The sequence below is a fragment of the Arachis ipaensis genome, chromosome B9 (genome assembly GCF_059453495.1).
Source record: "Arachis ipaensis isolate K30076 ecotype BB chromosome B9, ASM5945349v1, whole genome shotgun sequence".
In the NCBI taxonomy this organism is placed as follows: Eukaryota; Viridiplantae; Streptophyta; class Magnoliopsida; order Fabales; family Fabaceae; genus Arachis; species Arachis ipaensis.
The window spans coordinates 20,441,454-20,513,542 of NC_142444.1; the positions used below are offsets into that span (position 1 = coordinate 20,441,454).

Below are 72,089 nucleotides of genomic sequence, written 5' to 3' on the forward strand. Positions count from 1 at the left end.
GAAACCTCTAGGAAGAGGAAAGAGAAGGCAGTGACCTCCAACTCTGAGTCATGAGAGATGTAGAGATTCATCTCAAAAGTCTATCACTAAGAAAAGGATGGAGCAAACAAGAAAGCCCACTCATGGACCTCAACAAGAGCATTCCACTATCCTCCATGAAATCAGAGAGGAGCAACAAAGGCAAGGAAGAGACATTGAGGAGCTCAAGCACTCCATAGGATCTTCAAGAAGGAGAACTAGCCGCTATCACTAAGCTGGACCCGTTCTTTAATTTCCTTGTTCTTATTTTTCTATTTTTTTTTCTATGCTTGATGTTCTATCTATGTTTGTGTCTTTACTACATGATCATTAGTATCTAAGTGTCTATGCCTTAAAGCTATGAAAATGAATCCATCACCTTTCTTAAATAAAAAGTGTTTTTTTATTGCAAAAGAAAAAGAAGTACATGAATTTCAAATTTTAAAACAGATTAATTATTTTGATGTGGTGGCAATACTCTTATTTTCTGAATGAATGCTTGAACAGTGCATATGTTTGAATTTGTTGTTTATGAATGTTAAAATTGTTGGCTCTTGAAAGAATAATGGAAAAGGAGAAATGTTATTGATAATCTGAAAAATAAAAAAAATTGATTCTTGAAGCAAGAAAAAGCAGTGAATAGAAAAAAAAGAGGATGACATGCGAAAAAAAAAAGAAGAGAAAAAGAAAGAAAAAGCAAGCAGAAGAAGCCAATAGCCCTTTAAACCAAAAGGCAAGGGTAATAAAAAGGATCCAAGGCTTTGAGCATCAGTGGATAGGAGGGCCCTCAGGAATAAAATCCTGGCCTAAGCGGCTAAACCAAGCTGTCCCTAACCATGTGCTTGTGGCGTGAAGGTGTCAAGTGAAAACTTGAGACTGAGCGGTTAAAGTCGTGGTCCAAAGCAAAAAGAGTGTGCTTAAGAGCTCTGGACACCTCTAATTGGGGACTCTAGCAAAGCTGAGTCACAATCTGAAAAGGTTCACCCAGTTATGTGTCTGTGGGATTTATGTATCCGGTGGTAATACTGGAAAACAAAATGCTTAGGGTCACGGCCAAGACTCATAAAGTAACTGTGTTCAAGAATCAACATACTGTACTAAGAGAATCAATAACACTATCTGAATTCTGAGTTCTTATAGATGTCAATCATTCTGAACTTCAAAGGAAAAAGTGAAATGCCAAAACTGTTCAGAAGTAAAAAGCTAATAGCCCCGCTCATCTAATTAAGACTGATCTTCATAGATATTTTTGGAGTTCATTGTATATTCTCTTCTTTTTATCCTATTTGATTTTCAGTTGCTTGGGGACAAGCAACAATTTAAGTTTGGTGTTGTGATGAGCGGATAATTTATACGCTTTTTAGCACTGTTTTTAGTATGTTTTTAGTATATTTTAGTTAGTTTTTATTATATTTTTATTAGTTTTTAAATAAAAATAAATTTTCTGAACTTTACTATGAGTTTGTGTATTTTTCTGTGATTTCAGGTATTTTCTAGCTGAAATTGAGGGACCTGAGCAAAAATCTGATTCAGAGGCTGAAAAAGGACTGCATATGCTGTTGGATTCTGACCTCTCTGCACTCGAAGTGGATTTTTCAGAGCTACAGAAACCCAATTGGCTCTCTCTTAATTGCGTTGGAAAGTAGACATCCTGGGCTTTCCAGAAATATATAATAGTTTATACTTTGCCCGAGATTTGATGGCCCAAACAGGCATTTCAAGTCAGCTCAAGAATTCTGGCGTTTAACTCCAGAACTGGCACAAAAGCTGGAGTTAAATGCCCAAACTGGCACAAAAGCTGGTGTTTAACTCCAAGAAAAGTCTCTACATATGAAAGCTTCAATGCTCAGCCCAAGCACACACGAAGTGGGCCCCGGAAGTGGATTTTTACACTAAACACCCTAGCTTACTCATTTTCTGTAACCCTAGGTCACCAGTTTACTATAAAAACTACTTTTAGTGATTCATCTTGTACCTCATGACACTTTACACGTTTCCTATTGTATTCTCTACGGCATGAGTCTCTAAACCCCATTGTTGGGGGTGAGGAGCTCTGCTGTTCTTCATGAATTAATGCAATTACTACTGTTTTCCATTCTATCACGCTTGCTTCTATTCTAAGATATTCTTTCGCACTTCAACCTGACGAATGTGATGATCCGTGACACTCATCATCATTCTCATCTATGAACGCATGCCTAACAACCACCTCCGTTCTACCTTAGACTGAATGCATATCTCTTAGCCTCATGATTCAGATCAGAGTCTTCGTGGTATAAGCTAGAATTATTGGTGGCCATTCCTGAGATCCGGAACGTCTAAACCTTGTCTGTGGTATTCTGAGTAAGATCTGGGACGGGATGACTGTGACGAGCTTCAAACTCGCGAGTGTTGGGCGTAGTGACAGACGCAAAAGGATCAATGGATCCTATTCCGACATGATCGAGAACCGACAGATAATTAGCCGTGCGGTGACAGCGCATTTGGAACATTTTCACTGAGAGGACGGGAAGTAGCCATTGACAACGGTGATGCCCAACTTAAAGCTTGCCATGGAAGGAGCCTTGCGTGCATGAAGAAGAAGATAGTAGGAAAGTAGAGATTCAAAAGATAAAGCATCTCCAAAGCCTCAACATGTTCTTCATCACTGCATAACAAGTATTTATTTCATGTTCTTTTACTTTTTATAATTAAATCTGAGAATTATTGATATCCTGACTAAGAGTTACAAGATAACCATAGCTTGCTTCAAGCCAACAATCTCCGTGGGATCGACCCTTACTCACGTAAGGTATTACTTGGACGACCCAGTGCACTTGCTGGTTAGTTGTGCGGAGTTGCAAAAGTGTGATTGTAATTTCGTGCACCAAGTTTTTGGCGCCGTTGCCGGGGATTGTTTGAGTTTGGACAACTGACGGTTTATCTTGTTGCTTAGATTAGGAATAATTTATTTTTGTTGGTTTAGAGTCTTTTATTTAAGTTTAGTTTCATATTTTAAGTTTGGTGTCAATTGCATGCTTTTATTTTCTTTTAATTTTTTTGAATTTGCATGTTCCTAGTTCTTTCTTGATCTTTAAAAATTCTAAGTTTGGTGTCTTCTTTGTGTTTTCCCTTAAATTTTCAAAAATTTGTGTTTGATTTTCTAAAATCTTTAAGCTTGGTGTTTTTTTGCTTTTATTTACTTAAAAAATTTTCAAAAATTTGTTCTTGGTGTTCATCTTGATCTTCAAAGTGTTCTTGGTGTTCATCTTGGCATTCAAAGTTTTTTTGTTTGTTCTCTTTGTTTTGATCTAAATTTTCTAAGTTTAGTGTCGTTTTGTTGTTTTTCTCTTTCCTCATTAAAATTTAAAATCAAAAAAATATCTTTTCCTTATTTTACTCATAAATTTTGAAATTTTGCATTAAATTAGTCAAAGATTTTCAAAATCATATCTTTTTTTTAGTCAAGTCAAAATTCTAATTTCAAAAATTGATCTTTTCAAATCTTTTTCAAAAAAAAATCAAATCTTTTTAATTTCTTCAATCATATCTTTCCAATCATATCTTTTTTTTTTATTAAATTGCAATCATATCTTCTCAATCATATCTTTTTCAACATAATTTTCAATCATTTCTTTTTGATTGCTAATTTCCAAAATTTTTTTAATCAATTAATTAATTTAGTTTTCAATTTGCTTTTATTTTATTTTCTTCTAATTTTCAAAAACCATATCCAGAATTTTTCAAATCTTTTTAATTAATTAGCCATTTGAGCATTCGAATTATTTATCTTTTTACTTTTTCTCTTAATTTTCAAAATTTTTATTCTATTTTTCATTTATTTCGTTTCATTTTATTCGGTTAATTTTAATTAAAATAAAATAAAAACAAAAATCTATTTTATTTGCAATCCACATTATCTCCCTTTCTCCATCATGGACCTAAGTGGAAGTGAACAGTCCAGAAGAACTCTGGGGTCATATGCTAACCCCATTACAGCTGCATATGGAAGTAGCATCTGTAAACCTCCCATCAAAGCAAGCAGTTTTGAGCTAAATCCTCAACTCATTATCATGGTGCAGCAAAATTGCCAGTATTCTGGTCTTCCACAGGAAGAACCTACTGAGTTTCTAGCACAGTTCTTACAAATTGCTGACACAGTACGCGATAAAGAAGTGGATCAGGATGTCTACAGATTATTACTGTTTCCATTTACTATAAAAGATCAAGCTAAAAGGTGGTTAAATAACCAACCCACAGCAAGCATAAAAACATGGAGACAGTTATCAGACAAATTCCTGAATCAATTTTACCCTTCAAAAAGGATGACACAGCTAAGGCTGGACATCCAAGGCTTTAAACAAGAGGATCATGAATCTCTTTATAATGCCTGGGAGAGGTACAGAGGGATGCTAAAGAAATGCCCCTCTGAAATGTTTTCAAAGTGGGTACAGTTAGACATCTCCTACTATGGGCTTACAAAAAAAGCTCAGATGTCTCTAGACCACTCAGCTGGTGGATCTATACACATGAGAAATACGATTGAAGAGGCTCAAGAACTCATAGATACGGTTGCTAGAAATCAACATTTGTACTCTAGCAGTGAGTCCTCCATAAAAGAAGAGGCTAGGGCAGTAACTACTGATCCTAATCCTCAAAAACAGATTATTGAGCTTAATCAGCAATTACTCCTTATGACAAAACAATTAGCAGAATTTAAAGAGATGCTCCAAGACACTAAAAATGCTAACAAGAATATGGAAGCACAATTGAATCAGACAAGACAGCAGCTATCTCAACAGATAACAGAAGAATGCCAAGCTGTTTAACTGAGGAGCGGAAAGACATTGAATAAAACAGCTCAAAGTAGCAGAAAGTCAAGAAAGGAACAACTAACAGAGGATAACCAAACCACTGCCCAAAATCCCTCTGAGGACAGCAAGAGCCCAGAGAGGAATAAATCTGGCATTCAAATGCCAGAAAAGGGTGAAAGATTGGCGTTAAACGCCCAGTGGCTGCACACTTCTGGCGTTCAAATGCCAAAAAAAGGTGGGAAGCTGGCGTTAAACGCCCATCCAGCACCCAATCCTGGCGTTCAAACGCCAATGAGGGATCAGACACCTGCAAGTGCTGATAGTAACCCCTCTAAGAAGGCTTCTCCAACCACCTCTGTAGGGAATAAACCTGCAGCAACTAAGGTTGAATTATATAAAGCCAAGATGCCTTATCCTCAGAAACTCCGCCAAGCGGAGTAGGATAAACAATTTGCCCGCTTTACAGACTATCTCAGGACTCTTGAAATAAAGATCCCATTTGCAGAGGCACTTGAGCAAATACCCTCTTATGCTAAGTTCATGAAAGAGATCTTAAGTCATAAGAAGGATTGGAGAGAAACTGAAAAATTTTTCTCACTGAAGAATGCAGTACAGTCATTTTGAAAAGCTTACCAGAGAAGCTTACAGATCCAGGAAGTTTTATGATACCGTGCACATTAGAGGGTGCTTGCACCAAGACAGCTCTATGTGACCTTGGAGAAAGTATCAATCTAATACCTGCATCGACTATCAGAAAGCGTGGGTTGACTGAAGAAGTCAAACCAACCCGGATATGTCTTCAACTTGCTGATGGATCCATTAAATATCCATCAGGCATCATTGAGGACATGATTGCGGAGTTGCAAAAGTGTGATTGTAATTTCGTGCACCAACCTCATGACATTTTTAGATCTAAACTTTGTACTCTTTGACGGCATGAGTCTCTAAACTCCATTGTTGGGGGTGAGGAGCTCTGCTGTGTCTCGATGAATTAATGTAATTATTTCTGTTTTCTATTCAAACACGCTTGTTTCTATCTAAGATGTTCATTCGCACTTCAATATGATGAATGTGATGATCCGTGACACTCATCACCATTCTCAATCTATGAACGCGTGCCTGACAACCACTTCCGTTCTACCTTCGATTGAATGAGTATCTCTTGGGTTCCTTAATCAGAATCTTCGTGGTATAAGCTAGAATCCATTGGCAGCATTCGTGAGAATCCGAAAAGTCTAAACCTTGTCTGTGGTATTCTGAGTAGGATTCAGGGATTGAATGACTGTGACGAGCTTCAAACTCACAAGGGTTTAGCGTAGTGACAGACGCAAAAGGATCAATGGATCCTATTCCAGCATGAGTGAGAACCAACAGATGATTAGCCGTGCGGTGACAACGCACCTGGACCATTTTCACTGAGAGGACGGATGGTAGCCATTGACAACGGTGATCCACCAACACACAGCTTGCCATAGGAGGAACCTTGCGTGTGTGAAGAAGAAGACAGGGGGAAAGCAGAGATTCAGAAGACAAAGCATCTCCAAAACTCCAACATATTCTCAATTACTGCATAACAAGTATTTATTTCATGCTCTTTTATTCTTCGCAATTCAAACTGATAATCATAATTAATTTCCTAACTAAGATTTACAAGATAACCAGAGATTGCTTCAAGCCAACAATCTCCGTGGGATCGACCCTTATTCACATAAGGTATTACTTGGACGACCCAGTGCACTTGCTGGTTAGTGGTACGAGTTGTGAAAAGTGTGATTCACAATTCGTGCACCAATGCTCAAGGCACATGACTGGAAGGTCAACTTTCTTCATCAAACTCAACAAGTATAATGGAGGTTTTGTGACCTTTGGAGATAATAGAAAAGGTAAAATAGTTACTGTTGGAAAAGTAGGTAACAATCATTCTACCTTCATTGATGATGTCTTTTTGGTTATTTAAGGCATAATCTTTTGAGTATAAGTCAATTGTGTGATTTGGGTTATTTAGTAATTTTTAAAAGATTGGAATGCTGTGCTGTGAATGAAAAGACAAATGATGTATTATTTATTGCTAAGCATTGTGATAATGTGTGTGGACTCACTCTTGATGAACTAAAGGATCAAAATCTAGCTTGTTTTCACTCTAAAGAATCTAAAAAGTGGCTATGGCACAAGAGATTGGGCCATGCTAGCATGTTTCAAATAAACAAGCTTGTCAAGAAAGGATTAGTAAGAGGTCTTCCTTTGATAAAATTTGCAAAAAAATCACTTGTGAGGCTTGTCAAATGGGAAAACAAACCAAGAACTCATTTAAATCAAAGGAAGACATCTCTACTAAAAGACCACTTGAATTGCTACATATTGATTTATTTGGTCCAACAAGAACTCAAAGCTTATGTGGTAAATATTATGGTTTGGTAATTGTGGATGACTACTCAATGTTTGGTTGGGTTTTATTTCTTGCACACAAAAATGAAGCCTTTTCGGCCTTTGAGATTTTTAGTAAGAAAATTCAAAATGAAAAGGATTTAACGATTGCCTCAATAAGAAATGATCATAGAACTGAATTTGAAAATCAATTTTTTGAATCTTTTTGTGAGGAATTTGGAATATCACATAATTTCTCTTGTCCAAGAACACCACAACAAAATGGTATTGTTGAAAGAAGGAACAAGAGTATTCAAGAAATGACAAGAGCTATGCTTTGTGAAAATAATGTTCCAAAATTTCTTTAGGCTGAAGCTGCTAACACAGCTTGCCACATTTTGAATAAAACAATCATAAGGAAACTTTTGAAGAAAACTCTTTATAAACTTTGGAAAGGTCACCCACCAAACTTAGATTACTTACATATCTTTGGTTTTGTATTAAATAATAAAGAAAACTTAAGAAAATTTGATCCAAAGGCTTATGAATGTTTATTTGTAGGATACTCCACAACTAGCAAAGCCTATAGAGTTTATCATCAAGATGCTAGAATTATTGAGGAGTCTATACATGTTAGCTTTTGTGACACTAACTTGGTTCAAAGTATCTTGGAAGATTGTGATGCAGGAATCAAGTTCAAAGGGAGGAAGAAGAAGCCCAAAATCAAGAGAAAGAAAATTCTGGGCAAAATGAATCAGAAACTGATGCTGCAAAAAATCCTACAGGAGTGAAGAACTGAAGATTGATGGTTTAGAGGTTATAGTAAACTCTCGTTGCAAGTATAGTTACTAAACCAAGCAATCAACCTTTCTTACAAATGTTTTGGTTGTCACAAGTAACAAACCCCTAAATAAATTGATAACCGAAGTATTCAAATCTCGGGTCATCTTCTCAAGGAACTGCAGGGAAGTATGTTCTTATTATTGGCTATGGAAATTATAAATTGGGGTTTTGAGAATGAGGAGCGAATGGTTTAATTAGCAATTAAAGTAAATGAAGAACAAGTAATTAAATGGCAAGTAAAATAAATAAATGACTGTAAACAAACTTTTGGCAAGGTATGAGAAATTAGAGGTCCTATCCTAGTTATCCTTATCAATGATGATGAGAATTGAATCTTAATTCCACTTTGTTAACCTTTACTAAGATAAAGGAAGGTCAATGGATTAATTGGTTTGATCTTCAAATCCTATTTATTTCCTAAGAAAAGATTGGGATTATTGAAGTTCAATTTAATTAGCAAAGATAACAATTATCAATCATGTTTGAGTTTGATAACTCCTGAGTTACTGATTTCTTAACCAAGACCAAAGAGGAGAAAAGTAAATCTACTGGAATAAAAATGTCTTCAGATAGGAGTAACAATAATGTAAATAAAATAAAGCAAGATTAAACTGAAATACCTCAAATAACATTAATTCAAAGATGTAATTTGCAACATGGAAGAATTCATAAATTAAATTGCAAAAGTAAATAAAAGAGAATATTGAACCTGATAAAGAGATAATCCGGAAAGCGAATAAAATCCTAATTCTAAACCCTAATCCTAAAGAGAGAAGAGAGAGGAGAGAACCTCTCTCTAAACTAAATCTAAATCATGAAAACTAACTAAAGTGGAGACTCCCTCTTGAATGGATGCATTCCCCTACTTCATAACCTCTGGTCTATGCCTTCTGGACTTGGATTTGGGCCAAAAACGGCTTCAGAATTCGCTGGGAGCGTTTTCTACAATTTCTGGTACGTGACCTCTGTCACGCGTCCGCGTGGGTCACGCGGTCGCGTCATTCGGAGTTGTCATTGCCATGCGATCGCGTCAGTCATGCGACCGCGTCATATGTGTTCTGCTTAAGGTGCGCGGTTGCGTCAGTCATGCGGCCGCGTCACTGCTTCTTCGCGCTTGGCATGCGTCCGCGTCGCCCATGCGATCGCGTGGATGCCAGTTTCTTCACAAACTCCGTTTTATGCTTTTCTTCCATTTTTGTATGTTTCCTTTCTATCCTTTGAGTCCTTCCTGCCTTAGAAGATCTGAAACTACTCAACACACTAATCACGGCATCGAATGGAAATAAAGGTAATTAAAATAATTAATTTTAAAGCATAGGAAACATGTTTTTCACATACATCACATAATAAGGAAGGGAGAGTAAAACCATGCAAATAATATGAATAAGTGGGTGAAGGATTGAATAAATCACTCAGATTAAGCACAAAATATATCATAAAATATGGGTTTATCAACTTTCCCACACTTAAACAATAGCATGTCCTCATGCTAAGTCCAAGAGTAATGTTAGGTTAAAGTGGTGGAATGTCATGCAATGCAGTCTAATCTAAATGCAACTACCTAAGTGCATCATGCATCATGCAATTCTAATTTTTATTCACTTGTATATAAATCTTGTATGTAGTTGAATTAATTCACATTCTCAAGGAGTCATATATATATATATATCTCAACTGTAAAAGTGCTTTATCATTATCTAAGGTTTGGCTATATATATATATATAGCCAAACCTTAGATAATGATAAAGCACTTTTACAGTTGAGATGGGAGAGAAAAACATTTTATAAACTTGCAAGACAATTAATAATTTTAGCAGAGATATATGTTAATGAGATATTGAACCCTCACTGGATTTTGTGTTTACTCTCTATTCACTCAGTGTTTATTGGGTTAATCACTCTATTCTTCTTTTTATTCTTACTTTCTATAACTTTGTTCTTCATCTAACCAATCAACAATTATAGAATATAGACATACCAAAAATCATGAGATCTTTAGTAAAGATTGTAATGGGGCCAAGGTAAAGGTAAGGGTATATGTATAAGGCTAAGTGAGCTAATAAGTGAATCCTTAATTAGTCTAAGATCTCACCTAACATACATACTTTGTAAAGCAAAGCTTCTTTACTTATTTTCCCATATTTTCCCACTTTTGATGTCACATGCTCATGTTTCAATATCTATTATTTTTATCCCACGTGCATTGCTTTATTTCACATTTGGGGAATTCTTTTGCGTCCCCTTTATTCAACCATTGAAAAATAACACTTCTTTCTTTTTTAATGCACATGGTAATTCAATTATTTTGATTTTATATGAGCATGCTTCCCAAAACTTTTATTTTGAATTATTTTATTCTTTTCAACTTTTCTACCCTTTTGTTTTTATCATCCATGTTCCCAATAGGTTTTCCCATATTTAAACCCTACACAATTTCCTATCTTAAGCTAACCAAGGATTCAACTTGGGATTTTTATTTTGTTTTCCTGCTTAAGGCTAGTAATGTGGTTTATAGAATAAAAGAGGATTTAAAGGCTCAAGGGGGCTAACAAGGGTGATGTAAAAGGTAGGCTATTTTGGGATAAGTGACTAAAATCAAATAATGGCCTCAATCACTCTCTTGGTATGTATTTCTATTCTATAATCGGACATATAGATTAAAACAAAATAAAGAACATCAGAATAAAAAAGAAGGGCGGAACACACAGGAATAAAATATTATGGTTTGAATGTAACCATACAATTAAGTTCAAAACTCACAGGCTGTGTGTTCTCTAGCTCAAAAATCATTTATCACTTATGTATGTCATGCAGGTTTAGTCAAGAATTCCCATTATTCTCAATGTAAAACTTATATTGAATGGCTTTAAAGTTCTAGTGTTTCTCCTTGATGAAATGTTGTTAACTAACTAACATATAATGCTATATATACAAGTTGTGTGGATTGTTTCTATTATGTTCAAGTTCCTAGTTTACTTCCTTTTTATATTTTTCAATTCAAACTAAGCTATCTTATGCTAAAAAAGGTAAACTATACTAATTAATCCACAATTTTTATAACTAATAAGTTAGAATTGCTACTAAAACTAAATGGCTAAAATATGAACTAAAGTGCAATATAGAATAAATACATAAAAATAGTAATATATATAAGTACTGAGAAAATAAAAATAAAAATAAAAAGAAAAAGAAAAATACGGAAAAGTAGCAAAATAAATAAAAAGAGTATGTAGTGGTTCACCAAAAAAAAAAGAACGCCAGAGATGGCGACCTCGCCACACTTAAAATGTAGCATCGTCCCCGATGCTCACTCAAGCAGGGTGTGAAGGGGTGTCATCACTGGAAGGGTGGGTAGCTAGGGTCTCTGTGGTGGCGGTCGGAGGATCAGCCTGCTGCAGAGGAGGTGTTGACTGGATAGAGATCTCGAGGTCTACAGCCTGAATCTGAGGCGGAGCCTCCTGATGTGATGTGGCTTGCTCTGTGCCTGCCTGCGCAGCCTCACTCTGGGGATTGGTCTCTGCCTCGTGATCATCCGCCTCCTCCTCAGATGCCTCAGATGGTGTGTCAGGCTCGGAGGGGATGTCGCCAGAGCATATCATCAGCTTCAGGTGCTCATAGCGTCGCTTGTTGCGACGCTCTATCTGGTCAAGCCGTCGAAATAGGCGGTGCACTAGATGATATATGGGCTCTGGGGCAGGTGGAGGTGCGGTGGTGGTGGCAGGGGTAGCTGTGGAAGAAGAGGGGCCGGCAGATGGTGTGGCTGTGTCAGCAGTAGCAGTGAGGAATGGAGGTCTATAGCCCAAATCCAGAAAGTTCCTGCTGTGAGGGATAATCTTCTTGCATTCTGCAGCAGGTGGCTTCTCATCAGCATCCTCCCAAGGCACGTCAGCTCGACGGCCTAGCTGTGTAACCAGATAAGGAAAGGGAAGAGTGCCTCGGACGTGGACCCTGGCCATATGGTACCGGATAAAGCGTGGCAGGTACAGGTCCTTACCCTCCATCACACACCATAGGAGGGTGATCATAGCGGCTGGTATCTCAGTCTCGTGAGTACTCGGCATAATGAAGTTACTAAGTATCTGATGCCATAACCGAGCCTCATCATTCAGGTAAATCCGCTTGATTCCCTTTGGCATGGTGGTGTTCTGACCCATAATCCAAGGAACGGTCGGGTCAAGGGCTATCCGGGCCTTGACTGCATCCCAATCAAATCGCATGAAGCGCATATCCTCCTCAGCTCTTTGATAACCATCCAGCTGATCAGTTTTAGGCAAAAGCTTCAAGACATCTTCAATGGCCTCTTCAGTGACCAGAATCTACTTTCCTCTAAGGTTCACTGCATCTAGGGAGGTTTTGAAGTAATTGCAGTAGAATTTCCTAACCCAAGATGCATTGACCTCAGTCAGGTTTCTCTCCAGGAAGAACCAGCCTCTTTGTTTGATCTGGTCAGAGGTGTATTGCTGGAGTTCTTCTGAAATCTTCAAATTTCTCTCCAGGTATAGGTTTCTGGAGTTTGCAAACATCGGATACTTCAGCTCACAGTATCGGTTTGCAAACTTTATTGGATCAGTGGCAGGTATTAGCTGGTCGGCCTTCTCCTGCGGGGTAAAATTTTTCTCCCACAAGGATTCATCGTGCATCATATCTATGATGGACATGGAGGATTCTCCTCTTTTTTGTTTGCCAGTAGTAGCCTTGCCTTTTCCTTTTCTTTGGCTGGCAGACATCCTGAAAAATAGAAAACCAGGATATAGTGAAAACAGGAAAACAAATAGGCAAATAATCAAAAGAAACACAAAGTGGCAAAGGAGCAATAGGATAAGGAAAATGAGTTAAGTAAATGTGCATTAAGGATTGTATAGGAGTTAAAAGTCCAAAAAGGAGAGTTCACAATCCAAAATGGAATTGAATTCATGTTAAATAGAAAAAGTAACATCATGCCATGGTTAGAATGTTAAAAGAAAGTGAAAGAAAATCAGAAGAGAAGTTTTGAAAGGTTAGGTTGGTTAGAATTGAAAAAGAGTTTAGGAAGTTAACATTAGTGAGTTAGTAAAAAGTGGGTTAAAGTAAGTGGCATAATGAAAATATTCCAAGTAACAAGTATTCACAGTTAGAAGCTATAAGTAACTCATATCCAAATAAGGAAAACAGGTTGATGATGATTCAAATAGATATAGAAATAGCAAAAATTGGAATCAAACATCAAAAATGCAAATTATGAACCAGAAAATCAAAAAGAATAAGAAAGCTTGCCCTGGCATTCATGAATTGTTTTGGTTAAATCTAAGAAAAGCACAGTTGAAAATGCCAAAATCAAGACATGAATGGAAACATTTTACAGAGATTTGGGCAGCATTCCGGCTTAAAATTGGATTGTCCCAGAAAATAAACAACAACAGAATAGTTCATATGAATAAAAAATACAGCTGCAATTACATATAAGGAATAAGAATCATGAAAAATCAGAGTAAAGAGCAGCATGAAATAAGAAATTACATCATATGAACTAACACCACAGCAACAGCAGAATTGCGAAAATAATGAAACAAGAAACACGAACAGTGCAATTAAACATACCTAAATCCACTAACCACATCCTAGGCTACCTAACAACCTAAAATCCACCACAACATGCATATCTAACTAGCCTAATGACGAACATAAATAGAAAAATATGAATTAACTATGAAGGATAGAAGGGTGGCGTTCGACGGAACCTGGTAGGTGTAAGAAAGAGAGTGGGGTAGAGAGGTGGCTGGGGATGACGGCGGTGGCGTTCGGGGCGGCGGAGGAGGGTGGCGCGGCGGCGGTGGCTGCTGTTCGGAGGAAGGGAGGGAAAGGGGGGGTGTAATGGGGGTAGGGGGTAATAGGGGAAGGAAGGGGGGGCTGTGGTTGGTGCTGGGCAGTGGTGACGGGGCGGCGGCGGTGGGTGGTGGTGGCGCGGCGTGGGCAGTGGCGGTTAGAAGGGAAGAAGAAGAAAGAAGAAGAGAGAAGGGGAAAGGAGGAAGGGGGTGGGTGGCGGCGGGGTCTGGATGGTCGGCGGCGTCTGGCGGTGGCGTGGTGGTGGCGTGGTGGTGGTGGTGTTATTGGAGAAGAAGAGAGGGAGGAGAGGGGTTCCCGGGGGGGCGCGACTAATAGGGTTCGCGTGACTGGGGGGTTTAAATTTGAATCCACGCGATCGTGTGGGGCACGCGGTCGCGTGGTTGGGCTGAAATAGTGGTTGACGCGATCGCGTGGGGCACGCGATGGCATGGAATGGGAAAAGAGTGAATGAAGCGATCGCCTGGGGCATGCGATCACGTCACTGGAAATTGTGCTAAACGCACGAATCCAACATCGTTTCAGCGCAACTCTCTGTCTCCTTTTGGGGTGTTGTGCAATCCTATGCGACGCGATCGCGTCGCTCACGCTGTCGCGTGGGATTTAGGTTGTGCAAGTGACGCGATCGCGTGGGCATTTTGTGCTAAACGCACAATGGCCGCACGATTCCAGCCTAACTTTCTGGACGTTAGATCTTTACGCCGATCTCCAGGTCACGCGGCTGCGTGAATGACGCGGTCGCGTGGGTAGTGTTTTCCGTAATTTGACGCGATCGCATGAATGATGCGGTTGCGTCGCACACCCTTTTTTTTATGCAGTATGCAGAATGCAAATATGAATGCGATGCAAAACTCCAGGTTCAATAAAATAAAACTTGAAAACAAATAAAACTAAATAAAAATTGAAAAAGGGACGATCATACCATGGTGAGTTGTCTCCCACCTAGCACTTTTAGTTAAAGTCCTTAAGTTGGACATTGGATGAGCTTCTTGTTATGGCGACTTGTGCTTAAATTCATCCAGAAATCTCCACCAATTCTTGGAATGCCAATAGCCTCCGGGGTCCCAAACTAGGCATGTAAAGCTTCTGAGCAGCTTCAAATAGATTCTCAGGCTCCCGGGGTGACGAATGTCAGCATAGATTCCAGGATCCCAAACTTTGCTTTTAAATCCGCCTTCGTCTTGATCTATACCTTTCCATCTGGGCGGTTTAGAAATTAGATTCTCACCAGGATAACCAAACGTTTTCCGAGATCCATCCGATTGATCATGATGCCAATTCGTGCACTTCGAGTTGAAGCGTGGAACCTTATTGAACCTTGTGCACCAGCTCTGAGTACGAGCCATTTCCCTTTTACTTTTAAAGCCGCAGAGAGCTCTAAGCTGGCCATCTATTTCAAGCAAACCATATTCAAGTGAAAACATACAGTTAAAGGTTAAGGATTGTACCCACTTAAAACTTGTATTGGGTGGTAATGGCCTTGGGATAGGTGGTTCTAGTGGTTCTGTGAGTTCTACTCCCTTGTACTCTTCTGTGAAATTCTCCACTTCCTTGCAAGACTCTTCAAATGTATCTATGTCCTGATCAAATCCATCTGTGTCTTCCTCATCACTTAAGTCATAGACTAGAGGTTGAGAGAAATCTACCTCCATATCACCTTCGTATTCACTTGGGGAAGATTCTTCGATCTCAGAGAATTCACTTGCGGATGCAAGTTCATAACTAGGAGAACTTGACTTGTGACTATCATCATCAAGGAAATTTGCTTCTTGGGTTATTCTGTCTAGTTCTTCATGAAAGACTTGCTCTGGGGATTGTGCACAATCCTCCTTAGCATCAATTGTAACATCCTTGACAGAATGCTCCACAACATTGGATTCCCATGGAGGTTCAGCGTCTCCTAAGTCTTCAACCAACTCTTCTTCTTCAATAATAATAGCTTCCTCTACTCGTTCCAGTACGAAGCCATGCTCTATCTTGTTCACTGGAGTTTCTAGTATCTTCTTCATACTACGCTCTTCGTTAGATTGTCCACATGGGGCTGTGGGAGGTCCTTGAATGTTCGAACGTCTAGAAGATAATTGACTTACTGCTTGCTCCAGTTGATGAAGGGTTGTTTGAAGTCGATTTACTGTTTCCTTGAGGCGAACCTCTGATTCTCGGGGTGATAGATTTGGTTATGGCACAGGGGAAAGTGGTGGTGTTTGGGAGTGATTGGATTGGAACTGGGGTAAATGAGGATCATACGGTGGTGAATGATGAAAAGGAGCTTGTGAGTGTGGTGGTTCGAAGTTATGTTGAGAGGATGGTCTATAAGTACAGGGTGGGGCTTGTTGGTAATTACAAGGTTATCCACCATGTCTATTTGCTTGGTATGCATTGTGGAATGGTCTTTGTCCATGATATCTTGGAGGGTGTTGTTGCCTAAAGGGTTGATCAGATCCTCTTGGCTCCATCCATCTTTGATTGGTCTGACCTTGATGCATGTTCCTATTATAACTTCCATTCCTTTCAATAACATTAGAACCAAACTCAAAGCGAAAGGGGTGAGAATTCATAGTAGCTAAAAAGAAATAAAGAGGGGAAAAATAAAGACAAATAAACAAGTAAAAGAAAAATATTTACAATAAAAAATAATAAGGCACACGATTGCAGTTCCCTGGCAACGGCGCCATTTTTGACGTTAGGATTTTATGGTGGTAAAGAATTTATAAAAACAGTCGCGTTGTAGATATAGTCTCTAAACCAACAGAAATCCCTTCGTACAAACGTTTTGGTTGTCACAAGTAACAAACCCCTAAATAAATTGATAACCGAAGTATTCAAACCTCGGGTCGTCTTCTCAAAGAACTGCAGGGAAGTATGTTCTTATTATTGGTTATGGAAATTGTAAATTGGGGTTTTGAGAATGAGGAGCGAATGGTTTAATTAGCAATTAAAGTAAATGAAGAACAAGTAATTTAAATGGCAAGTAAAATAAATAAATGACTGTAAATAAACTTTTGGCAAGGTATGAGAAATTAGAGGTCCTATCCTAGTTATCCTTATCAATGATGACGAGAATTGAATCTTAATTCCACTTTGTTAACCTTTACTAAGATAAAGGAAGGTCAAGGGATTAATTGGTCTGATCTTCAAATCCTATTTATTTCCTAAGAAAAGATTGGGATTATTGAAGTTCAATTTAATTAGCAAAGATAACAATTATCAATCATGTTTGAGTTTGATAACTCCTGAGTTACTGATTTCTTAACCAAGACCAAAAAGGAGAAAAGTAAATCTACTGGAATAAAAATGTCTTCAGATGGGAGTAACAATAATGTAAATAAAATAAAGCAAGATTAAACTGAAATACCTCAAATAACATTAATTCAAAGATGTAATCTGTAACATGGAAGAATTCATAAATTAAATTGCAAAAGTAAATAAAAGGGAATATTGAACCTGATAAAGAGATAATCCGGAAAGCGAATAAAATCCTAATTCTAAATCCTAATCCTAAAGAGAGAAGAGAGAGGAGAGAACCTCTCTCTAAACTAAATCTAAATCATGAAAACTAACTAAAGTGGAGACTCCCTCTTGAATGGATGCATTCCCCTACTTCATAACCTCTGGTCTATGCCTTCTGGACTTGGATTTGGGCCAAAAAGGGCTTCAGAATTTGCTGGGAGCATTTTCTGCAATTTCTGGTGCGTGGCCTCTGACACGCGTCCGCGTGGGTCACGCAGTCGCGTCATTCGGAGTTGTCATTGTCACGCAGTCGCGTCAGTCATGCGACCGCGTCATATGTGTTCTGCTTAAGGTGCGCGGTCGCGTCAGTCATGCGGCCGCGTCGCTGCTTCTTCGCGCTTGGCATGCGTCCACGTCGCCCATGCGATCGCGTGGATGCCAGTTTCTTCACAAACTCCGTTTTATGCTTTCCTTCCATTTTTGTATGTTTCTTTTCCATCCTTTGAGTCCTTCCTGCCTTAGAAGATCTGAAACTACTCAACACACTAATCATGGCATTGAATGGAAATAAAGGTAATTAAAATAATTAATTTTAAAGCATAGGAAACATGTTTTTCACATACATCAGATAATAAGGAAGGGAAAGTAAAACCATGCAAATAATATGAATAAGTGGGTGAAGGATTGAATAAATCACTCAGATTAAGCACAAAATATATCATAAAATATGGATTTATCAAGGAGACAATTCTATTTTGTCTCATGAAACTGGCAAAAATTCTGAAAATACCAGTTCCCTGAATCCCTTAGTGATCGAATCTGCTTCTAAGTCCACAAGACCTCGTGAGTGGAGATTCCTAATAAAGAACTACCCACAGGAATTTGTCATTGGGGACGTCTCACAAGGTGTCAAAACTCGTTCTTCCACTAGAAAGGCAAATGAAGAAACAAACATTTCTTTTCTCTCTCAAATGGAGCCACAAAACATCAAGGAAACCCCTCTTGGGTAAAGGCCAAGGAAGAGCTTGGTGAATTTGAAAAGAACTAAGTTTGGACACTAGTTCTAAAGCCAAGTGGAAAGAAAGTGACAGGCACAAAATAGATCTTTAGAAACAAGTTGGGTGAAGATAGAAGCATTTTTAGAAATAAAGCAAGATTAGTGGCACAAGAATATGATCAAGAGGAAGGAATAGACTTTGATGAATCCTTTGCCTCTGTTGCCCGAATGGAGGCTATAAGACTTCTTCTAGCCTATGCTGCTCATTGTGGTTTTAAATTGTATTAAATGGATGTGAAATGTGTATTTTTAAATAGTGTAATAGATAGAGAAATGTACGTGGCACAGCCACCTATGTTTGAAAATAAGAAATTCCCTAACCATATTTTCAAACTATCAAAAGCTCTCTATGGATTAAGACAAGCTCCTAGTGCTTGGTATGAGAGACTTAGCTCTTTTCTTTTAAAAAATAGTTTTCAAAGAGGCACCACAGACACTACTCTATTTATTAAGAATTCTAATGATTCTTTCATTCTAGTACAAATTTATATTGATGACATTATTTTTGAATTAGCAAATGAGACCCTTTGTGCTGATTTTGGAAAACTCATGACAAGTGAATTTGACATGAGTATGATAGGTGAACTTAATTTTTCCTTGGGCTTCAAATTTAGCAAACTGAAAATGGTATTTTTATTCATCAAGAGAAGTATGCCAAAGAAGTAATTAAGAAATTTCGTATGGAAAATGCCAAACCCATGGAAACTTCCATGCACCCTAATTCTAAATTAGAAAAGGGAGAGACTAAGAAAGATGTTGATGAGACTAGGTATAGAGGAATGATTGGATCTCTTATGTACCTAACTTCTTCTAAACCTGATATTGTGCAAAGTGTTGGAATATGTTCAAGATTCCAATCAAAACCAAGAGAATCACATTTTTCAATAGTTAAAAGGATCATTAGATATGTTCATGGTACATCCAATTTTGGTTATGGTACCCTAAGATTGATGAGTTTTTTGCAGTTGGTTATTGTGATGCAGATTTTGCTGGAGATAGAGTGGATATAAGGAGCACATCAGGCATATGTTGTTTCCTTGGAAAGTCTCTAAACGTACGGTCAAGTAAGAAGCAGTCCACAGTGGCATTATCCATTACAGAGGCTAAGTATGTTGCTGCTTCTTCATGTTGTTCTCAGCTTATTTGGTTGAAAACACAACTTGCTGATTATAAATTAAATGCTGAAAATATTCCCTTGTTATATGACAATATGTGTGCCATAAATATTTCCAAAAACCCAGTTTTTCACTCAATAAGAGAACATGTTCAAAAGGGGAATATTAGCATTCAATTTGTTAAATCAGAAGATCAATTAGCAGATATTTTCACCAAACCTCTAGCTAAAGACATATTTTGCAAGCTTAGGATTAATCTAGGGATTTTAAGTCGTAGTTCATTGTTTGCACATTGCTGATGTGTTTGTTGAAGTTTTTGTCTCTCAGGTTAGGATGAGACAATTCTGGGCACATGAAGAACCATTTTCCTAAACATTTTTCTTTCTGGGCTCAAATGGCACGTTCTGAATCTTCTGGGCCAACCCTTCAGTTCAGAGACACAGTGGCCCAACATGTTTCCTTAAACACTACCATTTCCGGGCTCAATGAGTGTTACATTATCCATGTGTTATACTTTATTTTTGTCTTTTAGTCAAAAGTTTTCAATTTTAAAATCATTTCTATTTTACCTAATATATTTTAATAAAATCAAATCACCTTTTTGTGATGTCAAGTCTTTTCAATGTCTAGTCATAGTGATGCAGTTGTATGGTTTCAAGAAACCTCTTCTCTTGTGGCAGTTACCAAACCTCCCTCTTCATAAATTCTTCCACTACCTCCTTGTTTCTTTCCCACTACCATTAGTGCTTCTCTTCATTCGAAACCAGGTTTCATTCTAATGAGGAAGAAAATTATCATTCAAAGAGGTCCTCATGAAAAGATTCTCAAACTACCAGAGAACCCTAAACACACTACTTGCTCCAAAGATCAGACCTTCACACCAGCTCCATCTCCTCCTACTTCTTCTCCTTGTACCGATCCAATGGCAAGGATCAAAACTACTCCAAGGTTCCCCTCTTCTGCCAAGCCGACGGCACCACCAAGTGCTCTATCCAAGCCAAGCACTTCGAAAGGAAAATGCCCTGCTGCTGAGGAACCTGTGCCCGAACCCTCTCGTCCTAAGCCTAGGCCTGCTCCCTCTCGTCCTCAAAGAGGTAACGCTTGCATCCCTCTAAAATTAGTTAAAGAAACCTCCATTGATCCTTTTGCACACAAATCACACTTTATGACCTCTCACTCAAACTATAATCCTCACCAATTTCGATCTTCCATGAACAATGACTTCTATGATGGTGTTATTGCTCACCATACCATATGTCCCACCCTTTTGGTTGATTTACCAAATCTGAAAAAGAAAAGTTTTGCTTTTGCTGAAAATTTTGAATTTCTGGACTAAAACCATATTTTTAAAATCAGAAAACCAGTCTACCCTATTTTAGTCAAGCAGTTTTATGCAAATATGACTTATTATGAGGGAAGTGTTCATTCCTATGTAAAAGGCCGTGACCTCGTTCTGAACGAGGAAACCATCAGTGATTCTCTGAAATACACTGATGTTGGTGCTTGTGTTTACACCTCTGGTAAGTGGGATGATGGGGGTAGATCTCTCTTGCAATGATGCTCTAGCCTATGTATGTAAATACATTTCTTTGATTGATGGCATCACTCCTACTCACAAAGCCCTGGGTTACACTCGTGCTCAATTGCATCGCATAGTGAACCATATCATCCTTCTTCAGAGTGGCTCATATCAAAGGGTGTTCTTCTGTGATACTTTAGTTTTATATACTATTCTAACAAAAACTGAAATCTCTTTTGCATATTTAATGGTAAGGTATATGTTTGATTATGTTAGAAGTGAGAAAGATAAAGCTCTTCCTTATGGCATGTTCTTAACCTGTATTTTTGAACATTTTGGTGTTGACTTGTCAAATGAGACATATGAAAATAGACACTTGATAAACCACTATTTTATGGTTTATCTTGTGCTCAATTAAGTGGTTTTTATCTACTCTTTACCCACTTATTCATAATATTTGCATGGTTTTACATTTGCCTTCCTAATTATGTGCTTTGATTGAAAACATGCTTCTTTGATCTTATATTTGCTTATTATTAATCCTCTCTTATTACCATTAGATACCTTGATATGTGTGTTAAGTGTTTTCAGATATTATAAGGCAGGAATGGCTTGGAGGATGGAAAGGAAGCATGCAAAAGTGGAAGGAATACAAGAAGTTGGAGAAATTGCTAAGCTGTCCAGCCTGACCTCTTCGCACTCAAACGGCTATAACTTTAGCTACAGAGGTCCAAATGACGTGGTTCCAGTTGCGTTTGAAAGCTAACGTCCTGGGCTTCGATTTGATATATAATATGCTATAGTTCTCCTGATGCTAGGTGACGCGACCGCGTGATTCATGCGGCCGCATCGCAGTGACGAAAAACTAGCATGGCAAAATTCGAAACCAGCGAATTCTGGACTGTTTTTGACCCAGTTTGCAGCCCATAAAACACATATTAGAGGCTATAAAGTGGGGGAATGCATCCATTTAGAGGAGGCTTTTCATATTTTACAATTTTAGGAGTAGATGTAGTTTTTAGAGAGAAAGGTTCTATCCTCTCTCTTAGGATTAGGATTTAGGATTTCTTTTAGTTTTAGGAGTGACTCTCAATCCCAGGTTCTTTATTTTTATTTATTTTCCCAATTTAATTTATGAACTTTTCCATGTTATGAATTGATTTCTTTATTTAATATAATTTGAGGTATTTCAGACTTATGATTGCTCTCTTTAATTTATTAATGCTCTTTGTTTATCCAAATTATTTTCATTCAAGTAGACTTTTTTCCCTTTTGGCTTTGGTTGAGTCATTGGAGACACTTGAGTTATCAAACTCGTTGTTGATTGAAAATTAAATTTCTTCATTTCATTAATTCACGTTCCAATAACTCTAGCCTTTCCCAAGGAAAGACTAGGACCTGAGGAACCAGAATTAATTCATCCACTTAACTTATCTTCATAGTTAGAGGTTAACAAAGTGGGAGAAGAATCCAATTCTCATTACAATTGATAAGGATAACCAGGATAGGACTTCCAGTTCTTATACCTTGCCAAAAGTTTTATTATTTATTTAATTTAATACAATATTACTTTCTTGCCATTTACTATTCTTGCTTTTTATCTTATACATTAAACCCCCCCCCCCAATTTACAAACTCATAACCAATAATAAGAACATACCTCCCTACAATTCCTTGAGAAGACGACCTGAGGTTTAAATACTCGGTTATCAATTTAAAAAGGGGTTTGTTACTTGTGATAACCAAAACGTTTGTATGAAAGGACTTTTGAAGGTTTAGAAACTATACTTGCAACGAGGATTTATCCGCAAATTTCTAGACCACGCAAAAGTTCTCTCATCAACACTCATATCTAAAAGGAGGTAGTTCAGTGAAACAGCAGAAAAAGGGACCTACTCGTTCTGAAATGGTGGTTCTTGATGATGATGATGATGAATCTGTTCTTGATGACACTCCTCCTTCCTCTACCACGGGCACTTCAACCTCCACTGGACACAAATCTGTTTTGTATGGAGTTGTTAAGGATGTGATGCAAGAATTTGTCTCTCAATCAAACCATCTAATTGCTATAAGTAAAGAGCAAAGGAAACTTGCCACCAAGCATGAAAACTTCCTCAGAAAATCCAGAGATAGAGTGGCAGTCTTCTTGAAATTCATTGATAACCTCCAAGAGGATGACAATGTTGCCACTGATCCTGAAGACGATGCTGCTTCTGAAGAAGATGGTTCGGATGCTTGAAAAGATCTCGTGTTGCTGCAGCCTTTTATTTACTTTTGTCTCATAAAAACTCTTGTCTTTTACTTTTTGACTTCCTTTTATTTTGTCTCGGATGACTGTAAACCATTTAACAACTGTTACCTTTAATTTTAGTTATTTAGATGTTTGAACTTTGCATTAATAGTTTGTTGCAGGCTTTAAGTTGCAGCATTGGTATTGCTTACATTTCCTCCCTCGATGACAAAAGGGGGAGTAGTAGTATAGTAGTAGCTTGTATTTATTGTGTATCTGTTGCATGTTGCATGTATCTTTGTTGCTCTATTTTGCTTTTGCTACTCTTGCTGTTTGCTTCATCCATGGACAAGATATTGTATATAGTATATTATTGTGTTCTCTATGAGAATATGTAAATCGGAAAGAAGAGCACAAATTTAGGGGGAGCAACTCTTGAAAAAGAAAGGGGGAGCAATTCAAATGCAAGTAACATCATCTAAAAGAAAGATCTTTAACCTTATTCAAATTCAATCCCTTTGATCAATGTTTCAATTATGTTTGTCATCAATGGAGAGATTGTTGAGTTAAGTAAATAACTAAGTTTAATTTGATGATGACAAACTTTATTTTATTGGGTTAAATACCCAATTAGGTTTGATTAGTGTTGCAGGCCAAAGAAATAAAATAGTTGCAATAGCCCAAACAGAAGTTGTTGAAGCATACAAAATGCATAAACAAAGCCCAAATGAAAAATAACTAAGAGATCACATGGGCTGAAAGGTAAGTGAAGCAATTTCAAGCCCAAGACGCTTGATCCAAGTGAAAGCCTTCCAAAGCCATCATTCTCAAGCTGGCTTCAGTTAGAATCAAAGAGAAAGAGAGAGCTTCTCCTTTTGCATTCCTTTACCAGAGAAGAAAGAAAGAGAAAGCTTAATCAAAAAGCAAATGTCTAATCGCCCAAATCAAACCATATTAAGCTAAAGGTAATTTATTTCCATTTGCATGCAATTTACTTTCTTCACTCCTTCTCCAATTTTCTACAACTCTAATTTGGGATAAATGAAAAAGTGTTCTCTGATAATCACTGTTGTGAATCAAAGGCTAAAATTATTTCTTGGGGACAAAGCACTTGCTCAATGGTTCAGATTCAAGTTTACCATTGAAACATTTCTCTTTGCTGATCTAAGGCACTTGGTCAAAGCAAAAGGACCAGCTCTGATATCCCTAATTTGGGGGTTAATGGAAGAAAGTGAAATGACAATTTTGGAAAGCACACAGCTCGAATAGTTGACTCGGAAGAGAGCAACACAGCAACTTGGAAAGAGGTACAAAAGAAACATTTTCATCTTTCTGAACATAAGGAGAGAGAACCAGATTTTGAGTTTTATTCTGAAGAGCTTCTCTATGAAGAGTTCATCAACTTTGGACAGTGTTTTCTAAGTTAAAGAAGCATTCCGCTAAGACAAAGAACTCAATCAGAGTCAGCTGAATCTGGTTCAATTTATAGTAACAGAGGCTGTTGATGCATTAATCTCCTTCATATTTCACAGTTTGTATTTTATTTTCAATGTATATCTTTCTGTAATTTCTTGAGTGGTAAAAGGATAAAAAAGAGAGCTCAAGAAAAAGCCAATGAGTGACAAAAGGTTGAGTAAAACACTTGAGAGAAAAATCTAGAGTGATTTCAGATTTCTTTAGGTTGTTTCATATGTCTTGTATCTTGTACCTGTGAGGTGCCCCTTTCTAAGTTGGGTCAGCACTTAGAGTGAAGAGTTAGGTATTAGCATAACCAAGTCAAGTTAGATTAGAACTTGAGAGAGAAAGGATTGTGTGAATCCTAAGAAATTGGTGTATGTAATACTTTAACTATAGTGAAAATTCCACCACTGTTGTGGTGGAGGCTGGATATAGGTTGCATTGTACAAGGCAACTGAACCAGGATACATGCCTGTGTTATTCTTCTTCTCCTTCTCTAAGTTTTGTTTTCTAATATTTAGGAGACAAAACGGAATTGTCTCATAAAGTTTCTGTTGCACAGTTTAAACAGATTCTAAGTGTAAGCTTGTAATTAAATGCTTATTTCATTAAGAGTAAAGTATCGTTTTTATCCCCAACGTTTGGGATAAGTCTCAAAGTTGTCCCTAACATTTCAATCATCCTATTTAAGTCTCTAACATTTCAAAATTGGCTCAATGTTGTCTTGCCGTTAGGGATCCGTTAACAGAATTGACGGTGGGACAAAATTGAGACGATTTTGAAACGTTAGAGACTTAAATAGGACGAAAACGTTGGGGACAAAAACGATACATAGAAATAAATTTTAATTTTATCCTTCAATAATATCAATTTTTTACTGTATATAGTATTCAATTATTTTTTAATCACATCTAAATAAATTACATTTAATCACATTACTTTCATTCTAAATAAAATAATTTTTTTAATAATTTTACACTTAAAGTAATGTAATTTTTTTATAAATAAATAAATTTTACACTTTCATTCTAAATAAATAATGTAATGTGATTAGAATGAAAGTGTAAAATTATTAAAAAAAAATATATAAGTAATGTGTTTAAGTAACGAAAGTAAAATTATATTATTTAGAATAAAAGTGTACAAGTTATTTATTCTTTCTATAACCTTCAAGGACTAACATTGTTGGTGTCATAACAAGGGTGAAGGAACTATTCAAATGACACAACAATTTGTTTTTTGGATTTAATACTTTTTTGCCTAAGGAAATGAGATAAAAATAATAATTGATGAAAAAGAAGTTCCTATGAAAAAAATAGGTGAATTTGAAGAAGAAATTAGTTTTGTGAACAAGATAAAGGTGAATATGGTTTAAGTTTATGACTTATTTTATTTATTTATTTTTGGTTGGGGTGAGGTTTTTTCACAAAAATGATTCCAAAATGATGAGCGTGTTCACTTTCGAAGTGACATCGTTTTGTGGGTGGATGTTTTTCAATTTTTAGCCTTCTTTCACTTTGATAGCTTAACAAACATATACACAACGTTACATCCACATTAGTTATTTCTCACGGCAAGAATTCCAGCAGATAATTGCATTCTTTAAGTCGGATAGCGTCGATTTTTGACCACCGCAAAATTATTATCGGCGGTTCTCAAACCGCTTTAAGATATCCGTCACTATTTACCAAAAATATTGTAGCGTCCGTTTTATTTTAAAAGGGCAAATAGATAGAAGAAGTTATTTGTCTTTTGTCTGTGAAAATAATATTTTTTTATTTAAATTTTGTGAAAAATTTTATTTAAAAATTTTAAATTAGTGATATATCTCCACCTCCAAATTGTTAATGTTAGCCTTTTAGTTAGTATTGATATCAAGCATACATAAATTTTTCTCTTTTATTTTGAGATAATACTCAATTTAGTCTCTGAATTTGCATGCGAGCCTCAATTTAGTTTCTAAAATTTCAATTACCTTTATTTAGTCATCAAATTTTACGAACATGACTCATGTTAGTCTTGAAACAATTTTTAACGTACAAATGTTTGTAAGATATGCCATTTTAATTTTGACACTCAAATAATCTAAAAACAATATCGCAAGTGGTGTTTATTAAAACTTTACCTAACAAAACAAGTGATACGATGCTGTTTCTAGACTATTTAAATACCAAAACTAAAATTGCATCATTTTACTAATTTTAACGTGATATTTGACCGTCCATATAAAAACTTAATATAAGATACATTTATAAAATTTAAAAACTAGATAAAAACAATTAAAATCTCAAAAACTAAATCAAAACTACGTACAAATTTAAAAACCAAATTGAGTACCCATTTTATTTTTCACGTTTCTAATAGTTTTAATATTTTATCTGCATCTCTAATCTAAAATTTTTTATTTTTAATTTTGGCATTCAACAAATCGCAAAGACTTGATGCGATTTATGATTTACAAAATGAGCACCGACTCAGCAATTTAAGTACATAAATAGATAAAGAGATTCTAATACTCTTTCTAATTTCTAGTGTTTGATGAGATTTATATATTTTCTAAAATAGATAAATCAATACTCTTTCTAATTTTTTAGTTTTTGTTGTCATTTACTGATTTACCTATATAAAAAAAATTATAAAATTATTTTTTCAGTTTAATTGCGTAAAAACCCTCCTACTTAAAAGGTAAATGAAATACAAAATGAGTACGGAAAGGGATGAAATTTTTTCGATTTTTTCTAATTGAAGATGTAAAGTGTAATTTTAATTTTTTAATATTTTTTAATTTGTTATATGTTTGTTAAAATTAGTTATTAAAATTAGTTATTAATATAAAATATATATTAAAATATAAATATATTAAAAATAAATTAAACTATATATATATTTATACACAAATATATTAATGACTTATTTTAGTAGTTAATTTTGATGTATGAATAATATTTTTTCTTTTATATTTTTTTTGTTTTACCTATAAAATGTATAGTAAAAAATCATACTTTATCTTCTCAAGTAGAAAAAAAATAATGGACTTAAATATTCAACTTTTTTTTAATTAAAAGTGTAAAGCGTGATTTTTAATATTTTAATATATTTTAATATTTTTTTGTCTCATCTATGAAATGTATAATGAAAGATCACATTTTACCTCTTCAAATAAAAATAAATTAAGAAGATCTAATCTAGCCACTTTAATTTTGGATAAGTGTTTATGGTTTAATTTTTTCATGAATTGAATTCAAACTATACTAAATTAAACCAAATTATTTTTCACATAACAAATTAAATTTAAACTAATTTATAATGTAGTTCATCAATTTAATTGAGTTCACAAAAATAAAATCAATTTTAATTTTAAAAACAAATTTAAATTAATTTATATGCTAAAATTAATTTTTATTTAATTATTATTCTTTGAAATACTAAAATTTCTCGTTACCTCTTCTATTTTTTTTTTTTCTAAAAGAGAATTATCCAGAAACATGGAAATTGGAAGGTTTTTTTTCCCAACAAATTGGTTTTCGATAACTTTATGAGCAGCGGCACTCAAATGAACTATTTGTAATTTTTATTTTTTAGGAAAATAATACATGCAAAATAACGCATTTAGGAAAATAACGTATGTTTTTAAAGGAGAAATATTATTTGTATACTAAAATTAGTTATTAAAATCAGTTAACAATGTATTTATGTATATATATATGTGGTTTAATTTATTTTCAATGTGTATTTATATTTTAATATGTATTTTATATTAATAGCTCATTTTAGTGACTGATTTGGGTGTACACGTAACATAACTCCTAGTAAAATTAATCTAATATCAACTAAAAAATATAAATTCTTACTAGACATTGAAATACTAAATTTATAATATCCACAATATATTTCATTAGGACACGAGTAAACTAAGAAGAAACGTGTACACAAAGTGTTTACAAAGTTGCAAGTCCACTTTAGGGTTAGGTTCTTGAACACCGCGTTTTTAACTTGGAAACCTGCACATGTTTTTGACTCGCAATTCATTCAATTTTGAAGTCAAGAGTACCAATATTGATGACGATTAGAGTAGTAAAAAGGATCCCATTAGTGTTCCACGGAAACAAATGACAAATCAGAGCCAATAAAACAGACCACATAGCTGTAGGTTTACAAATACAAATCACAAATTTTTCTAATTTTTCTGGCAATTATTTAAAAACGTGTGAGATGGACGGTGTAGTGAGATTCATGTTTTTGCCACTTTTGTTTTTTTTCTTGTTATTTGATATTTTGTTTAATTTAAATTTCCTTCGCTCTTCCCTATATAAAAGAAATAAGAGCCAGCTCATTCCATTCCAACCAACAGGCCACTAACATCTTCCACAGTGATCCCACTTTTCCATAGCAGAGAGAGAAGAGAAACAGTGAACAGTGAAATTAAAAGAGAAAGAGAGAGAATCAACAACATCAACTGAAGCCATGGCCTTTGCGAATGAAATCATGGCTTCTTCATCAAGAGTCCTTCTACGTAACAGTTTAAAACAGAATCAATCGCCATTCTTGGTAAGCCCTGTGTTGGTGAGGTTGAGGAAAGCTGTAAAGTTTCCTGTGGCAGCTTTAAGTGAAGATTTGCTGAGGGACCCTTCCTCTTCCTCCTCTTCCTCCTCTTCTTCTTCTTCATCTTCCACTTCGTCTTCTTCTACTACGTCTGTGCCTGTTCCTGTTTCCGTGGTACCCTCTGAGAAACCGGTGAAATTCAGAGTTAGAGCTGTGGTGACTGTGAGAAACAAGATCAAAGAAGGTTTTAAAGAGACTCTTGTGAAGCATTTTGATGCTCTTACTGACAATATTGGACAGAATATTGTTCTGGAACTTATTAGCACTGAGATTGATCCAAGTAAGACCTTGTTAATTATAACTTTTAAGAATCTGTATTTCCTCTTTTATTTTTTTTCTCAAAAATAGAAAGTCAACTCTTTCTTATCTTTTGAGAAATATTCCCTAGTTCCCGGAATGTTTTTGCATTCTTGAAAATATTTTGCAAACTACACGAGTCTGTTATTGATTTTGGTGTGTTGCAGAAACGAAGGCGGCGAAGAAAAGCAACGAAGCAGTGCTGAAAGATTGGTCGAAGAAGATCAATGTTAAAGCAGAGAGAGTTAATTACACAGCGGAGTACATGGTTGACTCTAATTTCGGAGAGCCAGGAGCAATAACTGTGTCGAATAAACATCAACAAGAGTTCTTCTTGGAATGCATAACAATTGAAGGGTTTGCCACTGGACCTGTTCATTTCCCTTGCAATTCATGGGTACAAGTACGAAAAGATCATCCTGGAAAAAGGATATTCTTTTCCAACAAGGTAATCTCTCGTCAACTTTCCAAAATTTATGACAACAATAGTATGCCTTAATTACTATGCAGCCAAGAAATTTTTAATTAAGGAGTTCCATATGCTTCCCATTAAGGTTCAAATTATTAGCATTTTTAATATACTTTTTAATATATTTAGAATAAAATAGCGACTAAAAAATTTATATATGGAATGGGATGAGAAATATATCTTAATATTGTAATCTGTTGTGTTTTTGAAAATTATGGGAGATACACAAATTGAGCTATCCGACTTATGTTTAAAAAATTAAAAAAATTTAGAGTACACAAGTTGGAGGCTTTCGATTTGTGTTTAAAATATTAAAAAAATTTGGAATACACAAATCGGATGTACTCCAAATTTTTTTAATTTTTTAAACACAAATCGAAGGGTCCTGTACCCAAAAATCCGACGGTCCGATTTTTGTTCCTAACACTACAGCTGCGTAAAACACTCATACACTCTATAATTACGTCCTACACTACTTTTCTTTTATATATAAATTAAAAAGTGAAAAATAGTAAAGAATGAACATTTTTATCTGATATTATTCTATTTTGATTTACAATTTTCTATGAAATAATGAATTTTTGAATATTAGTTATATAAGCAAGTAGTTTAGTTGAATAGTTAATATACTTTTATTATTTTTATTATTTTAATTTTTGTTTCCTATAGCAGTCCTGTCTAGAAAGAATATTGAATAGTAAACGGCAAAGAAAGAATACTGAACAGATAGCCAATTAGGCCATGACCTTTTTTATCATCTCTTCATTTGGTGTATGAATATTTATTATTGGATTTAGATTATACACTCAAAAAAGTTTTATAAAATTAAAATTATTATGTAGTTATTAAAATAAAAATTTTAAATTTTATTAAGAGAAAATTTGACATTAGTCTTAATTAATAAATCCTTTATTGCTTTATATTTTTAAATATTCTTTTTTGCCGGTTCAAGTATGGCCAAATTATTATTATTATTATTATTATTATTATTATTATTATTTACACTTGAAACAATATTATGTTTAAGGATTTTTCTAACCAATATCGTTATCTATGTTAAAAAATATTTTAATTTTTATAATTCTTTTTTGCATAAAAATATTTAAAAATTTGAAATTTATAACTTTTTAATATAAACGATTTACATTTAACATTTTAATAAGTATTCTAAAAATATTTAGTGTATAAAATTTTTTTACATAAAAAATAAAGTCGTTAAGAATAAATTTTATTTAGATAAAATTATTAAATCGTTAAAAATATTATTTGTATACTAAAATTAATGACTAATATATTTATATATAAATATATATGTATTTTAATTTATTTTTAATGTGTATTTATATTTTAATATATATTTTATATTAATAACAGATTATGATAACTAATTTTAGTGTATTTGTTGATTAATAAAATATCTTAAACCTAATCCTATGTGGCTATGGCCATGGGCCCGCGAACTTTGCATTGACCTTTCACAATCTGTGGCATACAAACCGTCCAATTTCAATACCCCCACTGTCGGTTAATGTATTGCTAGTATATTCTTTTTTCTTTTTTTAGGTAGTTAAAAATTTATACTATCACTTTTCAAATATTTTCTCTTTTATATAGTTTTATTTGTTATTTATAATATTTAATATATAATAAACAAATGAATAATTTATTTTAAGAAGTAAAGCCGACCAAAATATAGTTTTCTAAAATTATCAAGTAAATCAAATAGTAGCACTTTTATTCTCATGTCAAATAACAGTTATTGTTATGTTTTTGTGATTCATTTGTTCAGCCCTACTTGCCTGGAGATACACCTGCTGGTCTTAGATTTTTGAGGGAAAAGGAGCTGAGGAATCTCAGAGGCGATGGAAAAGGAGTTAGAAACTTGTCTGATAGAATATATGACTTTGATACATACAATGATCTTGGAAACCCGGACAGAGCACCTGAGTTTGCAAGACCAACAATTGGAGGATCTGAGCAGTATCCCTACCCAAGACGGTGTCGTACTGGCCGTCTCCCATCTGACACTGGTAAATCCTTTGAGATTTCTACCTTTTGAATTACATTAGGGTGGAGACTCGTATGCAGTTGTTTTCATGCGAAGTTAATTCTCAAACACTATTAAATGATTTAATGTGTTTGACTAAATTGTCAACTTCATAAGAAGACAACTGTATTAATAACTATGGGACGGTAGAAGGTTTTGAAACATGTATTAAATTTTCTCAATAAGCAAGCAAATATTGGTGATATCCTATTTATGCAATTAGTTAACTTGACATTCATAATATGAGTTATTTATGATCATTTGCATCTAGACTGAATTTTTGGATATAATACTATGCTTTACTGATCACAAAGTATTATGTGATTGCATCTGGCAGACATGTTTGCAGAGAGCCGTTTAGAGAAACCAAATCCGATGTACGTCCCTCGGGACGAACGATTTGAAGAGTCTAAGCAGAACACATTTTCTGTGAAGAGACTCAAGGCTGTTCTCCATAACTTGATTCCTGGGCTTAAAGCTAGTATCTCTGCTGATAATCAAGATTTCAATGATTTCTCAGATGTTGATGGTCTTTACAGTAAAGGGTTACTGATTCAGTTGGGTTTACAAGATGATGTTTTAAAGAAACTTCCTTTGCCAAATGTGGTTAGCAAGATCCAGGAATCAAGCCAGGGACTTCTTAAATATGACACTCCCAAGATTATATCCAGTGAGTATTCCTTTGTTCATGTCAATAGTTTTTGAGTTTTATTTGTTTGAATTTTGGATAAAAAAATTGTATAGTGAGGAGGAGAAAAATAAAGATACAGAATGATAGGTAAATAATTGATTTCAAAAATTATACTTGCACCAAAAGAAATTAAACTAAAAATAGACATGTCTTTCGTTAGCGTGTGAATGCCATGACAAAACTAGTGTTTTAGATAACATAATAATAATAATAATAATAATAATAATAATAATAATAATAATAATAATAATAATAATAAAGTAAAGTGGTGTGATTTTGGTCTATCTATTTAAAAAGGAAAGGTATATAGTAGATTTCTAGGTGTGAATCGAAGTAATAAAAATAAAGGTTAAGTACGATTTTGATTCCTAAAGTAGGGACTGAAAATTTGTTTTGTCCCAGCCTTTTTTGTTATAAAATGGCCTCCAAAATTTAACTTAGTTTTAAAATTGTCTTTTGGACGAAAATATCTTTCCCCCTTCTTTCCCAAAATTAACCACAAAGCAGAGGCAGCAGAGGCAAAAGAAGAAACAGAAGCAGAAGTAGAATCAACAACATCAATAATAGTGAATCAACAACAACAACAACAAAAGCCAAAACAGAATCAACAACAACAAAAGCAAAAATAGAAGTAGAATCAACAACAATAAAACAACAACAACAATGGTGAATGGTGAATCAACAACAGCAACAACAAAAGTAAAAATAGAAGTAGAAGTAGGAGCAGAAGGCAAAAGTAGAAGCAGAAAGCAGAAGCAACAACAGGGCTTGATGGCGACGGGACAACGTGACCTTACTCGTCAGCGGTTCGCGGCTGAATGCGGTCTTCCTCAGCGCCTCCGTGCCTCTCTTCTCTTCCTCTGCGCTTCTCTTTCTCTCTCCCTCTGCTCGCAGTGACGCGAATCCAAGCCAGCGGTGATGCCAGTGAACTGCGGTTGTACTGGTGCGACGATGGAGAGGAGCTGCAGCGGTGGTGGACGGTGGTTTCGGTGGTTTCGGTGGTTTTGCTGGCATGACCTCCCCCTTCTTCTTCCCTGCCCCCACCTTCCGCGTGATTCCCCCCTTCTCCTTCTCCTTTGTTTTCTTTCTTTTTTTTTTCTTTTTTTTTAAATGTTTAGTTAGGGGTAATTTGGTAATAAAAATTAAAGTTTTGGTAAAAAAAAACAATTTTAAAACTAAGTTAAACTTTAGGGACATTTTGTAGCAAAAAAAAAAAAGTCGGAACGAAACAAATTTTCAACTCCTACCTTAGAGACCAAAATCGTACTTAATCCTAAAAATAACATTTCGTACTTAATTATTTCTGGGACAGACATTTCTCATTAATAACAGAGAATTTAGATATGTCCAAATTTGATCTTATGTCAACTGATTTTTCTTTTCCTTACCTACCATTTATTTGGCTGAGCGTGCCTAATTGAAAGTAGGTGAGTTTTAATGCTATTGCATAGCGCTCGCAATATGATTTATTCGACCGATAACGAAAGAGGACCACTACGATATGCAATTTGTGCTTTAATGTTAATCAGTTAATTTCTACACTTTGAAAAAAGGAAAAGTATCTGTCTTTTATGTATGTTCTTTCTGAAAGGTTTATATCCATAGGCATTTAGCAAAACCTGCATCCAATTTTCAACTTGATTTCTTTTTTTAATGTTTCACATGCGGCATGCGGGAATAATTTATGTGTGCTTTTTATTTAAAAAATTGTCAAACAGAAATGATACATCGTCTTATAGCCTTTATTATTATTAAATTAATTAAATTAATTATCTCACATGTGTAACTTGCAGAGGACAAATTTGCGTGGCTGCGAGATGACGAATTTGCCCGCCAAGCAATTGCAGGAGTCAACCCTATTGGCATTGAGAGGCTTCAAGTTTTTCCACCGGTTAGCAAGCTTGACCCGCAAATATATGGTCCCCAAGAGTCTGCTCTTAAAGAAGAGCATATTCTAAACCAACTCAACGGCATGACTGTGCAACAGGTACCCTTTCAAAGTCTTATTAAATATCTAACTGCATGCGAAGTTGATAGTTGAAAATTATTAGATTGTAATTTAGTTAAACATGTCAAGTAATTTGACGAAAACTATACTGCATGAGTTTTACCAATCACTTCGTTTTTAATGTGTACGTGATTTATATATTTTTTTCTGTTAATTAGTTCTTTACTTGATGATACTAAATTCAATTATGTTTCTATTCTCTGCTGCAGGCAATAGATGAAAATAAGCTGTTCATAATAGATTATCATGATGTTTACCTTCCATTTCTTGAAAGGATTAATGCACTTGATGGTAGAAAAGCTTATGCTACACGCACAATCTTTTTCTTGACACCGCTTGATACTCTCAAGCCTGTGGCTATAGAACTTAGCCTGCCTCCGGCCGGGCCAAGTTCCCGGTCCAAACGCGTAGTCACACCTGCCATAGATGCAACTACCAATTGGATGTGGCAGCTTGCTAAGGCACATGTTTGTGCCAATGATGCCGGGGTGCACCAACTTTACAACCATTGGTAAGCTATAACCCTCTTTAATATGCATTAGTGCATTACAAAGTACTTAATAAGCTCTTAATTAGTGAGTAGCTTACTTGAATTTTTATTGTGTGTAATTTTTATATAATAGGTTACGCACACATGCTTGCATGGAACCATTTATTTTGGCTGCTCACAGGCAAATGAGTGCTATGCATCCGATTTTTAAGTTGTTAGATCCACACATGAGGTACACTTTGGAGATCAATGCCCTGGCTCGCCAGAGCTTAATCAATGCTGATGGAATTATTGAGAATTGCTTCACCCCTGGCCGCTACGCCATGGAAATTAGTTCTGCTTTCTACAAAAACTATTGGCGTTTTGACATGGATACTCTCCCTGCTGATCTCATTCGCAGGTACATATCTTAGTGTTCCTTTCTTTCATGTCATCCGTATAGAATACATGTTAAGATATAAAATAATTACAAATATTTAGTGACTAATTTTTTGTGTATACATAATATCTTTATAAAAATAACGTAAAATCAATGTGTTGTGGTAAATATTATGAATTTGAGAAAGGAAAAGTCTACGGGGCCAGCAATTTTATCAAATTCTGGCCAGCATGTAACCATCAAAGAAGAGTGAGCCATTGGATGAAATCTCACATTAATCTCACACCATTAAAAGCCTCATTGATGGCTATTTGATGGCTATAAATTTCAAATGTTGCTGGCCCCTAGCATTCCTCTTTGAGAAATATAGAACTTTTATAACATAGACTATTATTGTGACTGGACCAACATTGTGGAATTGGTGTTTGCCTTATTTGGTGATTGCAAAAAGCAACTATATCTAACCAAGATTTTTCTGTTGGCACTATGCAGGGGAATGGCGGAACCAGACCCATCCCAACCACATGGCCTAAAGCTTGTATTTGAAGACTACCCTTATGCTGCAGACGGTCTTTTGATCTGGTCAGCAATTGAAAACTGGGTCCGCACCTATGTGAACCATTACTACCCACATTCAAGCCTTATAATCAATGATAAAGAGCTTCAAGCATGGTACTCTGAGTCAATCAACGTGGGGCACGCAGATCGCAGCCACGAGAGCTGGTGGCCCACGTTGAACAACAGTGAGAATCTTGTCACCGTACTCACCACATTGATTTGGCTTGCGTCTGCTCAGCACGCTGCTCTTAACTTTGGCCAGTATCCTTATGGAGGGTACGTGCCGAATCGTCCCCCGTTGATGCGAAGATTGATACCGGATGAGAGTGATCCAGAATATGCCAGTTTCATTGCTGATCCACAGAAGTATTTTCTCAACGCCTTGCCTAGTTTGTTGCAAGCTTCGAAATACATGGCCGTGGTGGACACTCTCTCCACTCACTCCCCTGACGAGGAGTACTTGGGAGAGAGGCAGCAACCTTCCATTTGGTCCGGTGATGCTGAGATCGTCGAGGCCTTTTACGAGTTCTCGGCTGAGATGAGACGGATTGAGAAGGTCATTGACGGAAGGAACCGGGATAAGAAACTGAGGAACCGGTGTGGGGCAGGAGTGTTGCCTTATGAGTTGCTTGCACCAAGTTCTGAACCGGGTGTTACATGCAGAGGAGTTCCAAATAGTGTGTCCACATAAATTCCGGAAATAAATAAGAGTTAAGTCTCGCATCTTGATAAAGAATTATGTTGGGCTTAAATAGTTAGTATTATGGGAAACGGGTCTGTGGTCTATGTGGAGCACTAGGCTTGCCTAATTTGTAACTAGATTGGATTAATGTTAGTATATATTGGTTATTGGTAATATACTCTAAGGTTATATGTATCATATTTTATTAAATAATAAATAGAGTTCGGTGGTGTATTAGTTAGACTTATAATCTTAGAAAATGAATTCGTAAAATTAAAATTAGTTGAATAATTAAATTGTACTAAACTTCAAATAGCTAACCATCATAATTCACATAACACAGTTAAGTGATTGTACTTGTTTGCAACTATGGCATGAACATATTTTAAAACCAAGTGTGGTCTTCTGGGCCATTGCCAATATCTGAGATCACTGTTCACAATATCTTATCAAACATTGCATCCACTGAAGTTGCACAATGGTTGCTTCTCCCTTGGTCCAATATAATATAGGTTACATAGCTTTACAAAATTAGAATTACAAAATTAGAATGTTATGCCCTCCACCACTTATCTACCAGTAGTCGTGCTACCTCCACCAAAAGAAACATAACAAGCATGGACCAAACAAGAGTACAACCAAATAATTCATAGGTTCAGATATATGGGAAATAAACCACCCAATACATTATACACCATGATTATTAACATATTTGAGTGCCGAATCCACATACGAGGCCAGCTGGTCTCGATCGGGGAGAGGGACGAGGAAGTGGCTACGAGAAGAATGTTCTGAGCCCAAAAGGTTCATGAGTTCATTAAAAGTACTAAGATTTAGTCTTGAATTGGCTAAAACTACTCTAATTTTAGTGCAAATTAAATCTGACTTATGAGTCCTAAATAGGAATTTAGGCTTGAATTATTTTGGAGACTGAGAATTGGATTCTAGTTTCCAAATAAGTTATATGGTTAATAAATGTGAACTATCAACAGTGAACATGGATTGGTAAACTAGTTAGTTTCATGAATAATTTCTTCACTTTTTTTTCCTACCTAGTATACTTAGAGATTGGAAGAGTGAACTAAGGAGGGAGTAGTGGTGTAGTGACGGTTATTGAATAAGAGTAATCTGAGATTGACGCGATTACTTAATGTGGTTTTTGAAATCCAATTTTCAATTTTATTATTGTAGTCCTCCATATTATAGTTGTAAGGTGATTGAATCGGTCAGATTACTGGTTTATTAGTTTATTAGTTCAACCGATAAGTTACTCATTAGACCGATAGAACTGATTCTATGTAAATAAAAAAATATAAAACAGTCAAAAGTCTAAAATTAAAATTTAAAATAGATATCTTCACTAATATTTTAAAAAGAATCAAGTTTCAACAAATTATAATCAACAAGTTATAATTCAGTTATCATTAAATAAATATATAAAATTCTAATATTTTTTCATAATAAAAATTTGAGTAATGATTCCTATAAAAATTCCTATTTAGGACTCACTTTGCCATGCTAGACCCAATTTGATCCTTCCTTCCCTGGGATGCTTAATTCTGGTGCAGCCACCACTGTCGAAGTCCCGTTCTTAGTGAGGGGTGTACGTGAGGAAGGACATTCAGGCTTGCGAGGGAAAGCCAGTGACGGTAGAGGCAATTGACATGGTGAGAAGAGAGCAATGTGCGTGGGCAATGGGAAAGGCCAGCGAGGATAAGGTACACGTGGCAGTGTCGGTTGAGCAGGGTTTATATATGGGGAAGGAAAGGATAAAGAAGAAGAAGAATCATGAGTTGTGGAGGCTGCTGCCATGGAGCTTTGGTGCAGAAGAGAAGGAAGAATATAAGGGAAGAATAAAAGTTGTGGAGGCTGTTGCCATGGGAATTTGGTGCGGGAGGGAGGAAAAGAGAAAGAAGAAGAAGCTTTGGTGCGGAAGGGAAGAAGAAAAAGTTGTAGAGGCTACTGCCGCGGGGCTTTAGTACGAAAGGGAGGGAACGAGGAAGAAAAAGAAGAAGATATTTCAGCGTGGCAAATAGATGTCACGTCTCATTGTTGAAAAAATGTCCAAAGATCACTATGATATCCGGAGTTTTATATAGAAGACTACAATAGTAAAATTGGGATATTGATGATCATATTAGTTAATCACCTGAATCTCAAATACTACTATAGAAATTTATTCGATAAAATACCACAAAATATTAATAGGTTAAATCTCAGAGTGGTCCCTGAACTTGCACTCGAGCCTCAAAGTCGCCCCTAAACTTGCATTAGCCCCAATATTGTCCTCGAATTTAACAAAGGTGACTCACGGTCGTCCCTGAAGCATTTTCCGGAGAATATTCCCAAACAGTGTGATGATGTGTATGGAGAGGTGCCACGTTGGAATGGTAACGGCTATCTGATGTGGCTGTTATCATTTTTTAACTCAATTTAGTCCCTGAATTATTTTATAACCCTAATCCCCAATTTATTATTAGAAACCACTCTGTTTCTTCTTCTCTGCTCTCATTCGTCTTCACTGCCATTGTTGAGCTGCCATTGTTGACCTTCTCTCTCAAGGAAAGCAAGCATATTCTGATTATCTCGTCTCCATTGAACACGTAGTGGTCTGACGGGAAGCATCTTGATTGTTATGGTTTTGTTGATCATGGCTTTTTGTACATTGTTGAGTCGTTATATATTCATTCGTTCATCGTTTTTCTTATGTGGTTTTTCTGAAAATTTTTGTTAGGGTTTTCTTCATATCTTCTTGTTGCGTTCTTATTGTTCGTTTTTGGCAGATTCTTAGCATTCCGAAGAAATGAAGACACCCACTAACTCAGAGGATGAATTTGCTGAAGTTGAGGATGACAACGCATTTCCTGTTTTCAAAATGGGTGGTGTTTCATTTCGGACATGCAAAAGGTAATGATGTCTTTGCTATTTACTGGTTATTGTATTTTAGTAAGGGTTGAACTCCTTAGGTTGATGTATTTTTTGTAGCCATGTTTTGCTTTCGTGATTCTGTTTCTATATCTATTGGTTTGTTTCATACATTGTTGTTGCCTGTATTGATAGAATGGGATAAAAGTAGAACTTAATAAATCGTGGGGATGAATTTGCTGTTACTTATACATGTGTAGGGACTAATTTGATGTCACTTACGTATGTGTAGGGACTATTTTGATGTCACTTATGTAAGGTAAGGGACCATTTTGGGTCTTGATAGCCCGGAACAAAATGAAATTCAGGAACCATGTTGGCTTACTGCCCCCTGTTCAACGTAGCCGCTTGGAAAAGATCAGGAATCAATCAAAGAATTGGGTGCCAATGTGGTCCAGAGATGCAGACTATGAACAATTCGAGGTCCATGGATGGCCAACCAACATGGCAGTGGACTTTGGAAAGAGAATATGCACCTGTGGATTTTTGCAACACCTGACCTGCAAGACCACCAAAGCTCCCACAAAAAAGAAGACAACCTCCACCATCTGAACCAGCCTCAATCCCACCACCAGCAACCGGTGCTCCTCCACCAAATGTTTCAAATGCTTCTCCACCACCCAATGTTCCAATTTCAAACACTCCTCCCCCAACAACTGCTCGTATAGATCTAATAGTTGGTGCATCTGCAGCTATAGCTTTAAGGTTGCGTAACGTCCTGCATTTTGTACCAACCCGGGGTTCAAACCACCAAGAAAATTCAAGAAATGACCATTTGCTATTTTCTATTGAGACATTTTGGTTTTAGACATTGAACTTTATGCTTTTTTAGATCCATGTGTCAGGTGTATGTGTTTTGGATTGTAAGTTAAATACTCTGTGTTGCCTTTTGATAGTGTCTAGTTTGACACAGACAAATTTGGAAACAATTAGTATAAGCGGCATATTATCATGGAATGTTTAAAAACTTGTTATTGTCTCTTAGCTTCATATTCCTTAATTTCTAAATTATAATTAGCAACAACAACAATAAAATAGAATATGGTGTTATCACTTCTTTTCATTTGTTCACAGGGTACAACAATCACAACTTTTGTCTTACAATGGCCTTCACTACTTCCACACTACACAAACAACAATCACAATTACCACCAGAACAATAACTAACAACACACAAAATGCTAGTTTTAGAACCTTAATTTCAGACTCCAAGCTTCCAATCATCCAAGCTAATTTCATCCTCCACTCCTCTAATTCAAAGCCTCGATTATCTCTGTCATTTACTTCTTCTTCATCCAAAACTTTGTCAACCCACATAAAGAGACCACACCACCTCTTGCCAACACTCTGCAACCATATTTCATGCCCATGGAGAAGAAATGTTACAAATTGAAAGAGCAACGATGCTAGCTGTATACATTAAAAAAAATCACTTACATTGTAGGTAGGACAACCATAAAATGGTCTCCCTGGATTCGCCTCCATTCCTGACCATTTAAGGACGGATCGGCTACCACACCCATACTTATCTGGAAGGCATTCGTCATTACTTCTGACGGTTCTCCTCCCACAGCTTCTCTCGGATCGTCGATTACTAGAGCTACTAACATGGTTGCTGCCTCCACCCATCATGATCCACTCAAATCACGCTCAACAATGGCAGAGAAGACGAAGGAGAGCAGAGAAGAAGAAACAGAATGGTTTCTAATAATAAATTGGGGATTAGGGTTATAAAATAACTCAGGGACTAAATTGAGTTAAAAAATGATAACAGCCATGTCATCACACCGTTTGGAAATATTCCCCGGAAAATGCTTCAGGGACGACCTTGAGTCACCTTTGTTAAATTCGGGGACAATATTGGGGCCAATGCAAGTTTAGGGACGACTTTGAGACTCGAGTGCAAGTTCAGGGACCACTCTGAAATTTAACTCAATATTAATTGCACTTATTATAAAATCATTTATAAAAATTTACGTATATAAATTTCAACTGAGGCCCAGAGAATATCTCAGAAGAGTCAGACATTGAATAATGCACTTCTTTTTTAGTGAATGAAATATATATTAGGTCATCAAAAATTTGGAATGTGATGAATACAAACGAAAGGTAAGTACTCCAACACTCAAATTAATAACACTTGTATTTTTAATTTGAGTATATCACAATACTTTTCAAAACATACCTCATATTGTAGCTCTTTTTTTCTTTTATAGATGACTTACTAGATTAAAGACTATTGTCTACAAATGATTGGTTACATAGTTGATGATAAGTTACAATTAGACGATTATTTTATAAAGTTCAAATGTATAACATATCATTCATAATGGTGATTACCAAAGTATAGATGGATTACAACTAAGTTATAACGGTCGGATCAAATAATATGCTTTTAAATATTGTAATTGTTGGTAAAAAATAATTGAATTCGAAGGAGAAGATTGTTCGAATTATTAAGTAAGTTTTCGGAAGAGAAGTTGGTGTCAAAGGAGGCATATTTGGGGACATTGAGTAAGAGTTCGATTAGCTCAGCAAATCGAGGAGTTACTCGAATAATCAAGATTGAAGATTTTTTGAAATCGAAGGTTATTCTGCAACCGTCACATGATTAGGCAAAAGAGTGGGAACGGTTACCCACGTTTTCACACATGAGGGAGTGTCATTTCAAATTGATCGGTTAAAAAAATGGCTATAAATATTAGAATATTCGAAGATACAGAGGTTAGAACTTTGCTTCAGAAATTACTCACGCACACTCACATCCCAATAAATTTCTGAGTCTGCTTCGAGTCAATTTTCTGTAGGGTTCCTTCCACTTGTTTTTACTTTTCATTTACATTTTCTGCAAACTTTACTTTTCTCACAAATTTATCTTTCAAGAAACATTTAATTTCCTTGTTCAATTTTACATTTTCATATTATTATTTTCGAAACTCAAAGTCCTTTGATCTAATCGAAAGCATTTTATTGCTTTATTTTGATTCAATGCAAACTATTTCGATTCCAATCATTCTTATTTTTCAAAATCTTTATTTATTTGTTATCTTTTCAGTCTTTTCCTCTAATTTTGTCTAATTCGAGGGTCTTTGATACACTTCTAGAAAACTGGTTCTCGCAAAAGAGGAGTTGGTTTTGCTCGCAGACCATTAGAATCGAACCACCATCGATTTGTTAAAAATCGACAAAACAAATTGGCATGCCTGGTGGGACAGTTTTTTAATTTGAAGTGTGTCAAATGATTTTGGTGTCACTTAGTGTATGCAATTAAAAAGTGGAAGAATTGTTCACATGGCTGATGAAGTGTCGAATATGAATGGTGGTTCATCTACTAATGACAGTGCACCAATAACTGTACAACCTTCGGACGTTACTTCACGTTCTGAAGGGGTGGTTATCAGTGAAAGTGTGGTGGTTACAAATGTGTAGGCTGGAAATAACGGATGTAATACTTGTCCACGTGGTAATCCACCACCAATTCAGCCCCAAGTAACTGCTGGTTAACCTCCTTATGACCTTCCTCCTCGTTATACTCCGCCAGTAAGTGGTTTTGTTCTGCAGATCCGATTTGGGGGTGTAAATGGAGTAAATAATGTTCAAAATCCACAACAGAAAACTAAGTTTTCTCGAGATTATAATGTGGGTTCTACATCGAATGCTTCTAATTCAATAGCAGTATTTCGGCAACATGTAGAAGAAAGTCGTCATGATTTAGTTAATCTATTGACCCAGCAAATGACCACAATTCTGAATCCTATGATGGCTGATCACGAATCAAAATTTGATCTCTTTTAAGGCAAGTCGAGCAAATTGCTCGAATCGTTGATTATGACGAAGGAGAAAGACAAAATGCCAAAGGAAATAATGAAGGTTTTGAAAATATACTTCAAAATGAGAACGATGTTTTTAGAAACAGGGAAAATCCTCAGATAATTCCTCGTGGTCAAAATGCAGATGATGTCCTAGCTCGATTATGCGCTAATCAAGTCGATGAACGTTATCAAGTTACCAGAATTGTGAAAGATGTTTTAAATAAGGTTGAATTCAATATAGGATTCATGAATCAACCCCACTTTGTGTCAGATTTTTCTCAGAATATTCAAATGGCTGAAGTGCTAAGAGGAATGAAACATCTTAAAATAATTACGAAGTTTGCAGGAGAAGTTGGAGAGTCCACAACTGAAGATGTTGCTCGACATTTGGTCGAGATTAGAAATTTAGCCAATGATGAAAGTTTGAAAATGAAGTTTTTTCCTTCCTCATTAACGAGGAATGCATTTACTTGATTTTCGAATCTTAGACCAAATTCGATAACAACACGGGCTTAGTTAGAAACTGCTTTTCATGCCTAATTTTATCAGGGAGAATTGAATATGGCAGTTATTGACTTGGTGGCTTTGAAACGTGAAGATGGTGAAACCATTTATGATTATATGATTCGTTTCAAAAATGCTAGAAGTCGTTGTTATGTGTCACTTCTTGAAAGTGAAGTAATAAAGATAGCAGTTATAGGATTAGGATTTTATATGCGTCGAAAATTACTCAATGTGCGTATTCACGATTTAGCCCATTTGGCTGAAAGGGTTCGTCAGATAGAAATTCTAAAAAAAGAAAAGGAGAAATATAAGAATGAGAGGAGGTTGAAGAGTAAATCTTTTTCTCGAAAAGAGAAAGTCACTTATGTAGTTATGCAATCCTCTGATGAGGAGACTGATTTAGAGGGGCAGAAGTTGATTTGGCTGAACTTAAGAAAGTCCCTCCTTAGGTTTGTTCTTTACTTAAGAAAATCCCTAATAACGAAAAGTCGAATGATTCGAAATTGAAAAGTGAAAAGAAATATAGTTTTGATATTTCGAAATCTGATCAGATTTTGATGTGTTGCTTAAAGATAAATAATTAGTTTTGCCAAAAGGCAGAACCTTGTTTTCAATGAAAGATTTAAAAGGGAAACCTTATTATAAGTTTCACCAAGCAACTAGTCATTCGACTAACAATTGTGTTTGTTTCAGGGATTTAATTTAAGAAGCCATCATAGAAGGGTGGTTGAAATTCGATGATGGTAAAAAAGAAATGAAAGTTTATTCTGATCCTTTCGATGCTGAGGGCAGTTTTACTGAACCATATTTTGGTATGAATATGGTTGGAATGTCTTATGACTTTGATATGGCTCTGGGAAACTTTGAGTCAGATGTCCAATCTGTATATCCTGGAGTAGGAGATGGGTTGTTGGATTTTATGGTACAACAGAAGTTAAAAGATCAGGACGTATCTCTGTGTCCTCGATGCAATACATTTTTTGATACTGAAGCTGTAACAATTTTTGAGAAGGAAAGAATGAAGAAGGAATTGGCTCATAGGGAAGAACATGCCCGATAGAAACAACCTATTCAACGAATGGAAGGGCAAAGTTCTGGAGGTCCTCAGAAAAATCCTATTGCACCTATCAATCGTTCTCAAGCTATTGGCATACAATGGATTTGAAACTACCGAGAGTTTCAAAATAGGGACGTTCATCACAAGCATAACCCACAGTGGGGGCATAGAGGTCCTCTTCGAGGTTGATATCCTTACTTCCGTGGCCGAGCTAGGGAGTACCCATTAGGCAGAGGCCGAAGAGGACAACAGCCACCTAAGATACCTCCTACTGACAACGGCAAGGGGGCAACACCATCTGTGCACTCTCGAATAGTCTTTCCGACTGATGGAGAGACATATCCAAAGGGAGTTCCTTCCCCCATAAAATTGGATAAAGGAAAAGCAGCGGTTAGTGTTCCAATCATTGATAAAGATAAGGGTGTTGATCTGGACGAAGAATACTTCGAAGAAGGAGATGATGAAATGGTCGGTACCATTTCGATCATCCTAACTAAGTACTTGGGAGAATATGAAGGAAATCCTGTAGAGGATTATGATGTAGATGAAGAAGAAGCCTTTTTGTTTATCCGATATGAGGATGAACCTGGTTATTTTCAAAGGCATTCTGAGAAATAAAAGTCACATTTGCGCCCACTGCACATTACTGTAACTATGAGCGGGATTAAGATAAACGAAATCCTGATCGATGGAGGGGCAGCTATAAGCCTTTTGCCTGAGAGGATGCTGACGAAAGTAGGTAAGCATCCTGATGATTTAGTCCCAACTAATATTTCAGTAACAGACTTTAGTGGTGCTTCGACTTCCGCTAAAGGGTTGGTTACTTTAGGAGTGAAGGTTGGATCTTCTGATCGAAACACTGTCTTTGTGGTAGTGTCTTCGAAAGCAAGTTACAATGCCTTATTGGGACGTGATTGGGTTCACGGTGTCGGGGTTGTACCATCTACTGTGTATCAAAGTATCCTTCTTTGGAATGATGATGGAAAACCTGAAGTATTCAAGGTTGATTTGAATCTGTATGTCAAGCAATTACACGTTGACTTCAGGGCATATAGTCCTAAATTGAAACCTTTGAATGTTGACAAGTTACTTAATTCTTTCAATTGTGAAGGGTGCTATTTGACTTCAGAGGGTTTAAGTGTGAAGCTTCGTTATCCACAACTTAACATTCCTCCGACTGGGTGGGATTGTTCAACATAAGTGGTGATTCGAGGGTGCTCTTCGATGGTGAGTGAACAAGACGTCTCGAATTATCTGGTAACTTGAAATAAGTATTTAAGTAATTTCCTTTTAGTAGAAAATGAAGGTGATTCTTCTGATGAAGTTGAATCATTTAAGAATGTAATTTCTTCTTCTTCTCATAGGGACGATTCAATTTCTTTGATCGAATTTAGTCATAGTTTAAGTTCCTTTTGTTTCAATAATTTTAGTAATGTTGTTAGTCAGACTGCTAGTGAAATAGTAGAAGTACATTGTATTGCAAATGAAGCTGTTGTTAATCCAGCTAAAGATCAAGTTTGTTTCAATCTTAATGAATCTGTTGATCTGTCTTTCGATTGCATCTATGACTTAGAACCTTTGGATTTTGAAAAATATTCAGTAAAAGGTGATGAACATTCAAAAGGTTTCAAATCATAAGATCCTTTAGAAGAAATTAATTTGGGATCTGTTGATGATATTCGAATTACTTACATATGTAAGGACCTTGCAGTCTCGTTATGAACTGAATTATATAGTCTTTTGCATGAGTTTAAAGATTTTTTTGCTTGGGATTATTATGAGATGCCTGGTCTCGATCGTTCTCTCATAGAACATCGATTAGCGTTAAAACCAAACACTCGACCTGTAAAGCAAATGCCTAGACGATTTGCTCCTGAGATCAATCAAAAGATTAAAGAGGAAATTGAACGTTTGATTAAAGAAAATTTTATTCAAACCGCACATTATGTTGAATGGGTTTTGAACATTGTTCTTGTGATGAAGAAGAATGGAAAATTAAGAGTGTGTATTAATTTTTGAAATTTGAATAATGCCACTCTAAAGGATGAATATTTTATGCCCATATCAGATATGTTAGTCGATTCTGCAGCAGGAAATGAGATTTTAAGTTTTATGGACGGTTATTCAGGATATAACCAGATTTTTATTGCTGAAGATGATGTGTCTAAAACTACTTTTTGATGTCCTGGGCATTAGGCACGTATGAAGAACGGGTAGTTATGCCATTCGGTTTGAAAAATGCTGGTGCCTGATAAACCCCAATTTCGTGGTTTATATTGTGCTTAATTTAGGAGATTTTATCACCTTTTCCCACATTTATTCAATGAAATAGCATGGTTTTGTAATTCTCCCTTAATTTGTGCTTAAGTGTAAAAACATGCTTTTTAGGCCCTAAATTGGTGATTTTAATTCACTTTAATTCCATTCGATGCCTTGATATGTTTGTTGAGTGATTTCAGGTTCATAAGGCAAGTATTGGATGGAAGAAATGAAGAGAAAAGCATGCAAAGTGGAGAATTCATGAAGAAATGAGCATTTGGAGAATTGAGGGCCACGCGCACGCGTCATCCATGCGTACGCGTGCATTGAAGATTTGCAAGCCACGCGTACGCATGAGTAGGAGTTTTGGCCAGCGACGCGCACGCGTGACGCTCGGCACGTGACCCACTTAAAGTGAAATCACTGGGGGCAATTTCTGAGCTGCCCAGGCCCAAATTCAACTCGTTTCTGAAGGTTTTTCATGCAAAATTGAAGATTGAGCAAAGGGGGGGAGCACTTAGTTGTAGCTTAGCATAAATGTAGCTTAGTTTCTAGAGAGAGAAGCTCCCTATTCTCTCTAGAATTAGGGTTCCTAGGGCACTTTGCATCTTAGATCTAGGGTTTACTTCTTGTTTTCATCTTGTTCTACCTTCAATTTCTTGTTCCTACATCTTAATTCTCTTAGTTGTAGTGTTAATTCTCTTTTTATGCCTTCTTTCATGTTTATGAATGCTCATGTGAATTTGGATCTCCTTTAATGCAATTTGATGTTTGATGTTCTTTTATTGATGAATTGAGTTGTTATTATTGATTTCTTGCAATTGGTAATTGGTAGATTTTATTTTTCCTTGCAATTTATTATGCTTCCTTTTATGCCTTCCAAGTGTTTGACAAAATGCTTGGAAGGATGCTAGATTAGATTTTGAGCATTCTTGGCTTGGAAAGAGGAATTAGACAATCTTGAGTCATGAATACCCAACTCATGTTGGTGATCTAGAGTTTTTAGCTAGTATTGTTTCCATTAACTCGAATCTCTTGCTAATTCAATTAGTGAGTTGATTAGGACTTTTGGATTAAGATTAGCTAGTCCTATTTGACTTTCTCTCATGTGAAGATAACATTATACCTTCTTCCATTGTTAGAGATGACGAAATAGGATAAATTCTTGTTAATTATTGTTATTAGTGACTGTGATAGAAAGCCTATGATCTCAATCCTTGCCATGAATATCTCTCTTTATTTCTTTATTTCATTAGTTATTTGTCATTCACTTTCTTGCTATTTACTTTTCTTGACAATTATAAATCAAACCCCCCTTGCATCTTCATAGCCAATAATTGATCATTTTATTGCAATTCCTTGTGAGACGACCGAGGTTTAAATACTTTGGTTAATTTTTATTCGGGTTTGTACTTGTGACAACTCAAATTTTTGTTGTGAGAATTATTTGTTGGTTTGGAGCTATACTTGCAATGAGAATTTATTTGTGAAATTCTAAACCATACAAAGAAACCAAGCATCAGTGCCACGTACCAACGTGCCATGAATACTATTTTTCATGAGTATATTGGGAAATTTATGGAAGTTTATAATGATGATGTTTTGGTTAAATCGAATTTGGTGACTCAACACATCGATCATTTGAGAAAAGGATATATCACCATGCGGAAAAAGGGTTTAAAAAATGAATCCTTTAAAATGTGCATTCGGTGTATCAGCCGAAAACTTCATAGGGTTCATTGTCCATAAAAAGGGGATCGCCATCGATAAAAATAAGGCTGATGCAATCTTAGCATTATCTCCTCCTAAATCAAAGAAGGAAGTGCAATATTTTCTTGGAAAAATTAATTATCTTAGAAGATTCAGATCAAATCTTTCAGGTAGAACTCGAGTATTCGTACCTTTATTGAAACTTAAAAATGAATCTCAGTTCGAATAGACAGAGGAACACCAAGAGGCTTTTGAATCACTTAATGCTTATTTGTCTAAGGCTTCAGTAATGGCAAATGTTCGCCTTCATGAACCCTTAAAATTATATATTGTAGCATCCATGAATACAATTGGGTGTATGTTGGCTCAAGATGATGAAAATGGACATGAGCGAGCCATTTATTACCTTAGTCGAGTATTGACTGTTATCGAGACAAGATATTCACCCATCAGAAAATTGTGCTTGTCCTTGTACTATGCTTATACAAAGTTAAAGTGCTATATGGTTGCCAAACTTGTGAAAGTTATTGCATAAACTGATCTAGTTAAATATATGTTGACTTATCCAATGTTGAGAGGTCGATTAAGGAAATGGATGTTGGCTTTAATAGAATTTGATTTGCAATATGTCCCAGCAAAGGCTGTGAAAGGTCAAGTCATTCGAATAATCTGAATGACCAGGGGGCAAATATAGTTGATGTCCATGTTGATTATTGGAAGTTGTATTTTGATGGTTCAAAATATAAAGATGGTGCTGGAGTAGGAATTTTAATTATCTCACCAGATGGGGTTCCATTAGAATTTTTGTTTGAATTAAAATACTCTTGTTTGAATAATGTGGCTGAGTATGAAGCTCTAATATTAGGCTTAGAAATCTTGATCGAAAAAGGGGCTCTAGAAGTTCAAATACTCAGGGATTCACAGTTTGTCTTGAAGCAGTTGTCAAGAGAATTCAAATGTAATAACGAGAAATTACAAAAATATTTGGCAACAGCATGAAAATTGTTAACTTCTTTCTGAAAAGTCTCATTAGTTCATATTCTGAGAATTCAAAATGAAATCACTAATGAATTAGCTCAAATTGTTTCGAGATATAAAATCTTTCCAGAAACACTAAGAAAGTTGGCAAGAATTCAACAGATTTTAGTGTCTGTTGATGAGAGAGAAGCTTTGTGTTTAGATGAATGGGAAAATGACGATTGGAGAAAACCCATTACTGAGTATTTAAAGAACCCTAGTGTTCGAGTCGATAGAAAAATAAAGTTGAGAGTGATGAATTTTGTGTTAATGGTTGATGAATTATATAAGAAAGGAATCGATGGAAGCCTTTCGAGATGTTTGAGTCAATGCGATAAAGATATCATTCTAGGAGAAGTCCATAGATGTATATGTGGCGCCATCAAGATGGAATAAAAATGAAATGGATATTATGTCAAAATCATGTTTATTGGCCTTCTATGATCAAAGATTGCATCGATTATGCAAAGACGTGTCAAGAATGTCAACGCCATAGGGTAATACAACAGATCCCAGCATCAGAGTTCCACTCGATTATTAAGCCATGGCCATTTCGAGGATGGGCATTGGATTTAATTGGGTTGATACATCCCCCTTTGTCGAAAAATCATAAATTTATTTTGGTAGCAATAGATTATTTCACGAAGTGGGTTAAAGCTTTTCCTCTCATAGAAGTTGGGCAGAATGAAGTGATAGACTTTATCGAGGAATATATAATTCATCGATTTGGAATTCCTCAAACGCTATGTGCTGACCAGGGGACTATGTTCACTGGTCAGCAAATTAAGAATTTTACAGCTTCGAGAAACATTAATATGGTTACTTCAACTCCTTATTATGCACAAGCCAATGGGCAGGTCAAAGCAGCAAATAAAATTTTAATCAGTTTGATTAAAAATTAGATTAGAAATAAACCTCGAACTTGGCACAAGATATTGAGTCAGGTATTATGGGCTTATCGAAATTCACCAAGAGGATCAACATGTACTTCTCCTTATAAATTAGTATATGGACATGATGCAGTTTTGCCGGTAGAGATTAACCTTAATACTTTGAGGATTTTGAGGCAAGATGATTTTCCAGTTGATGATTATTGAAATGCAATGTATGATGAGTTAAATGATTTAGACTCAGAGCATGTTTTAGCTCTTGAGAATATGCTTCGACAAAAGAAAAATGTTGCTTGAAATTATAACCGTCGAATAAAAGAGAAATGTTTCAGTATAGGAGAGTTGGTTTTGAAAGTTATATTGCCAATAGAAAAGAAGTCGAGATTTCTTGGCAAATAGATCTTTTTCAGACCAATGGAGGGATCCATTCAGTTGCTGAATCTTCATCTGAATCAGAAGAAGTAGCAAAGATATTTTGTACTGGTTGTTCAGTTTCTTTTGAAGAGATTTCACTTGAAGATTGAACCTGGTACTAAAGAAGAAATCGAAGTCATGACATGATCAAACGAATACAATTAAGAAAAAATTCGAAAAGTTTGATCGAGGGATTACCCTTCTGGAAGCTCTTGTAGGTGCTTGTCGACTTTTCTTCTGTGGTTGCTTTGAAGGTGTTGTAGCTTTGATTTTCCTTTTCAAGGTCCTTCTTAGTGAACCTTCAGCGGCTGGATTGATTCTGATGGCAGAATTCTTGATTTCTTCAAGGGTGTGATTATATTTGGAGAAGTATGTGGTCCACCATTCAGAAAAAGACTTGGTGATGTATGAGCTACGTTCATAAATAAGATGATTGTAGTTTTCTTTTTGTTGTTGGTTGGTAGAGAGACAGAAATTGATCTCAGTTTTCGAATACATCTCGATGTGACAAAAAGGTCAGTTGTTGCGAGGAAGAGGAAGTGGAATGGTTTGAGAAAAACCAAATTTCCTAGCAATGTAGTGAAGGGCGTAGAGAATTGCTCTGAATTGCTCTTTCTTGTACTGAGGCAATCCAATAGGAATTATCTGAAAAGCAAGCATTTTTGCCCAATTTTCGTTGGCAATCTCATCTTCTTCATCATCTTGTGGAAAAAGAAGGCATTCAAGCCATGAAGGACCAAAACTTCGATGCAGAAAAGGAGTGAAGTTGAGTTCATTATTTTTGAAACTTTTACAAGAATGAAAGAGAGAAAAAATAGCCTAGAAACGGTCCTCAGTTGACTGGGCATCTTGAAGGTTTGGTCGGAAGGAGGCCAATCGAAACCCTCCGATGTGTTGTTTATCAGATGGATTATGTCCATCTTCCTGCATGAACTTCTCGAAAATAGCATTCAACTAGAGTTGGAGGAGCCAGAGGGGACCTCCTACATTAATTTGAGAATTATTTCGAAGGCAGTTGACTAGATAGCCAAGTTCTTCAAACAAGTGATCCAAAAGCAATTTGGCCAAATTAAACATGTTTCCTTCATGTAAAAGGGCAGCGAGAGGGAGAAAGAGTTTTGCATTTGGACACTTCGAGAACAGAAAATAACGACATTCAGCCAGTAAAACAGAAATGCAACGTGCTCATCTTCGGTCACATGTTCATTTTCCTGACCCATGTTCTGAGCGATAAATTAACTGTAAGAAGTCATGCGGACTATCCTATACTCCGGATTAGGTTGCATATTAGAAGTTAATTCGGGAGAGCTTATCGGAAGTCCAGTGATAACAGCCACATCAAGAAGTGAGAGTCCAACCATTCCACAGGGAAGGTGGAAATTGTTTGTGGTCCTATTCCAGAAATTGACCATAGCCCCAATCATCCAAAGGTGAGTTGAGGGTAAAATGGGAGAGTTGAAGGAGGTCTTGGATGCCAAGAGCCCTCCAGGCAACATTCTTCTCCGATACAAGATGCCTATGCTAGGTCCTAAAATCAGCCCCTCGCGGAGTAATTTTAGAATTTTTCCTGAAGGGCTTTGTGGATTAATGAAATGAGAAATGACGAGGTTTTTATTGATAAGTAAATCTTCCCCTTGTGCGATGGAAAAGAAGTGGAGACATTTGTTAACTTTCTCCAAAGACAAAATAGGGCCAACGAAACAGTGGGTTTTGTCGCCAATAGTGAAAGGGATGAGAATCCTGGGATCATCAGTGTGAGGCTGAGGGTCTTGGATAATTTCATCATTAATCTGGTTGAGTATTTGCAATGTTGGAGGAGTTTGGCGTTGAACCATAGGGCTTTTGCCTTTGTCTTGTGCAGCAACTTGGGTTGAAGATGAAGCCATTGTTGATCAAGGTGAGAAATGGGAAGGAAGTTACAGTTGTAAAATAAAGAGAGAGCTCAGAGGTGAAAGAAAAATTGACACTTTGGAAAATAAGGATTTGGGAAGGAAGATGATGATAAGAAGTTTTAATTTAAAAAGAAGATTTGATTCTTAACCGTTGTTACATAGGAGAATTCAAAAAGAAGGAGGCAACTTCGTGAAGAAGGTGAAGTGGTGGAAGAGAGAGATTGTTAATCTTGGGAAATGTGTCAAATGGATAAAAAGTTAATAGGAAAAGTGAATGTCATTTATGATTAATAAAGTGATTCCCGTTAATGATTAAAACAAGATTAAGTGTTCTCTCTTCCAAAGAATGATTTCAAAAACAAACACATTAATCCTAAGGGGCATTTTATTGGTAAAAAATAATTGAATTCGAAGGAGAAGGTTGTTCGAATTATTAAGTAAGCTTTCGGAAGAGAAGTTGGTGTCAAAGGAGGCATATTTGGGGACTTTGAGTAAGAGTTCGATTAGCTCAGCAAATCGAGGAGTTACTCGAGTAATGAAGATCGAAGATTTTTTGAAATCGAAGGTTATTCTGTAACCGTCACATGATTAGGCAAAAGAGTGGGAATGGTTACCCACGTTTTCGCACATGAGGGAGTGTCATTTCAAATTGATCGGTTAAAGATATGGCTATAAATACTAGAAGGTTCGAAGATACAGAGGTTGGAACTTTGCTTCAGAAATTACTCATGCACACTCACATCTCAGCGAATTTCTGAGTCTGCTTCGAGTCAATTTTCTGTAGGGTTCCTTCCACTTGTTTTTACTTTTCATTTACATTTCTTGCAAACTTTACTTTTCTCGCAAATTTATCTTTCAAGTAACATTTAATTTCCTTGTTCAATTTTACATTTTCGTATTGTTATTTTCAAAACTCAAAGTCCTTTGATCTAATCGAAGGCATTTTGTTGCTTTATTTAGATTCAATGCAAACCATTTTGATTTCAGTCATTCTTATTTTTAAAAATCTTTATTTATTTGTTGTCTTTTTGGTCTTTTCCTCTAATTCTGTCCAAGTGAGGGTTTTTGACGCACTTTTAGAAAAGTGGTACTCACAAAAGAGGAGTTAGTTTCGCTCCCAGACCATTAGAATCGAACCACCGTCGATTTGCTAAAAATCGACAAAACAGTAATGCTATCTTAATCTTTGTTTTTGTTTGATCAATTTTCTTATGTTGATCTTGTGGGATTTTCAAACCTCTACAAATTCTGTAATTATTTATTTATTTTTAATTTCAAATCATTCATTAATCTCCTCTCATTTACATATTCTCAAATTAGAAATTTATTTTTTTAATATCAAAATTTAAAAATTAAATCTTTTATGACACAATTCCTCAATATAAGACATAACTCTATATATAAAAAAATTCTCAATATCAATAGTTCCAGACTTAATTGCATATGGTATTGTTCTACATAACCATAACTATTTTTCTTTAAAGAGTAAAATAAAACAATAACTTCAATATTTCAATATCATCTAATTACATAAAGTCTCAAAATAAAAATATGAATACAATCCCAGAAGATTTTTAGAGGGTATTTTATATTCATGAACTGAAACAGAAAATGTATCTGGTGAACCTGAGAACTCATACCTGCACAATTATATAAGCATTTTTAATGTTTGTAACAGCTTTTCTAGTTTACTGTCTCAAAGGAAAAATAGTAAAGATACATATAACATAGTACTATATATAATAATTCATTGTGAAAAAGAGACTTTTTTGGTGAAGTGGAAAAGCAGAAATAGGAGAAAGAATGCTTCTGTTTGGAATTTGTTTGAACTTTCTTATTCCAACTTTAATACAAAGTTCTGCCTCTGCTATTATTATTAGTGGCTGTCTTCCCATATGAAATCTGATCCAATAAATAAATACTATTAATTAATAACATCATCAGCCTTTGGTAAAATGTCAAGCACATAATAAATAAAAAGCTTAAAATATTACCTTTGATAAAATTTTGTGCAAATTTTCATTTAAACATCTCTTGTTAAGTTAGTAGCTACATTATCTTCAATAACATCTTTTTGCCAAATTTTCGTTGCAAGCAGGGGCGGAGCTTAGTTGAGACAATGGGACCATACCCCCTCTCCCCCCCTCCTCGCCCCAAAAAAATTTTTTATAAAAAAAATTAGTAGTACTTTTTCAAAAAATAAAAAATAGTTTAGTTGGCTCAAATACTTTATTATGACTTAAAGTACTCAGGTTCAATTCTCATCTCTTACTTTTATTGCACAATAGTTTTTAGTTTTAAACATTAAAAATATGTTAGTTTTGGAGTGAATTGGGTGGGCCTTTTTTGGCTTTCACAACACATCAAAAAGTTATCTAACAAAAAAAATATAAGAATAAAAAAAGATCATCCAACAATCAAATCAAATTATTATTGCACAATAGTTTTTAGTTTTAAACATTAAAAACATGTTGGATTTGGACTGAATTGGGTGGGCTTTTGTTGGCTTTCAAAACACATCAAAAAGTTATCTAACAAAAAAGGATAAGAATAAAAAAAGATCATCCAACAATCAAATCAAATCCAAAAAGTTATCTAACAAAAAAAGATAACAATGAAAAAAGATCATCTAACAAAATAAAAGATAAAAATTATCATTATAAAAGCACGCTGCTTTACTAGTAGCTTCTCTGTTCGCATTTCGCAACTCTCTATTCAACAAGCCACACTCCATCTACCTTTGAATTCAAACATGTTGGATTTCGACTGAACTGGATGGGCCTTTGTTGGCTTTCACAACACATCAAAAAGTTATCTAACAAAAAAAGATAAGAATAAAAAGAGATCATCTATCAAAGTAAAAGATAAAAATCATTATTATAAAAGCACGCCGCTTTACTAACAGCTTCTCTATTCGCATTTCGCAACTCTCTATTCAACAAGCCACACTCTCTCTACCGTTGAATTCAAATATAAAAAATTAAGTATTTTTTATTTATTTAATTTAATATTATTTTATATTTTACTGTTTATTTAATTTAATTTTTTATATGATAAAAAATATTAGAATATTCAATAAGTGTTGATATTATTGTATTTGTATAAATTGATAAAAAAATTCAATAAATATTATAAATTATTGAAAAGTTTAGTTCTGATTCAATTATTGAAGATTTTAAGTCACTAAAAATTCGAAGAGTACCATTATAAAATATTTTATATTTTTTATCTATAAAATTATTTATTATCTTATTAGTAACAAACTTAAAGAATAATTATATTTATAAATTTTATTTTAATATAAATGTTATTATTAAATTTTTATGTTAATTTTTTTGTTCCAAATTTTTTTTAAACTCCGCCATTGGTTGCAAGGCCAAGGAGTAAGGACAACATCACCAGAAGTGACGAAGTTCTAGTTCTCAAATATTTTCCGAGTCTAATTATCCATCAAAAAGTTTGTGTTAGTTTCTTCAAATGGTAATCGCTAGACCCATGCATGATTACTTGATTAATAAGTTTAGTGAGATTAACTAACTATGATGACTGAGAAGCTCACATACATAAGTAGATGGATTGTTATATGATGGAAATGGAAATTCCATGCATGATAGTGATAGAGGGTGCATACTCTGGAAGATATATTTACTTACATTGGAACAAGAATAAGAAGAGAATCCATATTTTTTCTTAATTTGATCAACTGTTCCTGACTTGCTCTTCTTGTTGATCTTCCTTTGCTGATGTTTTGTGAATGTTTCCCTTCATCTCTTTCAACTTACCTGCATTTGGATGCTCAATTAAACTAATTTAGCTAGTGTTCTGCATTCAATTGTCTTCATTTATATCTTACGAAGTAAAAGTTCTTAGAAATTCAAGAATATTGTTCGCTCACAAGTTTTAGCATTGATTATAGTTAGAATCTTGTTCGCTCACAAGTTTTAAAACAATCCCCTACCTCAAAAGTCGAAACCCTTAAAGGTTAACGAATCAAAAATCCCCTTTTTATTCTTAACTCGTGGCAGCAACCTCGTTGATTTCTAGGCAATATCAACAGCGACAATCAAGGTTCACAGCAACGAGTCAATGACGACTTATCACAAGGTACGAAGCAGCAGCAACTTCTGAACCAATCAGGCAGCAGCTTTGGCAGCTACCTCCTGTGACGACGGTTACCATAAGCTCCGATCCGATGGTGGATTTTCGATGACCAAAGACTTAACGACGCGGGGGCAGTGGATCCCAGTGAGGCAGCGTTGTTTTTCGGCGACAGAGGCGTGGTGGCGCGGCTGGTTTCTCCTCCAGTAGCAGTGGCTTCCACAACTAGAAAATTGATTATTATATATGGTTTTACAGATAGATTTGGTCTCTTTTACCGACGAATTTTTTGTTACCGATGAGATTACTGACGGATTTTGTCCCTCTATAAAAGCCTCGTCAGAAATTACTTACCGACGGATTTTTTTCCGTCGGTAATTTACCGACAAAATTTTTCCCGTTACCGACCGAATTTCCCTCGGTAATGGTCCCCCTCTTTTGCCAAAAAAAAAAAGATTTTTCGACAGATTTTCTATCGGTAATTTACCAACAGATTTTTTTTCCATTTCCGATAGATTTTCCGTCGGTAACTAGCGTCATTTCGCAGGTGGTGACAGCGACGAGCTTGGCTTCGATGGTGGCAGAAGCGGCAAGGACGGGCTCCTCCTCCTCCTCGTGCGTACAACAACAGCGACAAAGATCCCTTCAGTGGCGGCGTGTAGTTCTGACAGCGACATGGACCCCGCGAAGACGACGATGGACGCGACACGACAGCGAGGACCTCACGACCTTGATCGGGCACGGCGTGCGACGGTGACATGAACGCAGACGGCTTTCCTCTCTTTGGCTAAGCTCCCTCGTGTGGCTCCTCCTCCTCCTCTGAGCAACGTCGGCGGCAACGGTGGCAGTGACATCCACCGGTGTCGTCACCCTCTCCTTCTCTCCTTTCCTACGTGTTTCTCTCTTTCCCTCTCCCCCTTCGCGTTTCTTTCTTTCTCTTCTTTTGATTTATGAAGCAGCTGAGTGTTAGGTTTGGGGAAGGGGATGGCGGTGGGGTAAAGGGGTTAGGGTTAAGGTTTGATTTGGGACAAATTTGAAATTAGGGATTTTTGGATAAATTGGGGTTTGGTGATTTTAATTAAATTAGGGTATAGAGTATTTGACTTAAAATATAATTTAATTTCTTAAAATTACTTTAAAATATTATTTAATTATCAATATATTAATTGACTTTTAATCAAGTATTCTAATTTAAAATTAGAGATAATATAATTTATTTTCTTTGTTTATAAAATTAAAGTATTAAATTCAAAAATCTCAATTATTTAAACTAAATCATATAAAATTCTTATTCTTTTACAACTAATAAGCTTTATAATTTAAATATAGAAAATTATTCAATAATTATAAAATTAAGTAAAATTTCTAGTTTAATCACCAAAATTTGATTTAATTATTTTTAATAAAATAATTTTTGAAAATAAAATCTTTAACAAACAAATAAATAAATAAATTTGAAATAAGCTCATAATAAGATTTTTCTCAAAAGTTTGGGTCTTACACTGTCAACAGCATATATACAGATAGAAATACGACCAATCATCCCTCCTTTCACATACTCTATCACTCTGCCCACAAGGCAAAAACTTTACCTCTAACTGATGACCACTTTTAACCTAGTGCATATTGTTTAACTGTGACACTAACGACACAGTACTAAAAATTTGAAGCTCAACTCTTTACATCACAGTCAACCCAACTATAACGATCCCCCTCGTCAACAGTGGCTACCTTTTTCTTCCCCATTACTTCACAAAACTCAAAACTAGTAATGAAATACCAGACAACTACAAAGCAAACAAATCAAAGCTAACCTTTTTTACTCATGGTCTTCTTCTGACACGGAAACATTATACCTCCTTGAGAAAAAATAGTTCACAAGTTACTTGTTTTAATGGGAAGTTACTAAACCCACTAACGCATACTTTCTCTCTCCTCCCCACGAGCTCAAACGGTATTTTCCCACACCAAACGTTTAAAATTAAAATCTATTTTCAGCCCAACTTAATAACCCAAAAAAATCCAAACAAACATGTTGAACTTGGGGGCCACAAGTATGCTCCAAATAAAACATGCCTTGAGATACCGAGGATATAGCAACTCATAAGCTCAACCTATTTATTTGGCAAATTACAGGTTAAGCTTCGAGGCTGTAAACCAGTCCAATAACTTTGGTATCAAAATAGTGAAATAGAACATAACTCGGGCATAACAAATCTAGAGTGTAAAGCTCTAGAAGCTAATAATTCGAGATTAGTTCCACATGCGTAACCATATTCATTAATAATTTGAAATTTAAAACAAGTACGATAACCACCATCATTCCAAGAAAATAGTCGCCAAAAAGATCATAACAGTTAACGTTATCTAAAAATCTCACTGCCTATAAAGGGAGGAACAAAAGGAATAAGAAAGACAACTTAACATAAAGAAGAAGATATCGAAAAAAAACTTTGATCTTTTAAAAAACTTGACTGCCTTGAGTGTCGGAGTGCTTTCTGCAGGACCTCCGATGATTGAAGTTTCGCCGAGCAATTGGACTAGCAATGCCGGATAGTCAAGCGCTTAAGAAAAACCCAAGCTATATATCGGCTGGATCACTTATCTACACAGAAGAGTATGTAAGTTTACTAATAAGTAGGTTTTATGAAATCGTTGACAACGGTATATTATTTTATATGGTTACATATAATAAGTGACATATCATGTCAATTTTAGCTAGTTACAAAGTCAAAATTATCACAAAATTTAAAAAACTATGTCGTGCAGAAACTTATGTGACATTTTAAAGCACGTTTGTAACCCACAAGAAAAACTTAGTTGACTGCTTCTATAGATAAGGCTGAGCATCCTTGGCTCAGCATTATAGCACATAGGGCTTTGGTGCTACTACAGCGCTTCGCTAACCCGAAGCGCCACGCTAAGAGAATCAAGCTTCGCAAACGTCCGGCTATGTCTTGAACCTTTGCTCTAACCGTTCGCTTTCTTGATCCCACTTCCTCGCATATGCACTCGTCGAGCCAACTTTGCTGAGTATTTTGAGATTTCTATTCTTGCATTTGAGCGTTTAAACATTGCAAACAACTCATGTAAGTTGATGGTATACACCTTTATGAAAAATAAAAAGATGCTCTTCTAGTTGCAATTTTTTAATATGGGAATTAGAATATTGTGTTGATTACTTTTGCTATCTTTGAGGATACGATCGTTGATACTTGACACTTCTTTTTAGATTTTTTGCGACAAAATATTATTAGAAACGATGATGCGTGCGGGGATTATTTCTTATTGATATGACTCTATTAGGGTAATAATATAGCTCATAGTAATGGTATGTGAGAGCTTCCAAGAGGATTTCATCTATTTTACGGAAGGCACAATGCATCGAACCTCCTAGGGAGATTCAAGATACCATACTTGTAGAAATTTGTTGTCAACATTGGTATTCTTTTTTTTAAAATTAACAAAGAAAGTTGTTTTTCAGATTCTAATTGGTATATATTATTGTTCAATTAGTAGTGTCCAATATGATCACCAATGAATTATTTTATAGGCTATTTTAAGACAGAACAAGCATACAACATGCAATACCACGTATTACGAGAGGAAGGAGACCAAATTTGTTCAGCTCTCATGTAGAAGCCAAAATATGTTTGATATGAGTTAAAAAGTAGCAACATCTTTTCTAGGTTTTTGGTCGTCAACATGTCTTCATCTTCTAATTAGATATAGTGAACTAATAGTCCAAATTCTCATTTTGAAGCTTGTATAGAATAACCCTTCTTAAGTTATATATAATTTGAGAATTGGAGATTGTGATTACATATGTTAAAATATGTATTCATTTGACATCACTACAAGAAAGTACCGGAATAGCAACCGATTTTAGCGACCGATATAGAATTTTCAGGACCAAATCAAAATTGTTCGCCAAATCAGTCGCTAAATTATATTCAGCGACCGCTTTTAGCGACCAACAAAATTGGTCGCTAATAGCAACTGAATTAGCGACCGATAAATTTTAAATACAACCAAAATAAAAGCGGTCACTAAAATTGGTCGTTATTTTTTGATTTAGTGACCGATTTAGCAACCAAAATGGAAATAATGTCTTTGGAACTGTTGGTCACAAAAGCGGTCGCTATTTCTTATTTTAGCAACCAATTTTCCAACTGATAATGAAATAGGGTGAACAACTATTTGGTCACTAGTTCAGTTGCTAAATTACTGGTTGCTAAATCAGTTACTAATTGTTAATTTAGCGACTGATTTTAGTGACTAACATAATCATTCACTAATAGCTACCGAATTAGCGACTGATTTATTTTACACAGCTAGAATATAAATGATCGCTATTTTTAATTTAGCGACCGAATTAGCAACCATAACAAAGGAAGGAATGCCCTTGGGACTCTTGGCCACAAAATCGGTCGCTATTGTTTTATTTAGTGACCGATTTTGCAATCGATCTATAGGTAAATAGAATAACGTGGTTGGTTACTAATTCGGTCGCTAATGTTGTGGTCACTAAATTGGTTGCTAATTTTTAAATTAGCGACCGATTTTATAAACTAATTAGCCGCAAAAGCGGTTGCTAAGTTAGAAAAAAATATTATCTAAATTACCCTCACTAACCCTAACTTAACCACACCATTCTCATGTTCTCCAATTAGATACCATTGTTGTCTCCGAGCGCCATTGTCGTATTCTTCGCCGCCATCTTCTGCACGTGTCTCGCCACTGTCTCCTGAGGTCTTGGCACCATCTTCTTCTGTAGTCTCGGTGTCGTCGCTTACGTTGTTGAGATCTCAGCGTCATCTTTTGTCTTCTGATATCTCGGCGCCGTCTTCATCGTCTTCAAGCAGGTAACCTCCTAATCGCCAATTCCAATCCATTCTGTAGGGTTTGGTTTTTTTCCCCTCTAGTTAGGATTTTTTCCCCTCTGGTTAGGGCTTGTTGATCCATTGCTTTCTCTATCTTGATTCTTTCTTCCGTTGATTTTGGGAGATTAACTTGTTGAATTCGCTTGTTGATCCATTCTGTTTGCACATGAACAATTATCCCTGCTCCATTGTTCAATTTGAATATATTACTATAATCGTTGCTTGCATATCGACAATACAAATTGTACAATTATTCCAACTTTGACTAACATTTTCTCTGACATGCAAATCAATGATCTTTACTCCAAAAAATAAAAATAAGCTCTGATTTTTCACAGTTGATTATGTCCTTGTTATATATACGTGATTTTATTAAACACTCTTATTCCACTGTTCACATGGAGACATGTATATGTATTCATGTTATAGCACTAACCACACCTTTATTTATAAATTAATTTATAGATAGTTATTCTGTATTCTCATAGTTTAAAAAGAAAAAAACTGGTTTTGTATTACCAAGTGTAAATGCGGTGATGTCATTCCTCAGCTTGATGCCTATTTTCAAACTTGTCTGTGATGATTCGAACTGAAAAGTTGTTGCTTGCAAGATCATCATATTTTGCTTTATTTCAGTATTTTATTTTAAATTTAGGTGTAAAATGGTACATTAGGTAACTTTCAATTTATTTGACTTTTACTTGAAGGTCATTGAACACAAACCATATGACCAGAAGGTAGATGTTTTTAGTTTTGGAATAGCTCTTTGGGAGCTTTTAACAGGAGAAGTGAGTAATTTTGTGCTAGAAAAAAAATTGCTTGTAAGTTTTGTGGTGCACCACGGTATGATGCAAAAAATAGTGAATGGAAGACACAAGGAGATTCCTGTGAAAAGGATGCACTACATGCCTCTTATTCCTAAGTTAAAACGATTATATGCTTCTTTGAGTTCTGCTCCACATATGAGTTGGCAACATGCACAACAGAGGGAACCAGGAGTACTATGTCACCCATCGGACAGGGAAGCATGGAAGCAATTTGATCTCAAGCATTCAAACTTTGCAGCTGAACCAAGGAATGTAAGATTAGGTTTATGTGCCGATGGATTTTCCTCTATAGTCAATTAGCTACCCCTTACTCTTGTTGGCTTGTGATTGTGACTCTCTACGATCTTCCACCAAAACTATGCATGACCACACCATATATGTTCTTGACCTTAATAATTCTAGGACCCTATAATCCTAAGGGAAAAATAGACATTTATTTGCAACTGTTGATAGATGAGTTGAAACGGTTATGGAATGAAGGTGTCATTACATATGATAGATCCCAAAAGAAGAATTTTTTTATTAAAGCTGCACTCATGTGGACTATAAACTATTTTCCTGCATATGGCATGTTATCAAGTTGGAGCACTGCAGGTAAATTAGCATGTGCACGTTGTATGAATCAATCAATTGCTTTTACTTTAAAACATGGTGGTAAATGCTCTTGGTTTGATAGCTATCGTTGTAACACCCTAATATTTAAATACTTATGCTCGAGTCATAAGTCCATGATAATAAAGTGGTACGACTCTCAAGGTGGATTTCTAATACATAGTTATAAGTATAATTGAAAGGAATATTAATGAAGAAGCCTTAAAAGGAGTAAAAATAAAATCGCAAAATTGTAACACTCACGTATCGACAAAAAGAAGGTAAAGCGTAAACTGAGACGATATAAAGATAACTTCGTCGAGAAGAACAAGATAAAACAAAATATAGATAGGTTACACAAATAATTAGCCACTAGTCGCGACCCGCGAAAGTTTAGGCCGGCTAGGGTACAGTATAAAAGCAGTTTGACAACCATATCTCCTAATCTCTCCCAAAAGATACACAAGGGCCTCTATAGGCAAGGTTTCAAAAGGATTAAGTACATAGCATGAGTTCTTTAAAAACCTAAAGCAGAGAGAATCTAAGCAAAATATAAGAGATCTTAAGGTCTTTGCTGTTCTTCAGACAAACCACAGCTCACTGCTGAGCACCTGGACCTGCATCTGAAAAATAAGAGATATATACGAAATGAGAACCCCCGACCCATGGGTTTCCAGTATGGTAAAAGTGCCAAATAAATACAATGCATTGTAATAAAAACTCACTAAGCATCCCAAACTTCCCTCATTCATTAATTCATCTTAGGTTCTCTCTAATCCATGAATTAGGCAAATGTTCTAGGTGATACTAAGTCTAGTCAACTCCTCGTCTTTCCCTTCCTTCCAAACCTCTCATCACTCAATTCCAAATCAAACCATAGCCAGTAAACTTTGAACTCAGCATTCAAATATCAATTATCTCATTCTCTACCTGGAGCAAGTGAAATCACTTCACTGCGTCTACCCAGGGAGTTCAAATTATCTCATTTAGTAATCATCATTCATTATTCAATTATATCTTCGAACCATTTCAACAAGAACATCCCTCAACGTCAACCGACACCAGCATGAGGGACCTCTCAGTTGTACAACCACAAGCAATACAGACAAGTGATACACAATTAAGGTACAAGTAGAACAAGTAGCATATAATCAGGTAACATAGCATATATGATATAACAATTCAAAATAAATAGGCAAACCCAAACAAATCAAACATATGCAAATGATGTATGCCTGCCCTACGGCTGATGATATCATCTGTCGGTTACAAAGCCAACCCGACATGTCCTGGTAGCTAACCATTGGACAGTCCCTGCGAGCGCGCATCCCCAAGCTCAAAATCATAATCAATAAAAATAAAATATCCATGGGGGAGAGCTCATTCGGAAAGGTCTAAGTGTCCAGTCATATCTTACGATGCAGGGTCAACAGAATCTTGGATCTCAACCTAGAGCAAGTGGAGCCGACCCACTGCATCTACCTAAGGAAATCCGAAACTCAGATAGTTCCACAATTCTTAAATCAACCTCGACTGGAAGCAAGTGGGGCTAACCACTACATCTACCCTAGGAGTCTCAAACCAACCCCGGAGCAAGTGGATTAATGCTACTGCATCTACCCAGGCAGGTGTATCACAATCAGTATTATATTTAATATCAATCTCTTAATCGTTATCATTCTCATTTACAATCTCATAATCATAATCATTCTCTTTATCAGTCTCATAATCATCATCATTCTCATCAACAATCTCATCATCATCATCACTCTCGCTAACAATCTCATTATCATCATCATTTTCACGATTCATCATTAATTCTCCCCTCACTTCATCCCCAAGTTATTAACTTTCCTAGCTTCTTCTCATTACTAGGCATACTATTCTAATTCAGGACTAAAAGAATGGAACTAGGGGATTAGAAGTTTAAAATTTGGTTTTAAAAACACAAAACTCATATTTGTTGAAAACAAGGTCACCTCGACATTCCGCCCAAACACTCCAGCTATTCCACCCACAGAACTTACCAAGCTTAAATCACAGTCTTCTAAACTTATAACCAAAATTTCCCCCTTTTTATTCCTTTACTATTCCTGTAGACAAGATATATGACAGAGTACAATGGCGTTGTTTCATTCATGTAGCTTACCCCACCTAGTGGGACAAGGCTTTGTTATTGTTATTGTTGTTGTTGTTGTTGTTGTTATTCCTTTACTCTTCCCTCCCTTGATTCGATACCCTAAAACTGGTAAAAAGGTTTTAAGTAAGTGTTGCGGAAGTTTACAAGCTTGTTAGGAGGGTAAAATAGTTAAAAACAAAGTTTTCTTTGAAAGACAGGGCGGTGTGTGTACGCATAGGGTTGTGCGTACGCACGCCCAGAAGGAATTTCAAGAAGTGTGCATACGCACAGTAAATAAAAATTTTCATTCTGCTCATACGCACGATGTGTGCAAACGCCCTCAGCAGAGTGCACCTTCCCGCGTGTGCATGCACACAGCTTGCATAACTTCTTATGTTGTGTATGCGCACAAAGCATGCTAGCGCTCCCAACAGTGGACATATCCCTGTGTGTGCGTGCGCACAAGAGTGTGCGTACACGCGAGTTCAAAAATACACAGGGTGTGCGTACGCACACAAACCAGAAATCACAATTTCTGCAACATCACACAATTCAGATTTTGGACACCAACTTTCAACGATCATATCATTCTCATTTTTACCAAAAACACATTTTTGCCAATTTTCCAATGATTCACTAGTCTCAATCATTTTCCAACCAACAAAATGAACCCAGACCAACTCAAATTACCTATTCCCACACAACCAATTCCAATTCTACTCCTTTTACACATTCCACCTCAATTGTATCTATTCCACATTCTAAAAACCTCATTTTCCACTATTTCATTAATTAATCACATTATCATACATTGCATACCAACCCTTTATTCAATATCATACATTATCACACAATTCAATCATCTCTTACCGTCCTTACCTTTTTCCGGCCTCCGGCCCAAATTTATAATTCAATACATATTCCAGAAACCATTAATTATCATCCAATTCCTCAATTCCACAACATACTAAACACACTCATTCACACAATACTCATTCCAATTCATAAATTTACACATCATAATATCTATATACATCAATTCCAATCAAGACACACAATTCAAACCTATTCCTAGGAGCATCTAGCCTAGAAATTCATATCACACCATACGGTACTTAAATAAAACTTAAACCGTACCTTTTGAAAGTCAAATTTAAGCTCTCACTTGGAAGTTTCCACCAAAAGTTAGCTCCAAGCTCCACCAAACACTTTTATAAGCAAGATTCAAGTTCCAAAAGTGTACCCAATACTCTAATACACACATTACATACATACATCAACTTAGGGCTCACTAAATATCATAAATTACAAGGGTTAGAGGGCTCCTTATCTTAACCCACAAAATTGGTTGATGGAATTGATAAGCGGATAATTTATACGCTTTTTGGCATTCTTTTTACATAGTTTTTAGTATATTTTAGTTACTTTTTATTATATTTTTATTAGTTTTTATGCAAAAATTATATTTCTGGAATTTACTATGAGTTTGTGTATTTTTCTGTAATTTCAAGTATTTTCTGGCTGAAATTGAGGGACCTGAGCAAAAATTTGATTCAGAGGCTGAGAAAGGACTGCAGATGTTGTTGGATTCTGACATCCCTGCACTCAAACGCATTTTTATGGAGCTACAGAAGTCCAATTGGCGCATTCTTAATTGGGATGGAAAGCTAACACCTTGGACTTTCCATAAATATATAATAGTCCATACTTTGCCCGAGATTTGATGGCCCAAATTGCCATTCAACGCCAGCCAAAGACCCTTTTCTGGCGTAAAACGCCGGAACTGGCACCAGAACTGGAGTTAAACGCCCAAACTGGAATCCAAGCTGGTGTTTAACTCCAGAAAAGGCCTATGCACGTGTAAATCTCAATGCTCAACCCAAGCACACACCAAGTGGAATCCGGAAGTGGATTTCTGCACTCTCTGCACTTAGTTACTCAATTTCTATAATCCTTAGTAACAAGTTTAGTATAAATACTAGTCTTTCCTATTGTACTCGGGGACTTTTAGAATCTTATGCCATTTTTCACATTTGGAGGCTGGCCACACGGCCATACCAACACATTTTTCTCTTATGTATTTTCTACGGTAGAGTTTCTACACCTCATAGATTAAGGTGCAGAGCTCTGCTGTTCTTCATGAATTAATGCAAGTACTATTGTTTCACTTTAAATTCACGCTTACTTCTTCTCCAAGATAAATTCTCATACTTAATTCAGTTAAGTCAGAATGAAGGGGTGACCCGTGGCAATCACCCACTATCTTCGTTACTCGCTTAGCCAAGATCCGCGTGCCTGACAACCACAAGCGGTCTACATGATGTTCAACATAGTCATTGGACGACAGCCGGAGTATAGTCTCTTGGGTCTCTGATCCATGGATTTGACTTGCCTCTCCTGAAAACAGAGCATTCAAATCCGTGAGATTAGAACCTTCATGGTAGAGGCTAGAACCAATTGGCAGCATTCCTAAGATCCGGAAAGTCTAAACCTTGTCTGTGGTATTCCGAGTAGGATCTGGGACGGGATGACTGTGACGAGCTTCAAACTCACGAATGTTGGGCACAGTGACAGTGTGCAAAAGGATAGAAAGATCCTATTCCGACACAAGTGAGAACCGACAGATGATTAGCCGTGCGGTAGCTGTGCCTGGTATTTTTCATCCAAGACAAGAGATCTAACAGTTGATTAGCCGTACAGAAACCGTGTCAGGACCATTTTCACTGAGAGGATGGATGGTAGCCATTGACAACGGTGATCCACCAACATACAGCATGCCATGGAAGGGAGCACGCATGATTGGATGAAGACAATAGGAAAGCAGAGGTTCAGAAGCAACAAAGCATCTCCAAACACTTATCTGAAATTCCCACCAGTGAATTACATAAGTATCTTTATTTTAATTTACTTTTATTTATCTTTCAATTATCAAAAATCATAACCAATTTAATTCGCCTGACTAAGATTTACAAGATGACCATAACTTGCTTCAAGCCGGCAATCTCCGTGGGATCGACCCTTACTCGCGTAAGATTTTATTACTTGGACGACCCAGTGCACTTGCTGGTTAGTTGTACTAGAGCTGTGAAAAGTGTGATCACAATTCCGTGCACCAGAAATTCACCAATGGCTCATACTAGAGCACCCCTAAATAACCAAAATCACAAAATTACTCAAAACTCACAACTAAATTCAAATTCAAAGGGGAAAACAAAAACTGGGTAGAGTACAAAGAAATACTCACCATAATACCCAGATAGAATCGAAGAGGGTGAGAAGAGCGATGCGTGGCCACAAACAGCTCGTCGATTGAAGTTCTGTAGCTCAAGTTATGGTGGTTTAAAGTGGAGGATGAAGTTAGGGTTTTGCTCTCCCTTCTCTCTTCTCCTCTAACCGAACTCTCTCTCTCTCTCTCTCTCTCTCTCTCTCTCTCTCTCTCTCTCTCTCTCTCTCTCTCTCTCTCTCTCTCTCTCTTGATAAAATGAGCTGAAAGATCATGATGAATATATGTTTGGCTTGGGCCCGATCTAATCGGTTTAGCCCGTTGGCCCAACTTTGGGCCAAAACCTTTAAAATTAGAGTTTTAAATCGTATTTTAAATATTTCTATCTTTCCAAATTATAATTTCAAATTTTCTAACCTTATTCACTTATAATTAATTTTCTTAGTTACAGTACCAGATAGATCTCAGCCGATACTGTTGATTAAATTCCCAGTACGTATTTTTACGCAGAAAACTCTGTTTTTCGACTCAGAAAAATCCACTGAGTTCAAATATTATATTTAAATTATCAAATTTCGATTGATAAATTTTCTAACTATGTTCAGTCATATTTAATTTATTATTTAATTAATTACGGTTTGACTGGGTTTTACAATCGTCAATTTTTGCCCTTGGATCATCCATATCGAAGAAATAAGGTTTCATTCTTGAAAAATCGAGTTGTGACCACTCAAGCTCCAGTTAGATTGTTAGGCGAGGAGGTTTGGTGAAATGTTTGCAATCTTCCAAGAAGTACAGAAGGTGAATCTTGTTCATGTCTTGGTTTTGGTGTTTCTCATAGTTGGATCAAACGAAGTATATTTTGGGAGTTACCATATTGGAAAGACAATTTGTTAAGATATAATCTTGATGTGATGCACATTAAGAAAAATGTCTTTGATAATGTCTTTAATACAGTAATGGACATTAAAGACAAGACTAAAGACAATGTGAAGGCAAGAATGGATTTGAAGGAACTCTACCAACGGAAGGATTTAGAGTTGCAATTGTTACCAAATGAAAAATACATGAAACCCAAAGCAAAATTCACTCTCTCTCTCTATCTATGGAACAAAAAAGGGCAATTTATAAATGGGTTAGTGAGATTAAAATGCCAGATGGATGTGATTCTAATTTGCGTAATGTAACACCCTACCACACTGAGCTTTACCCTTAAGCCGTAAAACAGAGGTGGTGTGGTATTACGACCTTTAAAATAAAAATGTGTACATATAATAGCAGAAAGATTATAATATATTAGGAGCCTTGAAGAATAGAGGAAGTAAAAATCGCGAAAAAAAAAAGCGCAATGCTCAAGAGACGAGTTATCTTGCATACTAAGAAAGCTATAGCTATTAAGTATAAAGTAACCAAAAACAGGAACAGAGGGTCAAAGATACAAAGTAACAAGCTCCTAACTCAGCCCGCGAAGCCAAGATTGGCTGGAGAATATTTACACATACATATATACATATCCAAAACCCAAATGTACCTAAATAAAATCCTATCTCTCTATAAACCTCTAAGAGGATCAAAAAGAACAAGTTATGCGGAGAGAAAGCTAAGTACATATATATACATCACTGTACAACAAAATAACCCAGTAACCACTTCGCTTCAGAAGTCCAAACGCCTAACGAGACGCCACTCGACCTATATCTGAAAAACAACAACATAGTATGGAGTGAGAACCAGAGGTTCTCAGTATCGTATAGGTGCCATACACATAATATATAAGGCCCTGGGAATGCCAGAGGCAATCCTTGACGCCGACACTCAGATTATAGAACTTAAAGTATTAAACAGAAGCCATAAAAGGTGGTTTTCTAAGAGTATCTAAGTCTAACTTAACTTAATCTCAAAATCTAAGTCCCATACTGCCATTCCTCCAAACCTCCATCTCCGTCAGCATATCACAAACAAATAAACAGATAAAGGCAAGTACAAGAAGGTTACAAATACTACAGGTAACATATATACATTTAACATGGCAAGTACACTTAGGCACACCCAGTTAATGCACAAACAAGTAATTCAAGTAGTATGCATATGATATATGCTTGTTCTATGGCTGATGAGGCTCATCTGTCGGTTATCCAGCCAACCCAACAAGTCCAAAAACCTTAGCCTGTCCCTCGACGTGCATCCCCAAGAGTCTATGCATAGCTTTTTTCTCAAATAATCAACATTGCTCAATGGGGGTTAACATTCCCGGGAATTTATAAGTGCCCGGTCATCCTTACATCGTAGGGTCAACAGAGTATCGAGTTCTCAACTTCGTACACGTGGTGGCAAGCCACGGTACTTTACCCAGGGAATCTCATATCTCAAATCATTTAATCATTCAAGCCAAGTATCATACATGATCATACATTTGATTATCAAGTCAAGTATCATATATAATCATCCATAACATTTCATAATCAATTCATTACTTTTCAGCTTTACTTCACCTCCAAGTTATCCCTATTTCCTAACTTCATCTGATTATCAGGTTTAACACTATTATTAATGACTAAATGAATAAAAATATAGGTTTAGAAGTTTGAAATATAATTTAAAATGCTGAAAACCATGTTTGCTGAAATAGGAGCCACAGTGCGCATGGCTGACGCGTGCGCGTGGGAGTGTGAAACTGTAGCTCGCACGCGTGGGTCACGTGTACGCGTGGACATGCTTGCTGGCTTTTTCACGCGTACGTATGGGACCAATCGCGTATGCATCATCACAATTCCATGTCACACGTGTGCGTGGGCCACACGTACGCGTGGATGTACATTTTTCAAAAAAAAAATTAGTTCATAGAAAGCTGCAGAATTGAAGAAAAAAGCGAACAGTTTTGGTTCCAAATCTTTCAACACCTATAACTTCTTCGATTTAAATTATTTTTCACCCGTTCTTCAAATGGCATAAACTTCATGAACCCAATTTTCATTTT

At 35.9% G+C, this 72,089-nt stretch overlaps 1 protein-coding gene and 2 pseudogenes across 1 annotated transcript; all 3 read left to right on the plus strand.

Moving 5' to 3' along the window:
• The first annotated feature begins 28,732 nt into the window (after positions 1-28,732).
• LOC107617859 (linoleate 13S-lipoxygenase 3-1, chloroplastic) lies at positions 28,733-37,125 on the plus strand. Its single transcript, XM_016319730.3, has 8 exons — positions 28,733-29,550; positions 29,735-30,015; positions 31,826-32,066; positions 32,421-32,753; positions 34,568-34,761; positions 34,992-35,293; positions 35,406-35,672; positions 36,144-37,125. Exons 1-8 carry the CDS (start codon positions 29,133-29,135, stop codon positions 36,898-36,900), a joined length of 2,793 nt encoding a protein of 930 aa, XP_016175216.1. The 5' UTR covers positions 28,733-29,132; the 3' UTR covers positions 36,901-37,125.
• An 8,718-nt stretch (positions 37,126-45,843) lies between these two features.
• On the plus strand, positions 45,844-49,693 carry LOC148543959 (uncharacterized; annotated as a pseudogene).
• A 7,764-nt stretch (positions 49,694-57,457) lies between these two features.
• The window catches only part of LOC148543960 (uncharacterized), a 19,159-nt pseudogene continuing 4,527 nt past the window's right edge, over positions 57,458-72,089 (plus strand).

Bases quoted from the DNA above. Each gene is read 5' to 3' on its own strand.
- LOC107617859 (XM_016319730.3), top strand. From the start codon at position 29,133: ATGGCCTTTGCGAATGAAATCATGGCTTCTTCATCAAGAGTCCTTCTA. The intron at 32,067-32,420 runs GTAAATCCTTTG...TGCATCTGGCAG, and splicing joins CCGTCTCCCATCTGACACTG to ACATGTTTGCAGAGAGCCGT. The intron at 32,754-34,567 runs GTGAGTATTCCT...TGTAACTTGCAG, and splicing joins CACTCCCAAGATTATATCCA to AGGACAAATTTGCGTGGCTG.